This window comes from Lampetra planeri, chromosome 1, assembly GCF_965212315.1.
Source record: "Lampetra planeri chromosome 1, kcLamPlan1.2.h2, whole genome shotgun sequence".
In the NCBI taxonomy this organism is placed as follows: Eukaryota; Metazoa; Chordata; class Hyperoartia; order Petromyzontiformes; family Petromyzontidae; genus Lampetra; species Lampetra planeri.
Window position 1 is genome coordinate 27,241,529 of NC_136107.1, and position 72,089 is coordinate 27,313,617.

General features: G+C 49.2%; 1 protein-coding gene across 1 annotated transcript; it reads right to left on the reverse strand.

Annotated features, from left to right (window-relative positions):
* Positions 1–2,397: 2,397 nt before the first annotated feature.
* LOC144720836 (uncharacterized) lies at positions 2,398–59,090 on the reverse strand. Its single transcript, XM_078597923.1, has 3 exons — positions 58,321–59,090; positions 7,084–7,277; positions 2,398–2,630 (listed from the first exon to the last, which is right to left on the reverse strand). The coding sequence occupies exons 1-3, from the start codon at positions 58,961–58,963 to the stop codon at positions 2,496–2,498; spliced, it is 972 nt and encodes a 323-aa protein (XP_078454049.1). The 5' UTR covers positions 58,964–59,090; the 3' UTR covers positions 2,398–2,495.
* Positions 59,091–72,089: the final 12,999 nt, after the last annotated feature.

A 72,089-nucleotide genomic window follows, 5' to 3' on the forward strand; every position in this document is an offset into this window, starting at 1 on the left:
TTCGATATCCTGTCCCGTGAGTTCGAATCTCAGCTACGGCTCACATCAGTGTTGAGTGATAGCTGAACCTGTGCCCCCCCCCCCCACCAACAAGCCTCAGCCAACGTGCACTTACCCGCTTGGTGAAGTATGGTCAAACAACCCCGTGTGAGAGGGAAGACCTTCGTGACAGCAGACGATTTACAAAGCTCGAATTCGTAGTTTTATTTTGACGGCTCAAACGGCGCTCGCGGTGCCGGTCCGGTTCACGTGGTCGTTCGTCGACTCGTCGAGGTGGGGGTCACGTGATCACGGCAGCCCCCCCCCCCCCCCGAGCAATGATCGTCGTCGAGTTCAGCTTCGTATGAACTCTTCGGATGAACGCAAAGTTGGACAGTCCATTTCTAGATTTGACGCTTTCGTGACTGTAAGGATTCATATTCTTAGGTTTTTTCGGTAAAGTCACGTAGGTAAAAAAATAAAAATTAATAAAAGTAAAATAAAAATAAAATAAAAATCACGACGTTTCGGAGGCAACAGTCCACACACACGTCACTTTCAAATGTCACGCAATTTATTTATAAAAAATACCCCTCCCACAAACCGCCCCAAACACTCGCCTAACATTAGCTATGGTATACATGCTTGTGGATAGCGCAGTCTTTAATATTTATACACGACAGGGTGTCACTCAGAATTCAAGTTTGTTATTGTCAGGGTGACATCCTCCTGACTTCACTGATTTTGCCCGTTACACTGACGCCACTGGGAACTCGAAGACCACCCCTCAATATGTACCGGTCACTCAACGGGAATCGAGATGGCACTGCAGTGAGTGTTCTTATTCGGTTAGTAACTATTATTAGCCCGTGCTGTCCAGTTGCCTGGGTAAAAAGTGGGCTCGGTTTTTTGCACAAATGCTGGCCAGCTGCCTTAACGACTTAATAGAAGTCATGAGATGGATACAGGTCGAGGTATAGTAGAGGCATAGACGCAGAGAAGTCGTGGCCAAGTCATCACGAGTAACCCGTAAATATGAACAGATTTGAATAATACCCTCAGCTGTTGACTTCTATATCAAAAGTATCACATTCAGAGAGTGTAATTGTATTTGTTTTAACTTAACTATGTTTCCCGCCATTTGCATGTTAATGAGTGACACCCTAATTAATACGCTGCACATGACAGGTTTTACAAGATCAGAGAGTTACTACGGCAGGACACGTCGGTATAGATTGTTAGTATATGCGGCCCTAATTTGGAGTGTATTTACACGTCACACAGACAGACGCTCGCCTACACGTGGCAAGTGGAACACGGATAAAATATTAATAACGATAGCAAAAAAAGAAATCAACTTTAAATAACAATAGACTCACAAATGATCGTGGATAATTTATCCCAATGAAAATTGAACATCACGCATGGTTTGTTGTTGTTGTTGCAGTAAGGCTTGTTTGCATTGCCAATTAATTCTGCTCTGAGTGTCACACGCTGTCCCTTAACATTCGGACGGGCAGGCGAGACAATATATAGTATTTACCATCATTAAATTAGTGCGTTGTGATTCTTTGAAAACAAAAATTAAAAATTACGGCACACTGTCAGTATGTTCGCTACCACAGCGAGTACTCACAATACGCAGTTACTCACTACACACAATCCGGTATCAACTGTACTTTCAGAGCAGAGCAATGCAGAGTACACACACATATATATACTGTATATAAAAGTGTCCTTATAATAGTGTAAAGTTCTTCCGCGGAACTTGCAACATCTTCAGCATCTTGAAGTCAGAACAACCCCGAGTTAAAGTTTCGTTTTGCCTTCAGTGAATATTTCTCGCATTGCATAGACACACGAAGACAAAGATCCCCCGTATAGCCTTAACAGACTGTTAGGGGCAAGTGCTGTTAGCGAGCACCTTTGAAGGCCGGCACGGCACACGAGTGGGGAGAAGGGGAGGGGTGTCAGTGAGTTACCAGATACCACGCCCGGTCGCCTTTGTCTCCCCAGTGGCGATGTTTTTTGTTTTATTTTACACACCGCACCAGGTCGTCATTTGAGGCTGAGTCAACCTCATATATTAGACACACACACAGGCACATCTGCAGCTTGGGGCACAGTCAAATAACACACGTACCACACACACACAACCGCGTCTCTTCCTCCTCCTCCTCCGTGCGTCTCGCACAAGCGGCGTCCCGGCTGTCCCGGGCCCACAGATGCATCGTAGCGACCGGCTGGCCCTCGGGACGGTCCCGAGGTCGGTTCCACGGCGATGATCAATCACGACGACGACGACGACGATGAGGATGATGGTCGTAGTGGTGGTGGTGGTGACGATGCCATTCATTGGGCGCTACAGGGTAAGCGCATTTCGCCACAGTTGCGGGATCGGTGTGGAGTAGAGGCGTTGGGGGCGGTGTATTTGTAAAGATAACTGAGACAGAGTGAGTTGGGGGTGGGGGGGAGAGACGTGGGGAGCCGGGCGAGGAGAGGCCGAGGCGAGAGTCTCACGGCAGAGTGGCCGAGCCGGTCGTGCCACCGCTCCCGTTGTTGATGTTGGTGGCGTTGGCCGCGGCTCCACTCTGTTGCCTTCGCATGAGCTTCTTCTCCTTCTGCCTCTGATTTTGGAACCAAATCTTGACCTGCGCGGCAAGGGAGGGAAGGGAAGGGGGGCAGCGGGGCATGGGCAAGACATGGCAACGCGTCCCGAGGGCACACGTGGTGTTAGAAGCTCGAGAGAGGTTTTCATCTTGATTTGAAGCTTTCGTGACTGCAGGGATCCATACTCTTTGGTTCTGTCGGTAAAGTCACGTAGGTAGAAACATTAAATAAATCACGACGTTTCGGGCGCAACACAAGCGTCCGTCATCAGGTGGGAATGATGACGGACGCTGCTGGTGTTGCGCCCGAAACGTCGTGATTTATCTTGTTTTATACCTACGTGACATAACCGAAAGAACCAAAGAGTATGGAGCTTTTCATGTTTTGCCCGGGCGGTGATGGGGTGGTGATCTCTCAGAGTCGCTCAGTTGTCAAATTTAAAGGATTCACTGGTGGAGTGAGTCGGGTGGCGTTTGCCGGCTGGGGGGGGGGGTTGTCGTGAGTCAAAACTCACCGAGAGATTCAGTAAACGAGTGCGCGTTTGCAATGCAATACACGTGCGTGACTTGTGCGTTTCGCGTGTGCGTATATATGCGTGTGTGCGACGTGGGTGTAACATCAATTAGTAACAGCACTTGAAAGGAATTGCCATGGTAACATTTTAAATGTGGTGAATAGTGGGCTGCTGAGTACACATAGCTCTCGTAGGCTACCACAGTGCATTACGACTCTGTGCCCCGGTATGTCATAGCGGGCACGTATGTGTATGTCTGTGCGTGTAGGCCTATAGTGAGTGTGTAAGTGTTCATTGGGGTTAGTGAAGCTGTGAGCGCGCCGCGCTACGAACCCGGCGACCCGAGTTCGATTCCCGCTCACGGCCAACACCGGTGACGATTATCTGAACCCGTCCTGGGACTCCGCTAGGTCGACTGAGCCTCAAATGAGTGTCTGGTGCGGTGTGTAAACATCGCCACTGGGGATACGTAGGGGAGCAGGCGTGGTGCTGGCCACCCACATCCTCGTGTGCCGTGGCGGCCTTCATAGAGGTTCGCTAACAGCACTTGCCCCAATAGTCTGTTAGGGCTTTACGGGGGATCTTTGTATTTTTTTGCAGGTAAGTACGTTGAGTTTAGGGTACATATATATTACGCCTAATTTCAATGTACAGCAATTATATATTGACAATGACAGAACCCTTCCCGTAAAGCCAAATATGTTCAGTATGTATTATTGCACATGTTCAACAAAGACAAAGATCCCCCGTATAGTCTTCAACAGACTCTTGGGGCAAGTGCTGTGAAGGAGCACCTGTGACGGCAGGCACGGCGCACGAGTTGGCCACGCCCGACCGCCTTTGTCTCCCTAGTGGCAATGTTTGCACACCGCACCAGGTACTCATTTGAGGCTGAGTCGACTTAGGGGAGTACTTTTTCGCGTAATGTGAGTGATATGGTAAAGGGTCATTCCCCGAAACGTCGCCTATTTCTATTTTTAAGGTCACAGTGTTATTGACGAACGTGCTAAGTCTTTTTGTACTTGTGCTTTTGCACCATCACCCAAATAATGAACGTATAAGTATATATATAGGCATTGAATCATAGCAGTGTTAATAATAATATTTAATAGTGCTGCAACTCAAACTCCACAATTTAATCACCCGATATACAGCCCCTTTAAACGTTACCGTATCTACACTGATTACACCCATTCGCGAGTCACCTAACTCATGCGTACATTTTATCGGCAAGTGATATTCAGTCGAGATATACGGACATAACGTGCACAGCGCGAACACACACACACGTAAGGACATTCTAAATATCCTATTCTGCAAACATTACACACGTCATATGTTATCGTGCAATGCCACTGCAGTATTGTTACACTACATATACCAAGGGCGTAATTATAATATATTTGGGGGGGGGGACACATGCCCCCCAAATATTCAAATATGCTCAAAATGTCCCCCCCAAATATATTGCTATAAAAATTGCTATGCTATACAATATCTGGACTTTTCTTCATATACATCAATGCATAGATTTCTGTTTATATGATTGTGGTTATGGTAGTACTTGATCAATCCCTAATCTCTGCCATTACATACAATGAAACAATAAATGGTAAAAAGTAAAAACAGAGCAATGTAATACAATACACTATTAGACATTATTGTAAAAAATAAAATAAATAGTCTATCCCGTGTTAGTGAATGTTTTTATATTTTAGGCTGGAAATGAGTTTTCAAATTTAGATATTTTTCTGGGTTGGGACCCCTAGACACCCTGGAAGATTTGGTCCCCCCCAATGTTGACTCCATGGCTGCGGCCTTGACATATACAGAGACAAATACCCCCTTCCATAAAGCCGATGCAGACTCGTTGGGGCAAGTGCTGTTAGCGAGCACCTTATAAAGGCCGGCACGGCGCACGAAGGGGTGGGTGGCCAGCACCACGCCCGACCGCCTTTTTCTCCCCAGTGGCGATGTTTACGCACCGCACCAGGTACTCGTTTGTAGCTGAGTCGACCTAGGGGAGGCCCAGGACCGGTTCAGATAATCGTCACTGGCGTTGGCTGTTGAGCAGAAATCGAACTCGTGTAGCGCAGTGCGCTACCGACTACGCTACTACTCCCCAACACACAAAATAACAAACACGCAGATACTGCCACGCGTGGGTACACAGTCAGACCTGCCTCTGGTGCAACTGCCTTGGGTCGATTGCTCCGCGGTGGCTAGGAGATGTTAACTACCTCGCCTGGTACGCAGGAGGTCGTGGGTTCGACTTACCACCCTGACTCCTGCTGTATATTTGGAGATTGCGTGTCTCTCTCTCTCTCTCTTCCCCCTGTGGTCGCGTGGACTCGTCTCCGGGTCGTCCGGTTTTTGCCCTCCACATTTAGAATCAACACGTGTTTCGAGTATTTGGCTGCTATAAATTTCCACACGATAAGCCACTTGCTTGAGCTATCATTTGTGGCCACGTTGTTTATGAAAAAGAGCTACCTACATAGCTCAGTGGGCCTCAGCTGTTAAAATAAAATTAAACGTGTATTTACTCGTAGTAGCAGTAGTAATTGCGGTTGGGGTTGGTGTGTGTTTACGTACAGTGAGGAAACCAGCCTGCCCGGTGAAAACCTTACACCCACTTAGGGCTCGCTTCAAGATCCGCACAGATAGGTTCACGAACCCGCGTGCTGTGCCGCCATCTCATTGTTGGGGGGAGGCGAGGGGCGCTGGGGTTTGTGGGAGTTTCACAAAATCTCCACACGAGGCGCCAATGACCTTTGACACGAGAGCGCTTTGTTGCAGGCGCGGTTTATGATGGCCACCACGGCCGGGTCTTTTTTTTTTTAACCATGTGGTGTATTTCTTGTCTGTAGCCCAGGTCCCCCTTGAGAGGGAGAGAGACTCAGCAACTACACAGCTACCCCCCCCCCCAACTTGCCTTTGTCAGTAAATACGAAACATTCCGCTCGCTAAAGGGATGCGCATTCTCACAACGCAGCACTTCACGCCTTCCCACCTTCCTCGCTCGTAAACACGTGCCTTGCCTGTACCTACACCTCACCTGTACCTACACTTCACCTGTACCTAAACCTTACCTGTGTCTCGACCGTACCTGTGCCTAAACCTTACCCGTATATCCACCGTATCCGAATATTACCTGCACTTACAGCTTCCCTAAACATTACCGGTATCTACATGCAACTCACCTGTGGCTACACTCTACCTGAATCTAAGCCTAACCTGTACCTACACCTTACCTGCACCGTACCTGCGCGTGTACCTTCACTTTACTTCTACCCGTGCATGTACCTGATCAGTACTTTACTTGCACATTCATCTTCTTTTGCACGTATCGGACCTTCCTCACACGCATCTGTACATTACTCCTTCACCCTGCACATCCACATCATCCTCGCATCTCACCCACTCTATCTGCACCTTGGGCCCTGCGTGCAACACGTTTTATATATATAGTCAGTCCTCGTTGAACGCGCTTGCAGATGCCTTCCTGAAAAGTGCCGCGCTCAGCGAAAAACCCGTTGAGCGAAAACAATTTCTCCATCGTGAATAATGTGGTAACGAAAAGGTTTGCCGAGATACGATGTACCACCACACACACGCGTGGTAAAATATCAGTCCGTGTTACTCTGTCACCGCAATGCTCAACCACGCAGCGCTAGAAAGTAGCTCGTCATCGACCGCCCACTTTATAATGGAAGGTTTGCCTTCCATAACAGTGTGCGGTCGGCATTGTAACGGTGTGCGTTCTGCGTTATAACGGGGGGCGCGTTCCACGTTGGGCGAAAAGTGTCCCCATATGGAAGGACCGCGGTTACAGCGAAAAACGCGTCGCGTGAACACCAGCGCGTAAAGCGAGGACTGAGCGTGCTTACAAATATATTACTTTGTAATCACACGAACAACAGAAATTGACGGGTGCGTGCGTGCACGTGCGTGTGTGTTGCGTCTGTTGCCCCACTCACCTGTCGCTCGGTGAGGCTGAGCCGGTGCGAGATGCTGAGGCGCAGCTCCGGGGTGAGGAATCGGTTCTCGTCGAAGGCTCTCTCCAGCTCGGAGATCTGCTGCTTGCTGTAGGGGACGCGCTTCTTGCGCGGCCGCGACGCGCACGAAGTGCCCTGCGCCACCTGCGACCAGTGGCCCCCGATGCCGCCCAGTGCTGGGGAACACAAACGACGATGCAGTGTCACTAACAGTGTAGGGCAGTACCAGGGCAATGTTACTACAGTGCAGGGCAGTAGCAGGCAGTGTCACTAACAGTGTAGGGCAGTAGCAGGGCAATGTTACTACAGTGCAGGACAGTGGCAGGCAATGTCACTACAGTGTAGAGCAGTACCAGGGCAATGTTACTACAGTGCAGGACAGTAGCAGGCAGTATCACTAACAGTGTAGGGCAGTAGCAGGGCAATGTTACTACAGTGGAGGACAGTAGAAGGCAATGTTACTACAGTGCAGGACAGTAGCAGGCAATGTTACTACAGTGTAGGGCAGTAGCAGGGCAATGTCACTAACAGTGTAGGGCAGTACCAGGGCAATGTTACTACAGTGCAGGACAGTAGCAGGCAGTATCACTAACAGTGTAGGGCAGTAGCAGGGCAATGTTACTACAGTGCAGGACAGTAGCAGGGCAATGTTACTACAGTGAAGGACAGTAGCAGGCAATGTTACTACAGTGTAGGGCAGTACCAGGGCAATGTTACTACAGTGCAGGGCAGTAGCAGGCAATGCTACTACAGTGAAGGACAGTAGCAGGCAATGTTACTACAGTGTAGGGCAGTACCAGGGCAATGTTACTACAGTGTAGGGCAGTACCAGAGCAATGTTACTACAGTGTAGGGCAGTACCAGGGCAATGTTACTACAGTGCAGGGCAGTAGCAGGCAGTGTCACTAACAGTGTAGGGCAGTAGCAGGGCAATGTTACTACAGTGCAGGACAGTGGCAGGCAATGTCACTACAGTGTAGAGCAGTACCAGGGCAATGTTACTACAGTGCAGGACAGTAGCAGGCAGTATCACTAACAGTGTAGGGCAGTAGCAGGGCAATGTTACTACAGTGGAGGACAGTAGAAGGCAATGTTACTACAGTGCAGGACAGTAGCAGGCAATGTTACTACAGTGTAGGGCAGTAGCAGGGCAATGTCACTAACAGTGTAGGGCAGTACCAGGGCAATGTTACTACAGTGCAGGACAGTAGCAGGCAGTATCACTAAGAGTGTAGGGCAGTAGCAGGGCAATGTTACTACAGTGCAGGACAGTAGCAGGGCAATGTTACTACAGTGAAGGACAGTAGCAGGCAATGTTACTACAGTGTAGGGCAGTACCAGGGCAATGTTACTACAGTGCAGGGCAGTAGCAGGCAATGCTACTACAGTGAAGGACAGTAGCAGGCAATGTTACTACAGTGTAGGGCAGTACCAGGGCAATGTTACTACAGTGTAGGGCAGTACCAGAGCAATGTTACTACAGTGTAGGGCAGTACCAGGGCAATGTTACTACAGTGCAGGGCAGTAGCAGGCAGTGTCACTAACAGTGTAGGGCAGTAGCAGGGCAATGTTACTACAGTGCAGGAAAGTGGCAGGCAATGTCACTACAGTGTAGAGCAGTACCAGGGCAATGTTACTACAGTGCAGGACAGTAGCAGGCAGTATCACTAACAGTGTAGGGCAGTAGCAGGGCAATGTTACTACAGTGGAGGACAGTAGAAGGTAATGTTACTACAGTGCAGGACAGTAGCAGGCAATGTTACTACAGTGTAGGGCAGTAGCAGGGCAATGTCACTAACAGTGTAGGGTAGTACCAGGGCAATGTTACTACAGTGCAGGACAGTAGCAGGCAGTATCACTAACAGTGTAGGGCAGTAGCAGGGCAATGTTACTACAGTGCAGGACAGTAGCAGGGCAATGTTACTACAGTGCAGGGCAGTAGCAGGGCAATGTTACTACAGTGCAGGACAGTGGCAGGCAATGTCACTAACAGTGTAGGGCAGTAGCAGGGCAATGTTACTACAGTGCAGGACAGTGGCAGGCAATGTCACTAACAGTGCAGGACAGTAGCAGGCAATGTTACTACAGTGTTGGACAGTACCAGGGCAATGTTACTACAGTGTAGGACAGTACCAGGGCAATGTTACTACAGTGCAGGATAGTAGCAGGCAATGTTACTACAGTGCAGGACAGTAGCAGGCAATGTCACTACAGTGTAGGGCAGTAGCAGGGCAATGTTACTACAGTGCAGGACAGTAGCAGGCAATGTTACTACAGTGCAGGACAGTAGCAGGGCAATGTCGCTACAGTGTAGGGCAGTAGCAGGGCAATGTCACTACAGTGCAGGACAGTAGCAGGCAATGTCACTACAGTGCAAGATAGTGGTAGGCAATGTTACTACAGTGCAGGACAGTAGCAGTCAATGTTACGACAGTGCAGGACAGTAGCAGGCAATGTCACTACAGTGCAAGATAGTGGTAGGCAATGTTACTACAGTGCAGGACAGTAGCAGTCAATGTTACGACAGTGCAGGACAGTAGCAGGCAATGTTACTACAGTGCAGGACAGTAGCAGTCAATGTTACTACAGTGCAGGACAGTAGCAGGCAATGTCACTACAGTGCAGGACAGTAGCAGGCAATGTTGCTACAGTGCAGGACAGTAGCAGGTAATGTCACTACAGTGCAGGACAGTAGCAGGCAATGTCACTACAGTGCAGGACAGTAGCAGGCACTGTCAATACAGTGCAGGACAGTGGCAGGCAATGTTACTACAGTGCAGGACAGTAGCAGGGCAATGTCACTACAGTGTAGGGCAGTAGCAGGGCAATGTCACTACAGTGCAGGACAGTAGCAGGCAATGTCACTACAGTGCAAGATAGTGGTAGGCAATGTTACTACTGTGCAGAACAGTAGCAGGCAATGTCACTACAGTGCAGGACAGTAGCAGGGCAATGTTACTACAGTGCAGGACAGTAGCAGGCACTGTCAATAGAGTGCAGGACAGTGGCAGGCAATGTTACTACAGTGCAGGACAGTAGCAGGCAATGTCACTACAGTACAGGACAGTAGCAGGTCAGTGTCACTGACAGTGTAGGGCAGTAGCAGGGCAATGTTACTACAGTGGAGGACAGTAGCAGGCAATGTTACTACAGTGCAGGACAGTAGCAGGCAATGTCACTACAGTGCAGGACAGTGGCAGGGCAATGTCACTACAGTGCAGGACAGTAGCAGGCAATGTCACTACAGTGCAGGACAGTAGCAGGCAATGTTACTACAGTGCAGGACAGTAGCAGGCAATGTTACTACAGTGCAGGACAGTAGGAGGCAATGCTACTACAGTGCAGGACAGTAGCAGGCGATGTTACTACAGTGCAGGACAGTGGCAGGGCAATGTTACTACAGTGCAGGACAGTAGCAGGCAATGTCACTACAGTACAGGACAGTAGCAGGTCAGTGTCACTGACAGTGTAGGGCAGTAGCAGGGCAATGTTACTACAGTGGAGGACAGTAGCAGGCAATGTTACTACAGTGCAGGACAGTAGCAGGCAATGTTACTACAGTGCAGGACAGTAGCAGGCAATGTCACTACAGTGCAGGACAGTAGCAGGCAATGTCACTACAGTGCAGGACAGTAGCAGGCAATGTTGCTACAGTGCAGGATAGTAGCAGGTAATGTCACTACAGTGCAGGACAGTAGCAGGCAATGTCACTACAGTGCAGGACAGTAGCAGGCAATGTTACTACAGTGCAGGACAGTAGCAGTCAATGTTACGACAGTGCAGGACAGTTGCAGGCAATGTTACTACAGTGCAGGACAGTAGCAGTCAATGTTACTACAGTGCAGGACAGTAGCAGGCAATGTCACTACAGTGCAGGACAGTAGCAGGCAATGTTGCTACAGTGCAGGACAGTAGCAGGTAATGTCACTACAGTGCAGGACAGTAGCAGGCAATGTCACTACAGTGCAGGACAGTAGCAGGCACTGTCAATACAGTGCAGGACAGTGGCAGGCAATGTTACTACAGTGCAGGACAGTAGCAGGCAATGTCACTACAGTACAGGACAGTAGCAGGTCAGTGTCACTGACAGTGTAGGGCAGTAGCACGGCAATGTTACTACAGTGGAGGACAGTAGCAGGCAATGTTACTACAGTGCAGGACAGTCGCAGGCAATGTTACTACAGTGCAGGACAGTTGCAGGGCAATATCAATACAGTGCAGGACAGTGGCAGACAATGTTACTACCGTGCTGGGTAGTTAATGAGAGCGATAACCCGGGCATCCAGTCTGATTCGGACCGTGAAGTTCTATTGCTTGCGATGTCATACAAACGACACGCGTGCGTGCTTGCCATACTTTTAGGTTTTAGTTTGTCTTCGAACAGGTAAAAAAATTATCTATTGGGAATTAATGATCTTTTTTTTGGGCCGGGGTGGGGGGGCTTTGTTGCCCCCTCCCCTCCCCCCGTTCTAACAAAACCCCACGGACGAACCAATCCATAAACAGGTGCTGCAGGCTCAAGTTCCGAATGGCAATGTCGTGCATCAACGTCGCGGTTACGAGCAGCACGGCGGATACTACAACAACAGCAGCAAGGCTGGTCGAACGCATCACAGACAAAGCACACACACTGGTAACAAAACACACGCTCATGACTCTGCAGAGCAGAGCGAGCAACTTGCACGGGCACTTAAGAGGAAGTCTGAGTTCCGACAGTGATTCGTGTTTGGAAGGTAACATTGAAAATTAAAATGCTCTTTTCGTTGTTAACATCGACGTTTATTTTTATTTTTCCTTTTCAGTTGGTATTTTGAAAAAAATTGCCAAGAACATTGAGCAACGACTAGCGTGTTTAAATCGTGGCTTAATTTATGCAAAAGAAGGCGGCTATAATATTTATGTACACATTTAAAACAAGTCCTGAATTAATTTCAAAAGATAATTCATGCATCAAGCACGGATGCTCATGGAAGTCAGTTTTATAACATTTGTTAACATAAATGAAGCAACCCTATGTGATTTGTTCAAATAAATGCAATAACCGCGTACGTCTTCTTAGTTTAGGGCCACCCTGTATCAAGGCCGTAGCCATGGAGTCAACATTGAGGGGGACCAAATCTTCCAGCGGGTCTGGAGGTCCCAACCCAGAACAAAATCTAAATTTGAAAACTAATTTCATGCCTAAAATATTTAAAAAATCACTAACACATGGGATAGACTTTTTATGTATGTATTACAATAATGTCTAATAGTGTATTGTATTACATTTCTGTTTTTACATCTTCATCGTTTCTTGTTTCATTATATGTAATGGCAGAGATTAGGGATTAATAAAGTACAACCATAACGATAATCATATAAACAGAAATCTATGCATTGATTTAAATGAAGACAAGTCGAGATATTGTAGCCAATGTTGAGCAAATTGTTATTTTTATTTATATAGCATATAAAAAAGAAATTATATAGCAATATTTTTTTTGGGGGGGGTTGGGACATTTTGAGTATATTTGAATATTGGGGGGGGATGTGTGCTCCTATTAATGCAATTGTTTAGCGAGACCTGTGGGTTCTCTACTCGTCTATTCAGGGGACACATCCCCCCCAATATATATTATAATTACAGCCTTGCCCTGTATAGACGAGTAGAGAACGCACAGGTCTCGCTAAACAATTGCATTAATAGGAGCACATAATTTAAAAGTTATTTAAATAAAATAATGTCACTTCCATATAGGTTATTTCCACATCTTCGGGTGTCACCTCTTGATTATTCTGATTGTTTTATTTCAAACCATCTTCCGAACTCATTCTTCTTCCGCCGTTTTACACGCAACTCAGCCTTTATTTGTTACACGGAAAATCCCGTGTCGCCAGTTACCCAGCTAGTTTCGTTGGCAACGGCTCGCAGCAGCCACTAACAATATAATTAACGTCGTGGTGGAGAAGGAGCCCAGCCAGCAGCCAGACAGGAAACTCGAGGCAATTTTTATTTTATATATATGTGTGTGTTGATGTGTTATATTTCCTGCGATGTTCATTGTATAGATGCATGTGAAGTACTCTATGCGATGTAGGTTAAACAATGTTTTTAAAAGTGGTCATCACGTGTTTGCTATGCGTGTGTGCATGCTCCGTATCAAGGGATTTCCCAGGGTGAAACATTTAAATATTTAAGTCCTGTATATAATTATATATAAAGTGGGGGAACTTTTCTGTCAATCGTCCTTAATCGTAGCGGAGAGAAGGTCTCGACTCTCCGCCAATGGCACGTCGTCTCTCTGCGACGAAGTAGGTCTATTGCCCGAAACGTCGCCTTATGTCTGATGTTTGTTTTCATTCATTTCCGTGCAGTGTTATTGACGAACGCGTTGATACTTCTGTTGTTGTCGATATTACGATGATGATGATGATGATTATTATTATTATTGTGTCCAGTGGACCACCACCAACGCAGTCACACGTGTTGGGGGTTATTTTGTTGGTTACGAGGGTACCAACAAAAACTAAATTGGCCGTGAAGTTTTGTCATAAATGCACCAGTTTTTAGTATTGAATATTTGTACTAGTATATATATAATGTTGTTTGTCTCTTAACTGTGATTCTTAAATGTGTTATCTTTGGGGTTTAATGTTAATCATAGGCAGAGTTTAACTTCTATATTTCGGTGCGGAGGGGGGGGCAGAGGTTCGCTTTGTCCCTCGCATGATGAGGAATCGCGGGTGCCAATAATACATTTATTTTAAACCTTAATTGTAAACTACTGAAAATCAATTAATAAAGGTTGCCCAGAGCCCCCCCCCCCCCCCGCCCCCCCCCAAACTCCAATCGTGACGTGAGGTTAGAAAGACTTCGTCTGAGCTGCGGTCCAGTCGCCCTGGATGGAAAGTCGCGCGCTTAAAGTTTGTTTCGCGCCGTGCCTCGCGCGTTTTGCATACTTTTGGTGGCGCCCTAACCCCCCCCCCCCCACGTCGAATCGAGTTGGTTAACTTCACGCATTTCCACACAAAAACTGCCGAATTACTTCCCAACGATCCACTGGCCTCGACAGAACCGCCTCCACGGTGCGATCGAGCGCCCCGAGATGCACGCGTGCCGCTCGTGCGCCGAGCTTCTTGGCCAACGCGCGGAGACAATTTGCGATCGTTTCGTTTCGTTTTGTTTGACGGCAGCAGGGAAAACGTCGCGTGGAGGTTGTGCGTAACTTTGGGACAAACATATCAGCGGTCAGTCGTTCGTTCGTGAGTCGAGACACACTTCGGTGTGTCTCAAGACTTTTTTTTTCCAAGTTTGGTCGGTTGATAATTAAATTAAATTAGTATGTTTTTGCGCGTATGTTGAACTTCTTTCGCACCGTACGTAGCCAACCGTGGTCACCAGCCGTCGCGAATCGTCCCCGAACGCTTACGTTAAGGTGCTCTCAGATGGAACAACGAGTTGGTATGCTGCTGTGCGCTGCTTATCACGGTCGGCTTCGCGTCTCCGATAAGCACACTTGGCTACGTACGGTGCGAAAAAAGTTCAACATACCTACGTAAATATATAATTATTTCGTGGCGGTTAAACTTATTTCTGTGGCCGAGCGACATTTTGTTCAGCGTCCATGAAAAGTTTGGTAACTTCATGAAGTTTATATATACAAAGACAAAGATTCCCCGTACAGCCTGAGCAGACTGTTGGGGCAAGTGCTGTTGGCGAGTAGCAGCGATGAAGACGGGCACGGCACACGAGGGCGTGGGTAACCAACACCACGCCCGGCCGCCTTTATCTCCCCAGTAAAGATGTTTGCACACCGCACCAGGTACTTATTTGAGGCTGAGTAGACCTAGGAGAGGCACAGTGCCGATTCGGATCATCGTTACTGGTTTTGGCCGTGAGAGGGAATCGAACTCGGGTCGCCGGGTTCTTAAATATATATATACACACGTATATGTTTATGTATTAATCGGAGTGTTAATGAAGAAGTCACGTGTTTGCACACATTAATTTTGAATGTGTCAGGGGGGGGGTACGAACGATGCACTACAATGGTTATGTACTCGAATTGTAAATGTTGTGGGTATACTCTGACATGGCACGTTGTGTTTACGCGATCTAACCCCCCCCCCCCCCAAATAAAATACTATTTTATTATGGATAACGGTGATGATGTTAGTGTGCCCAGGATCGTTACTGGACACCACGCACCTATTGCCGTGAGAGCTACGGCCGAATGGCCGCGAGGACGCGTGGCGATGAAGTTGCGCTCGCAAGGTGTCGATACGGCAACAATGAACCCACGTGTTCGAGTTGATATCGTTATTATAGTCTGTCGACCGTGTGTGCGTGTGTGTATGTATGTGGGTGGGGAGCGGTGGGGAGCGGTGGGGAGCGGTGGGGAGCGGTGGGGAGCGGTGGGGAGCGGTGGGGAGCGGTGGGGAGCGGTGGGGAGCGGTGGGGAGCGGTGGGGAGCGGTTAGCGTACTGCGCTACGAACCTGGCGACCCGAGTTCGATTCCTGCTCACGGTGACGATTATTTGAAACGGTCCCATGCTTCCCCCTATGTCGCCTCAGCCTCAAGGTCTGAGTACCTAGTGCGGTGTGTAAACATCGCCACTAGGAAGACGAAGGCGGTCGGGCGTGGTGCTGGTCACCCAACTCGTCGTTATGGCCTTCATCGGTGTCACTCGCTAACAGCACTTGCCCCTACAGTCTGTTCAGGCTATAGCGGGGATCTTTGCCTCTCTGTGTGTGTGTGTATATATAGCTACTAAAACTACTGGAAGCGTCACCGGTAAATTTTTACTTCGCATCCCTAATGTTAATCAGTAAACAACAATTATAATTATTAACTTCGTGTCTTAGGCACGTGCTAAAATATCAAAGTGACCCACCAACCCCCCTCCCACCTCGGCCTGTAATGCGCTGTGTTAATGAAAATAATGATGATGATGATACGAGAGAAAAAAACTTAAAGCAAACTTTTACCCGATAATTCAAGCGGCGTTCGTGGGTTTTCATCCACCAACATGAACAAGGTGATCCAAACGAAATGTTTATGAGCCTTGATCTCTACCTCCTCCACGAGGCTCACCACTCCGCTTCTCTATTCGCGGGGCTCACTGATATATTTTCTATTCGCGGGGCTCACGAAACTCCTCTCGAATCAAAGGGCGCACTAATCTATCTAATCACAGGGCTCATTCAACTCTTATCTATTCACGGGGCCTCACTAATATTCTCTCTCACCGTGGGCATCACTAATCACTCACAACGGAAAACTGCGAATGAAATTGGGACGTCAAAACGGAAATGTACGTAAAATGACCCAAAAATAATTCCAGATGCGAAACCTGACGAACATCAAGCTCTGCAAAATGCATTCAAAGAAAACCAGAAATAGAAATAAAAAAAGAAACAGCGGATACAAGCAGCACTAAATCTAAAACGGAGAACGTGAATTGAATAGCGAGCGCGTACTTTCCATTTCAAGTTTCAGCCCAATAATATCTCGAGAGCATACACTAATTAAACTGTCAACAGATGAATAATAATGATGATGACGATTATACATTTAATAATAATTATACGTTAAAAGGCAATTGGGGTCATCGACTCAGCACGGTCAAAGTTGTTTGATGATCGCGGCGTCTGCGATGCCGCCACCGCGATTCACAAATCTGTCAACAGGCGTCGCTAGCGAGGCAAGTTGGACACGCGTGCATACAACAACAAAGACAAAGATCTCCCGTGTGGCCTCAGCAGACTGTTGGGGCAAGTGCTGTTAAAGTGAGCACCGGTGAAGGCCGGCTTACGGCACACGAGGGGGTGGGTAGCCAACAACCACGCCCGACCGTCTTTGTCTCCCGAGTGGCGATGTTTACACACCGCAGCCGGTGCTCGTTTCAGACCGAGTCGATCTAGGGGAGGCCCAGGACCGGGTCGGAAAATCGGCACCGAAGTTGACCGTGAGCGGGAATCGAACTCGGGTCGCCGGGTTCGTAACGCAGTGGTCAGCCGCTGACCGCTACGCCACCAAGAACACCAGCACTCAACACATTCGCCAATAACACCGTGGCCTTAACACAATAATACAGTATATATAGCAGACGACGTTTCGAGCAATGACCCTTCTCCAAAGCACATTTCGCCCAGTGAATACGGCAAATGCGCGGCTACGGGGTGTGTTCATAGGTGTTCGCCACTGGACTTGTACAATAATCATCGCAATGTCGTCGGAGCGAGGGTGCTTGTAATTATTAGCATGCCTCGCCATGGGCACGGCGAACAATGATCAAATGTACAGGAGCAGCGCGGCAAGGAGGAGGGCGGACAGAATCTCTCCGTTCCCTGCCCCCCACCAACCCCCCTCTCCACTAGTTTTTAAATTTCCTCCTTGATTGAAGCGAACTCGATGCGAGTTGGCGCGTTCGAGTCCTTGCGATGGGCGCTCCACCCCCTCGCACGCGTGGACGATGATAATGATGATGATGCGTGTCACCTTATCGCTGTTACCTGAGTGGCGCGTGCTCGCATGTGCGTGCCATGTTGCGCTTCTTTAGCACCGTACGTAGCCAAACCGTGATCAATCGGAAGTGCGGGGGGAGGACGAACCCGTTGCTTTCCCGGAATGTCTTTGCGACTGCCGTGTCTGCTGCGTCAACCCCTCACTGGCGCGCATGGGGTTTTCTCCCGGTACGCTTCGTTTGACTTAATTGTCTGAAAACATCTTCATATGCAGAGAACTGCAGAGCAGTTGGTGCCCGCTGGCTCGCCGCTTGGCAGCCTTCCAGCTTTGGTCTGTGGTCCCGACACTCTTGCGATTCGTGAGAGATGCAATTTGCGCGAACGAGTCCGCAATGCATATAACACTAATCGTGATATCTATTTAATTTAGTTACGATTCATTTGCTGCCACGACCTTGATTTCTCACCGAGGTCCGAACGCGGGTATTTTTTGTCAATCTTCTGACGGCTGAATGCCGACAACTGCAATCAACATCCAAATTAACATCAGATCTGAGAAGGAGGCTGGGCAAGGAGTTGGCTAGCTGCAGCGGGGGTCAAAATAAGATCGGGAATCCTCGGGAAATGTTACGTCTTAAATTCACGAAGGATCAGTACTGATCTCGCCACACGGATACGGCGCGGTGTGCATCACGACATCCTTGATTGATTTTGTTCCATACGCGAGCCCCGTTTAAGGGCATCACGGTGCCGAGATGTTACCTCCCTCGCCTGGTATGCAGGAGGCCGTGGGTTCGATCCAGACCCTGATGCCTGTTGTTGTATGTGGAGTTTGCGTGTCTCTTTCTCTCCCCGTGGCCGCGTGGATTTCTCCCCGGGTCCTCCGGTTTTTCCCTCCACATTTTGAACCAACAACACGCGTTTAGAGTATTTGGCTGCTATGAATGTCCACGTGATATGCGATCATTTGTGGCCAGGTAGCTTCTGAAAACAGATCTGTATAGCTCAGTGGGCCTTGCCTGGTGAAATAAATGTCCCAGTGAGCAGAGTTCGATTCCCGGCCACTGTTAACATCAGTGGCAACCGGTCCTGCTCCGCTCTTCCCCGCTCCGATCCACCCTGAATCCCCCCAACTCACGAACTAACTAACCAGCGTAGTGAAGTTGTATATATATATACAAATGTATTGTCGATTTTTACCTGCTAAATTGTTTAACTCGTTGAGCCATATATTTGTTTAATTATCATTATCATGTTTGTATCACGTCTTGTGAATTGCACGTGTAATTGTGACCCGGTTGAGTTCGTTCATTCAGAGATTATTCACATTGCTTGTAATGCATTGTTTGTAATGCATTGTTCATCATGCATTGTATTCATGCATTGTTTATAATTCACTGTTGAAAATGCACTGCTCGCGCCCCTCCGCTGTATAACTCCCTCTCCCATCATCATCGGCATCTCTTCTCCCAGATCCCTTATTAGAATGATATTATTATAAACAAAATAATTATAATAATGACATTGCTAAATTCAAGAACACGCGTTACACTCTTTATCTATTACACAATATTGAGAAGAGTGCTCGTTGTTTCTGGTCGCTTGGCGGTTATATATATGTATGAGGATAAAGTAGTAGAGATTATTAACCACAAACTTGATTTGAAGCTTTCGTGACTACAGGAATTACTCTTTGGTTCTTTCGGTAAAGTCACGTGTGTCTATGTTGTGTGTCTCTCTCTGTGTGTCTCTGTGTTGTCTCTCTCTGCTTGTGTGTCTGTCTGTGTGTCTCCGTGCCTGCTTTTGTCTCTCTCTCAAATTTAGCAATCTTTGGAAGAACGTAATCAACCAGGTAGGGTGTTGACTGTTGTCTTAGCCGACTCTCTGTGTTGTATTGCATTGTATTTCTAAGTTTGCTAGGTTTGTTCTCTACCTGATGACGATTGCTTGTGTTGCAATCGAAACGTCGTATTCTATTATTGAATTTATTTTCTTTCTACGTGACTTTACCGAAAGAACCAACGAGTAATTATTAACCACGCTAATGATCCAGTGTTTGCGACAAGACAGGGGGTTGGTGGATCACGTAGAGAACTCTCCCCTGAAGCCCTCTCGTCGTGGCTAGCGTATGTGTGTGTGTGTGCGCACACACGCGTGCGCACACACACACACTCAAGGATGTTACCAAAACAAATACTTTTTTCACGAAGCGCGCAAAATGAATACAATTACAGCCATTCAACAAACGCTGACAAATCCAACGTGGAAATGCGACCGCCGTTCGTCATAGGCCACTTCTTTGTGTATCGTTTATACGCAGCACCCCCATCCGTGCCTCGTTTAATTAGGATTTTTAATCAGCTGAGTAATTTCCGAGAATTCCTTTTGGCAGCACTGCCGCTGCGGGGAAAATGTTATATGGCAGTTGCGTAACGTTAGCAAACGTCAGCGGCCAGTCGTGTGTTTTATGTTTCAAGAAAAACTTCGGTGAGTCTCAATACTTAATATCAGGAGGGTCTGGCTTTTAGGATGTTTGGTCAGTTGATAATCAAATAAGAGTATTGTGTAAGTTTGTTGGACTTATTTTGCACCGTACGTATCGGAATTGTGGAGGAAGGACAATAAACTAAACACAAAAAGCAGTTCGAAAAGAAATACATTTTAAATTTAGATTTAAAAGTGCATCGCTTAAGTGGCTTCCTCATATCAGAAGGAAGAGCGTTCCAGACGGCCGCGGAAGCGCAACTGAAAGCGCCACGCGATGCGGTAACCATATTTGTTCGATGGTCAGCCAAAAAGCCACTGCTGCTGCTGCTGCGAGGATGACCGAGTTCGCGTGATGGTTTATAGCTCCTTGACAGGAGTCTTCGTTCTTAATTTTAGAACTTTCGTGACTGCAGGAATTATTATTTGTTTCTTTCGGTTAAGTCACGTCTAAAGATAAAATAATAAATTAAATTAAATAATAGAATACGACGTTTCGATTGCAACACAAGCAATCATCATCAGGTATAATGAAATAGCGACATAAAAGAGACGATCACCCCTCTCTGTTACCGGTGTTGCTCTCGCTATGTATCTTGGTGATATCTGTCTGCTAATGTCTGTCTATAGTTTTCTGGTTAGATTTTATGTCGCTATTTCATTATACCTGATGATGATTGCTTGTGTTGCAATCGAAACGTCGTATTCTATTATTTAATTTAATTTATTATTTTATCTTTAGACGTGACTTAACCGAAAGAAACAAATAATAAGGAGTCTTCGTCTTGGTGTGTGGGAGGAAACACAGAGGCCCCGGAGAAAACTCACGATGCTCCGGAGGAGATCATTACTCAGAGGTTGTGCAGTGATGAGGTCAATGGGCCTGCTTGCTGTGCTGCCATTGTCGAGCCACCTCGCAAACACCCAGATGGCTTAGAAGTTTCACCAATTATTCTTTGGTTTTTTCGGTAAAGTCACGTATAAAGATAAAATAATAAATTAAATAATAGCATACGACGTTTCGATTGCAACACAAGCAATCATCATCAGGTATAATGAAATATCGACATAAAATCTAACCAGAAAACTATAGACAGACATATAAGCATAGTTTTCTGGTTAGATTCTATGTCGCTATTTCATTTCTACCTGATGATGATTGCTTGTGTTGCAATCGAAACGTCGTATGCTATTATTTAATTAATTATTTTATCTTTATACGTGACTTTACCGAAAAAACCAAAGAATAATTCCTGCAGTCACGAAAGCTCCAAAATTAAGATTAGTTTCACCAATCTCTACGTGACCCAACAACCCCTTGTCTAGAAAAACGCTGGATGACTAGCGAGGTTGATAATGGCCACCACGTCCGTTTTTTTATTTAATTTATGTTTAAGTCAGCAAACGACACTGCCAAAGGCGTAATGTATCAGAGGTAATATGTGATCACGAATTGAGCATGCATTGTTAATAGAACGTGGGAAAAGGTTTGATGTTGATGACGATGGTGGTGAGGATAACGATGGTAACTGGATACAATTCCAACCTCGTGCAGTTCTGCGGGAAGTGTAACAGACATGATCTGTCTGCTATAAATGTACGCACGATGACAAGCCACTTCGTTCAGCTGGCATTTGTGACAGCCAGGTCGCTTCTTTAACACCAACTATGCTAGACAGCTCACTAGGCCTTACCTGGTAAAATAAAAAAATAGCTGAATTTAAGTTTTAATGAATTACATTTACAAAGCGCCGACTCTCTTCAATCCACAAATAGCGTGGTCCATAATTCCTCAATAACATTGTGGGGCCTTAAAAAAATAACAGGTGACGTTCCGCGCTGTAAAGTAGACTCATTCTCTGAAACGTCGCCCTGTTATATGTTTTTTTTTTCCTTTTAAGGCCACCGTGTTGATGACGAACGCGTTGATTGTATTCTTATAACAAAAGTGATATACATATTAACCTTATGGCGGTGCCCCGGCTCTCGCATAATATCCCTGATGCAGTCATTTTTAGTCTGCGGATGGTCGGCGATGCGGCAATCGACTCATCTCGACGAGCTGTACACTACGATGCACCACCACGGTGCCACGTGCGAGCGTTCAGGGTTTCGGCGCAATCGTCCTCGCTGCGTTTCGACATCGCGGAGTGGCACTGATTTCGGATTGATTGGTACCCCAGTCGCAGGGGTTAAGTACACCCCTGGAAAAAAAAGTGTCCCAGGAATAAAATATGTAATTGCCTCGCCCGTTTTGTATTATTTGGTACCCCGGGGTACCGCCATAAGGATCATTTGTAACTTCGCGTCTACAGAATTATCCGTTTTGAATGAGATAAAGACAACTTTGCCGAAGCGTTTTGTTGTTCACCTTTAAATGACAATACGGCACATTGCAGTTGTTGTGTTGGTGACAGCAGCGGCGAGAGACTTTCAAAGCAACGTGGTTGCTCGCCTTTGCCACACAGAGGCATGCGCTTGTTATTATTATTATGATGTTTTAAATCAAGAGACAGCCACAAGTGTTTAGGCAGGGGTAAAATACACCCCTGCGTATCAAGACTCTTCCTTTGGGGGAGTCGTGCCATGAAGATAGCAACAACAACAAAAAATAGTTTCAACGTTTGAATAGTGTGGTTTGTTTAAAGAAGCGTTACAGATCGGGCGCGCACGTACACACGGGGATATTTGTGTCGGCCGGTTTCCTGCTGCGTATGCAACACACACACAACACACACACCACACACACACACAACACACACACCACACACACACAACAACACACACACAACACACACACAACAACACACACACACACAACACACACTCCACACACACACAACACGCACACAACACACACACACACACCACACACACACAACACGCACACAACACACACACAACACACACACCACACACACACAACACGCACACAACACACACACAACACACACACACAACACACACAGCACAACACACACACAACACACACACACAACACACACAACACACACAACACACACACACACAACACACACAACACACACACAACACACCGCGCTCTCGCACCAGCGCGCTACCGATGTACATTGAGCGACTCCACGCAAATGAGTAACCGCGTAAGGTGTATATTAAAAATAAAAAAAAATCTTTCCTTCTTTCTTATCTAACGACGAGAGCAAATACAGATCTTGACGTTTGTGCCGAATTAGATTTCATGTAGAGGTTGCTCATGACGACTTTAGGTAAACGTCCACTTATAAATCACCTAGATTGAAAACTAATTTCGTTAGGACTGCCTCTTGTTGTGTTTGGTTTCATGTCCTTCTCCCTCGCACCTCCGACTAGCACGGTTGGTTACGTACGGTGCGAAAGAATTTCAACGTGCATACGTAGACTGTAATCGGTGGTGCAGGGGAAGGACAACAAACTCAACACAAACAAGCAACTGGTCCTGATATATTTGTTGGACACCATTCTTAACCCTTAAGGAAGATTACGCTACATATTAAATTACAATATTGGAACTTTTCAACCGCTGGTGCTCTACCAACGTCTCATATCTCACCGAGGGAATCCTTTTTGTTAACGTAAGAAACGTGTAAAGAAAGCAGTACTCATTCATAGTGGGTCACAGTGCAGGATATCGTCCACCGTGCTGTTGTTTGCTGGCCTGATGGGAGGTTTTCGGCTCTTTAACTCGGCAGGTGTGTTAAATAAAATATGAAAAGGCGATTTTTTTTTAATAGGCGATGTTTTTGAAAATATTATTTTAGATTCGTTGTTTGCGATAAATCCCCACTGCCTTTTGTGTTTAGTTTGCAGTCCTTCCCCCGAACCTTCGCTAAACACGGTTGGCTACGCACGGTACGAAATAAGTTCAACACATATACGTACACTTCGTTAAGCTATCATTTGTGACGAGGTCGCTTCTGAAAACGAGATATATGGCTCTGCGGGCTATAACTGGCAAATAAATAAAGTTTGATATTTTTTTATCCGAGATGATTACGGGAGCGGGCTGATTCAGAAGCTTGTGGTGGATGAGGAGGTTCGTGAAGAACGGTCCTGGTCAGTTGGAGGCAGTCGCCCTCCAACAACAACGAGGGGCAAAGGAGCGACGCTCACAACAACGAGCGTAGCGCCGGGCGGATAAAACACTAAAAAGTTTGCACAGTGGGGAGCACAGCCGTTGCATCTGCCAGTCATCTCAAGTCGGTTAACCAATAACAGCTGGAGCTTGTCCCGTGACCTCCTGCCAGCGAGCCTTCGACACTTCACGTGGCCTCAACGTGCACCTAGCCTGGCACAAGCGCCGTCGCGAAGCCACCGTCACTGAGTGGCGAATGGCGGCTGTTGTTGGTGTCGAATTCTTTGCTAATTATCCACCGCTAGATGAGGCGCCTCTCGGCACGACGAGGGTTTGCTTCAAGTTATCTAACCACCCTCTGTACGCAATTGTAATTGATTCATTTAAAAGCATAGCTTTATCATTATTGCATTGTTTGCATTACAATACAATACCGCTTCAATGTATTGTGTACGGTGTAAGTATTTTCATTGCAAATGGGAGACTCTTAATTTTCTATTCGTTTACATGCCCATATTCGTCGTGTGCCTTGTTTATTACTTTGATGTAGTCAATAACTTTGATTACAAGTGTGCTAATTTTCTGTTATGATTTGTGTGTGCAGTGGGTTAAATCTACAACCGTCAGCAAAGATCGGCTGCATCGATTCGTATTTCATAACTATATATAACTATATATATACAAAACAAAGACAAAGACCCCCGTATAGCCTTAACAGACTGTAGGGGCAAGTGCTGTTAGCGTGCACCTATGAAGGCCGGCACGGCACACGAGGGGGTGGGAGGCCAGCACCACGACCGACCGCCTTTGTCTCCCCAGTGGCGATGTTTGCACAACGCACCACAAAACCTGAGTCGACCTAGGGGAGGCCCAGGACCGGTTCAGATAATCATCACTGGTGTGGGCCGTGAGCGGGAATCGAACCCGGGTCTAATGGTTTGTAGCGCAGCGCTCTAACCGCTACACTACCGCTCCCCACGCTACATATACATATAATATATACACACACAGCAGGGACAGACCCCCCCCCCCCCTGCATAGCCGATATAGACTGTTGGGGGGGGGGAGTGTTCTTACAATTGGTGGGTGGTGTGTTCCCAACACCACACACGGCCGCCTTTGTCTCCCCCGGGACTGGTGTTCACTCACCAAAGACGACCATACCCCGTATAGCCTCAACAGACGGTAGGGGCAAGTGCTGTGAGCGAGCACTTGTGAAGGTCGGCACGGCACCACACGAGAGGGTGGGTGGTCAGCACCACGCCTCGGCCGCCTTTGTCTCCCAAGCGGCGATGTTTACGCATCGCACCGGGTTACTCGTTTGAGGCCGAGTCGACCTAGGGGAGGCCCAGGACCGGTTTAGATAATCGTCACCGGTGTTGGCCATGAGCGGGTTATCGAACTCGGTCCGCTCACCGCTACACCACCCACCCCCGGCTTCCCACCACAGACACAAAGACAACGACTCCCCCCCCCACCCCCCCGTGTAGCCTGAACAGACTTTTTGGATTTCGATTTAAAGCTTTCGCGACTGCAGGGATTAATCTTCTTGGTTATTTCGGTAAAGTCACGTGACTTTACCGAAAGAACCATATTGTATTTATTTAAAAAAATGCATTAAATAACATGATCTCAGTATCATAAAGTGATCCCAATCTGATGTCAATTTTCACTTTGTTTATTGAAGTTATTTAGCACCGCGATTGAAAGCACTTACGTATTTAAAAAAAATAAGAACCCAGAATAAGACTTTTTTTAGGTAAGTTCCGTTCGCGAACACACACAATGACGCGTTCATCCGTTTGGACGAGCTTGTGGATACACACGGATCCATTGCAGTCTGTAAGAGCGCGCGCGTTTCATGAACATAATACCATGATACGTACACTGCACGTAACCTCTAATGAGGTGCTGTACTGTGTATCATGGCAGTGCTTTCGCGAGGATTGAGTGCAACCACCAATTGATGACTAAACCATCGGTGCGAAATGCGAGTGTCTTCTGCACGCCCAGACATATTCCCCGCTGTTCCTTTTGCACGATGTGAATACGTATCGTGAGCAAACGCCGTTCGGAAATATGCGTTCACAGTGTCCACACGTGTGTGTTTTACATGCACATATGTCCTGATACGAAGACCGGCCAACATTATAGGAGGTGATGGATGAAGTCATTTAATGCTCAGCGGATTCGACGAATCGACTCAAACTGTCAATGTTTCCATGTTTGTTAATAATCACACCGTTTGAAAAGTACGGATAATTATTGCCGTAATATCAGGATTATAAGGCGCTTCGGACAGTAGGACGCACTTCAAACGTGTCCCCGGGTGTCAATAAAGTAATAAAGTTATACCATACTCGGTAACACTTTTTTCTCTCTCACTTTTATCCTCCGCATAGCCCTAACAGACTACTCTTTGGTTCTTTCGGTAAAGTCACGTAGACAGAAAAAATAAATTAAATAATAGCATACGACGTTTCGATTGCAAAACAAGCAATCATCAGCAGGTACAAATGAAAGAGAAAACAAAACTTAGTAAACTTAGAAATATAATGCAATACAACACAGAGAGTCGGATAATATAACTGTCAACCCCCCTACCTGGTTGATTACGTTCTTCCAAAGATTGCTAAATTTGAGAGAGAGAGACAAAACACAGACACGGAGACACACAGACAGACACACAAGCAAAGCAGACACCTGATGATTGCTTGTGTTGCAATCGAAACGTCGTGTGCTATTATTTAATCTATTTTCTCTTTCTACTTGACTTTACCGAAAGAACCAAAGAGTAATTCCTGCAGTCACAAAAGCTCCAAATCAAGTTCGTAACAGACTGTTGGGGCAAAGTGTTACTCGCAGACATTTACACACCGCAACCGCCTACTCATTTTGAGGCTGAGTCGGCCTAGGGGTGGCCCATGAGCGGGAATCACGCGCGCGCATATTCGTCCGTATACCGGATTATAAGACGCACCTCCAAACGTCGCGTCGTATAATACAATATACGTTCAGATAACGACAACAAACTCTACACATCCAGTGTCAATAGCACCGTGGTCTTAGAAATGGGAAAAAAAATCTCTATATATATAAAACAAGCACTGTTTCGGGAAATGGCCCTTCTTTATAGCACGTACAATTATGCATTAATTATCTACAAATACATGCATTAAATAGGACGGTCATACGTATTCACGTAAATCATTCGGCGATTTAAAAAGACAACTTCATTGTAACTTGACTTGCCACGCATGAAATGAAACACGCAGTTCAACGGACGGTAACGACTGTCAGTGGCCGATCGTATATCCCAATCGCCTTCGCAGCAGTGAACTTTCTATATATATCCTGTAAAATGACAATGTCGTTTAATGAACACGTCGCTACGCACTATATTTACACGGCGTAGACATTTCACATCGCATTGTGTACGCGCGCAGGCCTCTCTAGATACGCAGACGTAAAGAATTGCCGAGGTATGTGACATGCCGTCAACGTGTAGGGTATTGAATACACCTACATATACCGTGAGCACGTGCGTCCTCGCACATTGTGGAGCGTGCACACCGGCATCGCCAACGAGGGCACGTCCAGTCAACCATTCCACTCTGGGTGGTCATCATCCAGCAGTGGATCGATGATAACGAGTGATTTCATAGCACTTAGGCTGGAGGCGACGGTGGCTTTGTGATTAAGAGCGACCGCGCCTCCATGAAGCCGCCGACCCAAGTTCGATTCCCCGACACGCGCTGTGTGTGTACTGTGTGTGTGTGCACTGTGTGTGTGCACTGTGTGTGTGTACTGTGTGTGTACTGTGTGTGTGTGCACTGTGTGTGTGTACTGTGTGTATACTGTGTGTGTGCACTGTGAGCTTGTACTGTGTGCGCTGTGTGTGTGTACTGTGTGCGTACTGTGTGTGTGTGCACTGTGTGTGTGTACTGTGTGTGTACTGTGTGTGTGCACTGTGTGCTTGTACTGTGTGCACTGTGTGTGTGCGCTGTGTGTGTGTACTGTGTGTGTGTGTACTGTGTGTGTACTGTGTGTGTGCACTGTGTGCTTGTACTGTGTGCACTGTGTGTGTGCGCTGTGTGTGTGTACTGTGTGTGTGTACTGTGTGTGTACTGTGTGTGTGTGCACTGTGTGTGTGTACTGTGTGTGTACTGTGTGTGTGTGCACTGTGTGTGTGTACTGTGTGTATACTGTGTGTGTGCACTGTGAGCTTGTACTGTGTGCGCTGTGTGTGTGTACTGTGTGCGTACTGTGTGTGTGTGCACTGTGTGTGTGTACTGTGTGTGTACTGTGTGTGTGCACTGTGTGCTTGTACTGTGTGCACTGTGTGTGTGCGCTGTGTGTGTGTACTGTGTGTGTGTGTACTGTGTGTGTACTGTGTGTGTGTGCGCTGTGTGTGTGTGCGCTGTGTGTGTACTGTGTGTGTATACTGTGTGTACTTGTGTGTGTGCTGTGCGTACTGTGTGTGTACTGTGTGTGTGTACTGTGTGTGTGTGCTGTGTGTGTGTGTACTGTGTGTGTACTGTGTGTGCACGGTGTGTGTACTGTGTGTGTGTACTGTGTGTGTACTGTATGTGTGTACTGTGTGTGTGTACTGTGTGTGTGTACTGTGTGTGTACTGTGTGTGTGTGTGTGCTGTGTGTACTGTGTGTGTGTACTGTGTGTGTGTACTGTGTGTGTGTACTGTGTGAACTGTGTGTGTGTACTGTGTGTGTACTGTGTGTGTACTGTGTGTGTGTGCACTGTGTGTGTACTGTGTGTGTACTGTGTGTGTGTACTGTGTGTGTACTGTGTGTGTACTGTGTGCGCTACTTTTCGTGCGGTTTCGCTTTGTGCGCTTTTTGTTGTACCTACCACTGCTACTACCGCTTCTAGCGAGAAAAGCCTGCATGTCTGTACGAAGGTTGAACTTATTTCGCACCGTAAGTAGCCAACCGTGCGAATCGGAGTTGCGGGAAATATATATAGAGAGAGAGAGCTACCAGTGCATATATTCTAATGACAATGGTAAACTTTTTGCAACTTTTGTAAAACTTTTTGAATAATATATATCTAATTCGTATATACCCTATATATTTCTAACACTTTTAAGTTAAAATTTCGCATACGTGATATAATACATTTACCGTGTACGTAGCGTGTAATACATACACATGCTTCGGTAAACTTACGTATAAACATGCACAGGCATATACATATACAGTATAACATAGAGACAAAGATACCCCGTTCTAGCATTAACAGACTATCGGGGCAAGTGGTTTAGTGAGCAGCTATGAAGGCCGGAACGGCGGTACGAGGAGTGGGTAACCAGCACCACGCTCGGCCGCCTTTGTCTCCCCAGTACTGATGTTTACACAATCTCACCGGGTACTCGTTTAGGGCAGGACCTTAGCCGTGAGCGGGAATCGAACTCGGGTCGTTAGATTCGTCGTGCAACGCGATAACCACGACGCAAACGACACATCCACCGGCGAATACAAAGACAAAAGATCCCCCACATAGACAGTCGCTTTTATGCAAGTGCTGTTAGCGAGTAGCACCTCTGAAGGCCGGCACGGTACACGAGGGGGAGTGTGGCCAGCACCACGCCCCACCGCTTTTGTCTCCCGAGTACTCATTGGAAGCTGAGTCGACCTCGGGAGGGCCCAACACCGGTTCAGATAATCGTCACAGTAACATCGCTACTGTGACGAGTCTATGGAATATCATTTGGCGAACGCCACTTCATTTTTTAATCACGTTCCCTAGAACCCTGCACACAGCGGCCCGAACGCGTGTCAGCTGACTCAGGCGGGTTACCCAACATCCTGCAGACGATCGGGTAGCGCTGGTAGTGTATCTGTGGTGGAATTCTCCCTGCCTACCTACCCATCATCATAATTACATGTGTGTTATGAGAGGTATACCATTGATGTAACACAATGCACATCTGCATACTATCATCTGCATGAGAAATAAACTTTGATTTTTTTTTTTTACCAGGTAAGGCCCACTCAGTTATATAGCTCTTTTTCAGAAGCGATCTGCCTATCACAAATGGTAGGTTAACGGAGTTGCTTATAACTTGGAAATGTATAGCAGCCAAACACTATGAACGCACATTGATTCTCAATGTGGAGGGGAAAACCGGAGGACCCGGAGAAAAATCCACGCGACCACGCGGAGAGACACGCAACCTCCAAATATACAGCTGCAGGCGTCAGTGTAGGGATCGAACCCACGACCCCCTGTATACCAGGCGAGGTAGTTAACATCTCGCCACCGCGGTGCACAGATGTTTAATAACATCTGTCAGATTCCGTCTGTAGGCTTACACGACCAATATAAACAGAAAATCACAAACTATACGGGCAACGTGCGGTGACTTTGCTGACCATCCAGGACAGAACCATGGACGGAGGAGGGGTAGGGAGGCGTCATCACAGCAGCGACTCACCACTCGGCTACTCCCTGACTCCGCAATCGTCTGGCTCATCAACCACCTCGATGTAACATCACAGCTGTTGCTCTACAGCAACATCAGCAGCCATACGAATGAGAGATCTATAGACTCGCACAGAGACCCATAGACTAACATCGAGACCCACAGACTTACATAGAGATAAATAGATTCACACTGAGAACCATAGACTCGCATGGAGACCACAGAGTCAAACAGATATTAAGAATCACATTGAGACCCATATGCTCACATAGAGACCCTAAGACACACACGTAGATCTGTAGAATCATACTGAAGCCCACAGAGTCACACAAAGATCTATAGATTCACACTGAGACCTATAGATTCACATAGAGACCAACAGACTCACACAGCTATCTCTAGATTCAAGTTGAGACCCATTGACTCGCATAGACAACTCCAGGCTCGCATAGAGATATATATACGTAAGAGACATCATCACAGCAGCGAACACATCGCCCCGCCACGTATCTGGCTCATTGAGCATGCGACCTCGACGTGAAGTCGCAGTGGTTGCTCTACAGAGACATCGGCAGCAGCAGCAGCAGCAGCAGACCAACACGTTGCTCGAGGCCGCGATCTCGCAGCACAAGGAGGTGTGAGGTCGTTAGGTGCAGCAGGACACAACACCGGGGAGCGATGGGCTCGTTCATGGCCCCGCACCCCCTCCTGGACATGTCGGGTTGATATTCTTGGTTCTTATGGTAAAGTAACGTAGAAGGAAAATATTAAAATAATAAAAATAAAACATAATAAAATAAAATTCTCACGACGCTTCGGCCACAACGCAAGCAGCCGTCCTCAGGTGAAAAACAGAGCTGTCGGAAAGACAGCTTCCTAATGTTCTGTTTCTTCACCTAAGGACGGCGTTGTGGCCGAAACGTCGTGAAAATTTTATTTTATTATGTTTTATTTTTATTATTTTATGATTTCCCTTCTACGTGACTTTCACGAAAAAACCAAGAATATGAATCCCTGCAGTCACGAAAGCTTTAAATCGAGAAATGTCGGGTTGAGTTCGATCCCTCTGCCCATGGCGCACGCCAGTGAAGCAATCCCCCAGCACCCCACTTGCTTGACCAACACGGACTGACCAGCGTGGTGAAGTATGGTCAAACAATCAACAATCACCCATGACACGGGAGGCGGTTTGTCCAGACACGTGACTGCAAACGGATACGGTGTCAAACAAACCTCTTACGCTTGATGGTCTTGAGTTCGAATGTGCGACCGTGTTTTTGTACGTGCAGTAAACGCTGCTATTGAATGCACTGACCTGCGAAGGGAAGTATGGTCAACCAACCCCCATGGCTGACACGGCTAGCAGGAGGGGGGATGTGGATAACTTCATCTAGAAGTGGATTCACAATGGGCTGTCTGGAATACTCAACCAAAAACTACTTCGCATTCTGTTAAACCTGGCCACGTTGTAACAGCAATACAAGTACATGAATGTTAACCCTTAGACCGCCCGTTTGCGCAAATTATACTTCTTCCAAACTTGGAAACACACGAAGGACCCCCCATAACAAAGTCAACGTTCCCCCGTATAGCCTTTAACAGACTGTGGGGGCAAGTGCTGTTAGCGAGCACCTATGAAGGCCGGCACGGCACACGAGGGGGTGGGTGGCCAGCACCACGCTCGACCGTCTTTGTCTCCCCAGTGGCGATGTTTACACACCGCACCAGGTACTCATTTGAGGCTGAGTCGACCTAAGGGAGGCCGGGGACCGGTTCAGATAATCGTCACTGGGTAGTTGGCAGTGAGCGGGAATCGAACACGGTTCGCCTGGTTCATAGCGCAGCGTAGCGCTAACCGCTACACCACCGCTCCCCACTAACACACACGCACACACGGTACAGTCTCCAATATTGTACCGTGTTAACGAGACTGCATCCCCCTTCTATAGACGAAGCCTTCAGCAGACTGTTGCGGCAAGTGCTTGTTCGCGAGGACCGTGTGGTTGTGGGACAGCGCCGCGCGTCATGTAATGTGTGAGAGGGACACACACAGAGAGAGAGCAAGTTAGGTGCAGGTGCGAGTCAGCTGTTATGTGTCGGTCTAATATTGGGCCACACAGCTGGAACTAACAAAGAGCCACCACCATCCTGTTCTTGCGTATGACGGTCGCGATTTGGTGCAGGAGCGCGATGCTAAAATGTCGATGTCTGCTGCTGGTCACGACGAGAGGGCTTCAGCAGAGAGAGAGAGACATTGAGAGTTCGTGCGGTGTTGCTGTTCATTCTCCTCCGTTGAAGGAGCACAGGCTGCAGTGGTGTTTTGATCTATGGCTCGTGGACGAGCGTTGTCCATAGACGAACATTGCCCATAGGCTACCCGATTCGTATTATTGTTTATTTCGGTAAAGTCACGGAGATAAATGCAATTAAATTAAAAGTTAATTACAAATATATATTTATATATATATAAACATTTAAAATAAATTAAAATTATTTTTATTTTCTATCTACGTGACTTTACCGAAAGAACCAAGAATATGAATCCCTGCAGTCACGAAAGTTTTAAGTCAAAATTTACCCTATTCGTGCCTATGATGTCAGTTGCAAGACGTACAGGAGCTGAGTGGCAATATCGAGGTCTGGTAGCCACGATAAGAGGGCTCCAGTTGAGTTTGTGTCGTGATGCTGCTAATCCATTGACGGATTGGTGCACCGCTTCGGTTACATCGCCACAATCGGACTCGTGAAGATCGTGTCTCTAAAACGCGTCAACAATAACGCCGCCTTAAAAGGAACGCAAACGTCGCTTAAACGTTGCAGACAATGGAAACCTCTTCGTAGCGGAGAGATGCCGCTTTTAGAGACGCCTCGAAATTTATCTGTCTACTCCAAGAATACCTCCCTCCCCTCCCTCCCTTCTTCCCTCCCTCTCTCCGGGTGTGACGTTCTGCCTGCCAGCCAGCCAGCAAAACTTGTTTCAAACAGAGTATGACGCTGGCGTTACTTCTGCTTCTCGTAGATGGAGTGGGGCGCGCCGCGCTACAAACCCGACGATCCGCCAGTTCGATTCCCGCTCACGGCCACCGCCAGTGATGGTTTATCTGATCCGATCCTGGGCCTCCAATAGATCGACCCCAGCTCAATTGAGTACCTGGCGCGGTGCGTAAACATCGCCACTCGGGAGACAAAAGCGACCAGGCGTGGTGCTGGCCACCGACACACCCCTCGTGTGCCGTGCCGGCATTCATAGGTCGTGCTCGCTAACAGCACTTGCCCCAACAGTCGGGAAAGGCTATACACGGTTTCTTTGTCTTTGTTTTTGTGTCGGACATAGAAGGGCATGGCAGCGCTCCTACATATTCTTGGTTCTTTCGGTAACGTCACGTAGAAGGGAAATAATAAAATAATAATACGTGACTTTACCGAAAGAACCAAGAATATGAATCCCTGCAGTCACGAAAGCTTTAAAGCGCTCCTCCACTTAAGAACGACGTCTTCCCAGTCAGCGTTTGTGCAGTGGGATCCGTAACGTTGTCACCACGGATGTTAGTTCCCGTGAGTTACACTCAATTCCACAGCGAATGTCCCCCTATCATCATCAGCAGCAGCACTATCATCAGCCATGCTCAATCTGCCGCTGAATAAAGGCCTCCCAAAAGCTGTCGATATCTCTCGCGGTCCTGTGCTGCAGCAAACTGCTACGAGATTAATTCGTCGCTCCATCTCCCCTCTGCGCGTCCTTCTCACGGTGCGTCTCATCCCATGGCTGCCACTCGGTGGTTAGTCTGGCACACAAGGCCAGCACCCCTTCTTAGCGACGCGACCTCACCCAAGCCCTCTCACGTGTTTTATAAAGTCACAACTTTGTCATTAAACCGACTACGTACGTTGTATGTGTGTATGCATGTTGAACTTCGTTCGTACCGTACATAGCCGACCGTGCAAATCGGAGGTGCAACAAACTGGACGCAAAAAAAGCAGTTCTCAAGAAGCGACTTTCCTATCTAGATTTAAAGTACACGGCTGCAGTGGTTTCCTAATATCAGAAAGGAAGAACGTTCCAGACGGCCACAGACTCGCGTCTGAAATCGCGCGATGCGGTGACCGACTTTGTTCCACGGTTCGCTAAAATTCCACTGATCGTGACCGATGGTGCCGTTGCAGGTAACTTGCATCGATTCGACACGTTCGTAACTCTCGTAGTGTCAACTTCGGCTGCCCACCCCCCGCTCTAAACACCAAAAAACCTCTCCAACCCACGTGTTCGCTTCATCGTTTGCAACCACAAGGATGCATACGACAAAATCTCATGGTTCCCACGCTCGCCTGGCGTGTTGTCTGTTCGGTGCCTGCCGTCAGATGTCTCTGAGTTTTTCAGGCCCACAAATTCACACGGCGAACTATAGATTCACATTGAGACCCATAGACTCGCGGAGACCCATAGACTCACACACAGATCTATAGATTCACACTGAGACCCATAGACTCACATAGAGACCCACAGACGCACACACATATCTATAGAATCACATTGAGACCCACAGACTTGCAGAGACCCATAGACTCACACAGCTATCTATAGAATCACACTGAGACCCATAGACTCGCATAGACAGCCATAGGCTCGCATAGAGATATATACACATACGAAATAGACATCATCACAGCAGCGACACATCGCTCAGCCAGCCATCTGTCTCATTGAGCATGCAACCTCGACGATAAGTCGCAGTCGTTGCTCTACAGAGACATCGGCAGCCAAACAAAACAGCAGCAGCAGACGACGACGGCTGACACGTTGCGATGAACTCGCGCAAGGAACTCTGGGTTGTGAATCATCATGTTCGGCAGATACATACAATTACGATTTTCATTTTTTTTCATCTCAATACTTCGGAGAGCAACGGGGGAGCCAGCTGACACCGTTCACACCCCGCACTGCCTCCTGACGCAAGCAGCAGCGCATCTGTTAGCACCTGAGCACCGAAGTCGCGTGCTCGTTATTTTGCACATATTGAAGCCGAGTGCTTATTCTTGCCTTGCCAATTATTACGCAGAGTCCGACGTGAAGCTCATCCAACATGTCCTGATGTGTTCACCCATTCCACCGCACGCATCTCGGACGTATATCATACCACAGTATTCTTAGGTTTTTTCCGTAAAGTCACGTAGGTAAAACATCAAAATTAATGAAAATAAAATAAAATAAAAACAAAAATCACGACGTTTCGGAGGCAACACAAGTCTCCGTCATCAGGTGGGACCGTCACAGCCGAATTAGCTGCCTCACTTGATGCAGCTAATTCGGCTGTGACGGTCCCACCTGATGACGGAGACTTGTGTTGCCTCCGAAACGTCGTGATTTTTGTTTTTATTTTATTTTATTTTCATTAATTTTGATGTTTTACCTACGTGACTTTTCCGAAAAAACCTAAGAATATGATTCCTTGCAGTCACGAAAGCTTCAAATCTAGAATCATACCACAGCTGAAATGTAACACTATTGAAGGCAACACGCATTTGAACGCGCCTCACGCAACGTTTTCATTGTACGTTTAACATATATGCGCAAGTGCGCGCTGTGTTTAGTGTTGAGGTGCGCATGCTTCGGTGTGCACCTGGTGCTCTGCGGGTGACATGAAGACCGCGTTGCTTCGCGTGGGGAGCGGTGGGGCAGCGGTCCCAGCGCTAGGAACCGCCGGCGAGCCGAGTTCGATTCCCGCTCACGGCCAACATCGGTGACGAAAACCTGAAGCCGGGCCTGGGACTCCCCTAGGCCGACTCAGCACAAAATGAGTATCTGGTGCGGTGTGTTAACATCGGTACCGGGGAGACAAAGGCGGCCGGGGAGTGGTACTGGCCACCCACCCCCTCGTGTGCCGTACCGGCCTTCATAGACGCTACTCGCTCACAGCACTTGCTCTGTTAAAAAACAAATGCTGTTCGGAGGATCGTTGTCTTTGCATGTGTAATAAACGACTGGACCACGATGTCTGGCTCAGTGTCCTTTATTCGGTTCGTGCTGTACACCCACACGGCTGTCTTTACTCTGTAGCTTCTCCACGGTGCTGACTCCAATGTCGGCCCGATCCACAACAGCAGCCCCGCTGCTGTTTCTCTCACACAGCCCCCCTTGGCTGTACTCGCTGCAACTCCTCTCTCTCCACCTCCTGGCAGCCTCGTGCTGTCTCTCTCTCTCTCCGCAGCTCCTCCTGGCAGCCACACCGCTGCCTCTGACACGCAGCCCTTCTGGCTGTCTCCTCTGCAGCTGCACACCACTCCGCAGCTTCCTCTTGTCTTCGGGGTTGGCTCCCGATAGCCGTCGGTGCCCCCCCCCTCTTCTCACCCGCCCGCGTGGCCTCACTCCTTTCCGCTCACACCCCGACTGACTTCCCCTTCCGGTTTACCCGCTTAAGGACCCGAACCTTCCACCCACGTCACATGACTCCACCCCCCGTGACGTCACATCCGGAAGGTCGCTTACGCCCGCATTACACCACCCTCTCCCGTAGAAAAATCCCAGCCGACCTCGGCTGACCAATAGCAAATCGTAATGCGGCGAACCGAGCTTCCCCCCCTAAAGGACACTAAGCATACAATGTAACAGCAAGAACAACAACAACAACGCAATTAACATCAACGAACGTACAAAAAGCATGCAATAAATACAACTGTAAGAAAAAAATAACAAGACAGCAACAATCAACGAAACGTAAGCGATTTGGAACGTGTGCGGGTCGCCGGCCCGTCCCGGACGGTCGGCGGCCCACTCGCAGAACGGGAACGCGATGAAAGTCGAGGAATGACAGGGGGTAATCCCCCTGTCGCAGCTGGAAGTCCACCGACGTCCCGTGTCCCTAAAGAGTTAGTCTTGGGCTTGTCCTGTGACCGTGCCCGCAGCTGGGTCGGAAGGGCTGCAGGGCTCGAAGGTCCCGCAGACCTGGCAGGCGTCCTCCGAGCAGGGCCCCTCGTCCCCCGCAATGTCACGGCCGGCCTGTCTGGAACAGGTACGACAGGCGCTCTAGCAAGATCAATGGACGCAGGCAGGGGAGAGTCAGCAGCAACAGACCCCGGCAAGGCAACATTGGGGGATGACGCATCATGTAAGGGAGCAACATATGGTTTCAAGCGCGACGTATGCACAACCCAGCGACGAGACCCAATCTGGACGCGTGCTGACTGTGGGTTGGGAACCGCAATGAGGCGTACGGGACCATGCCAGGGTTTGTGCAATTTCGGCGAGGTCCCCGGACGTACCTGTGGACAATGAAGCCAGGCTAGGTCCCCAACCTTCCAAGGGCACTCCCCCTCAGACCGTCGCGCATATCGCTCGTTCCGGGCCTGGGCTTTGGCCGTAGCCACGCGGGCATTCTCCCGCGCCTCCGTGACTCGGCGAACCGTGTCCTGAATGTATTCAGGAAGTGGTTTACGAGGTCCCTTCACCCCAGTTCCCAATTGCACATCCACCGGCGGCACGTTTTCCCGACCATACATAAGGTAAAACGGCGAATATCCTGTAGCCGCATGAGGCGTCATCCTGTACGCCGAAAGCACCCCGGGGATGTGCAGATCCCAATCTGATTGTTGTTCACTCACGGTATGGCAAAGCATGGCAGACAATGTCCTGTTCAGCCGTTCAACCATACCATCCGTCTGCGGATGGTATGGGGATGTCCGTACTTTCTTAGTCCCAAGGCCCGCGCACACTTCCGCCAATAATTTAGAAGAGAAATTCCTGCCCTGGTCCGTGAGGAGTCTCTCAGGCGCCCCCTTATCCATAATATACCCAAACAAAAAGGCGTCGGTAATGGCCGCGGCCGACTGATCGGGCAACGGCCAGGCCATCGGCCAATGGGAGAGGTACTCAACCCCTACCAGCAAATATTTATTACCCCTCGCCGATGGTGGAAAAGGTCCCAATATGTCCAGTGCCACCAATTCATTGACTCGAGACACCTGAATCGACTGGAGAGGCGGCACGTAAGGATGTTTCGGCGGCTTACGTCGTGCACACGCAGGGCACGCGCGCACGTGCCCTACGACATCTGTCGCCATGCCGTGCCAAAAATAATGACGTTGCAACGTCAACAAGGTCTTCTGCACCCCTAAATGTAAGAGAGTGTCACAATGGAGGGTTCTAATCAACTCGAATCGCAAGGACGTTGGTACCACCAGGCGCCAACGTTCCTGGAACCCCTCCCGCCACATAAGCAGACCATCTCGGAGAGCGGTTTGCGGCCCCATAGCCGTACTCGGACTCCCATTGTCCCTAGCAGACCGCTTCCGCAAGGACACCAATGACTCATCCATCATCTGTTCCCGGATCCAGACAGACCGCGGCAGATTCAAAACCCCGTCAGCCGGTCCCGGTTCCATCGGAGTGTCCGACTTCTCGACGGCCAACGTAAGCGGCTGAGGGGGGTTTGGAATCGGCGAACACCTATGCGTCCCCGACTCACATTTACAAGGGGCGCGCCGCGGTAATCTGGAAAGTGCGTCAGCGTTCGCATGGCGCACTCCCTTCCGATGTTGAATTTGGAAGGAAAATTCCTGTAGCGTGTCCAACCAACGTGCCAACTGTCCGGATGGCTGGTCAATTTTAAGGGCATATTGCAAGGCCGCATGATCCGTACGCACAATAAAAGAACGACCGTAGAGGTATGGTCGAAATTGCCGTAGGAAAAAAAACAACCGCCAATAGTTCTCTGCGAGTGACACAGTAGCGGGTTTCCGCAGGAGACAAGACTCGGCTACCATACGCCACGACACGCTCTACACCCCCTTTAGACTGTGATAACACCGCCCCAATACCTGTGTCACTCGCGTCCGTATCAAGAATGAATGGGTGATCGAAATCGGGATAATCCAATGTTGGGGCCGTGGCCAATAGATCACGCAGACTCCGAAAGGCCGCCTCCTCCGGCTGTCCCCAAACAAACTTCCGTCCTTTACCCGTAAGGAGATGCAAGGGCCTCGCAATCGTCGCAAAACCCGGCACAAATCTTCGGTAATACGAGGCAAATCCCAAAAACCGCCGAACATCCCCCACGGTGGCCGGAGTCGGCCAATCCCGGACGCACGCCGTCTTTTCCGGATCCGTGGACACTCCCTCAGCACTCACAATGTGTCCCAAATAGCGGACGGACCGTTGCAGTAGGTGACATTTCTTTGGTTTGAATTTCAATTTGGCAGAACGCATCCTCGTGAACACTGTCTCCAGCCGCGTCAAATGTTCATCAAATGTGCGGCTGAAGACAATAATATCGTCCAAATATATAAGACATGTCTCCCACTGCAACCCCGTCAAAACGAGCTCCATCAATCTTTGAAATGTAGCAGGGGCCGCATTCAATCCCATCGGGAGACAGTTGAATTGAAATAACCCCTGCGGCGTACGGAATGCGGTTTTCTCCCGTGAGGACTCGTCAAGGGGAAGCTGCCAAAATCCCGAAGAGAGGTCCAGTGTGGAAAAGAACTTAGCCCCCGACAATGCGTCGAGGGAGTCATCCATACGCGGCAGGGGGTACGCATCTGCCACCGATATCTTATTCAATTTGCGGAAATCAACACAAAATCGCAATTTGCCATCCTTCTTCTTAACCAAGACGACTGGAGCGCCCCATGGGCTGTTAGATGGCGATATAATGTCCGCAGCCAACATGTCCTCCACTGCCCCCCGTACGTGTTCTCGCTCCGCAGGACTCATCCGATGCGAATTTAATCGAATAGGGGCAGCATCGCCCGTCTCAATGTGATGGTAAAGCAACGAAGTGCGGCCCAAATCCAAATCATCGGAGCTGAACACATCGGAATATGTCAACAACAATTTACGCAGCGCACCACGTTGCTCCATGGACAGGGAAGAATTTTCGTTACATAAATGAGCAACCCAACGATCATCCGAACTCCTTGGCTCGGAAACCCCAGCAACAACTCCCCGGCTATGTGGACAATCATGGGTCGCAAACGCCGTAGTGGCATGTGCCACAACCGTACCGGCCGGGACACGGACATTTTCTCCCCCCGCATTAAGCACCTGTAAAAACGGTAATTGATCCGGCCGGACGATGGTCTGTGCCCCCACTAACGCCAACCCGGTTGTTATCGTGGCGGACGGTGACAACAAGACCCCTACTGCTCGTAGCCGATCAGGCAGGGGCTTCCGATACCGCAAGGGTATAAGCATCTGTGTACCAGGTGGGATGTCCACAGATGCGACGGACAGCGCCTGCACTTGTACGGCTGAAGCAGGTCGCCCCCAGGGCGACGGCAGAAACGAGATTTGACGGCCCCCCGGCAGTTCAATACAATTCTCATTGATTTTGATCAAAATGGGCATCTTAGCCAAAAAATCGGTGCCTAACAAACAAGGAACCGCCAAAGATCTCGATATCAACACAACACCCGAGGCCGACACATCCCCAATAGATATCTTAGCATCCACCTGACCCACGATACCCATGCTACCCCCGTTCGCAGCGACGCACGACCCATAAACCGGACGCACAGCCCCCGGCGGGATGCCCAACAGATGAAAAATGACATCCGAAATAATAGTCGCAGACGCGCCGGAGTCGACCAAAATGCGTACGTCCACCCCTTGTATAGACCCCGGTACAGTGGACGAGCCCGTAGCGGCCGCGACGACTCTCCGTGCCAACTTGCGCCATTGCGTGACCGAGCGACAAGGCCCCGTCGAAGGGCATGCTTTAACCACAACGTTAGGATGGCGCAACGACGGTGATGGGTGAGGTGTAAAGCCTTGCCGAGTGTCTGGTGCGTGCCGACATGCCTGTTTCGGAGGATCTTTAGCCGACTTGACCGGTGCCGAGGCCTCCTGCTGCGGCGGAGCCGGGAAGCGGGCCCAGCAGTCTCTGGCGTAGTGGCCCCTACGCCCGCAGCGGAAACATTCGGCCTCGTTGCGCCGAAGCGCAGGCCTCGCCTCCTGACGGCCCCGTTCTGGTAGCGCCGCGCGCGGTCTCGGCCCGCCGCGTCCCGTCCATGGAGCGGAGGCGGCCGTCAGTTGTTGAGGGCCCCGGTCATCCGGAACATAGACAGCCTGCGCAGGGTTCCACCCCAGCGCATCCCCTTCTTTGACGGGCCCCCCCGTCCACGCCGTCACTTGTTTCCAGCGACGGAGGTTGAATTGCGCATCGAGACACTTAGCAGCCGTCCGGGAAGTTAGCTTCTCATGCCCACACACAGGCATGGGGATCCCTAGATCCCGAGACAGCTCCAACATTTTCCCTAATATGAGAGGCTCGAGCAGGTCCTGTGGCGTCTCAGGATAAGCTGCCATGGCCAGCTCCAGCACCGCACCCCTGAACGCCACGGGCGACTCCTCTGGTGCTCGTTGTCGTTGAGCGAATCGCCGATGCGCATCATCTGGTGGCTCATAAGCATCGGCCATTTCTTGAAAAACACCACATAAAGTTGCCTTCTTATCGGTCGTTATGGAACGGAAGAATCGGACAGATTCGTCGTCCAGGAGAGTCGGCAACACCTCCAAAGCCTCCGCATCGGTCCATCTTGCTGTGCGTACCGCCGCCAAGAAGCGGCAGGCGAACGCGCTCCAGTCCCCACCGACGGAAAATTCTTTAACCGTTGTAAGGTGGCGACTCCGACTCCTCTTCCCGCCGTCTTCCAATGGTGGTGGTTGTGATGGCAAATTCAAAATGGCGTCGGCCCGCGGCGTGGCCAAGATGGCGGTTTGGCGCCACGGAGCGCGCAAAATGGCGGCCTCTTGCCGCGTGGGCAATGGCGGCGGCAGGACAGGCAACGTGGCGGCCCGCGGAGCACCAATTGCATCATCCATCGTCCCTGGCGCGACGAGATGGCATAGATGCGCCAGGACGTCCTTAAGTGCCTCCAGTTGTACCGCCATCGCTTGCCATCGTTGATCCGCGTCTGATGATGTCGACGGACCCGCCACCGCGCCAACATCCTCCACTCCCGTTCCCGTGGTCGCCTCAGCCGGGCTCTCCTCCACCACCCCAACAGGATCCGTGGTTGGAGGGAGTTCGTCGTCGTCGGACGAAGAAGCCGATGCAGGCGCCGGATTAACTTTCTTCCTCACTTGTTTCGACATGCCGTTGCACTTCCGACACCAGTGTAATAAACGACTGGACCACGATGTCTGGCTCAGTGTCCTTTATTCGGTTCGTGCTGTACACCCACACGGCTGTCTTTACTCTGTAGCTTCTCCACGGTGCTGACTCCAATGTCGGCCCGATCCACAACAGCAGCCCCGCTGCTGTTTCTCTCACACAGCCCCCCTTGGCTGTACTCGCTGCAACTCCTCTCTCTCCACCTCCTGGCAGCCTCGTGCTGTCTCTCTCTCTCTCCGCAGCTCCTCCTGGCAGCCACACCGCTGCCTCTAACACGCAGCCCTTCTGGCTGTCTCCTCTGCAGCTGCACACCACTCCGCAGCTTCCTCTTGTCTTCGGGGTTGGCTCCCGATAGCCGTCGGTGCCCCCCCCTCTTCTCACTCGCCCGCGTGGCCTCACTCCTTTCCGCTCACACCCCGACTGACTTCCCCTTCCGGTTTACCCGCTTAAGGACCCGAACCTTCCACCCACGTCACATGACTCCACCCCCCGTGACGTCACATCCGGAAGGTCGCTTACGCCCGCATTACACATGTATTTGTGATCCAGGTCTCCATTTGAAAAAAAGCCACTCCATCTCCAGCCGCGATCAATTAGCTGCATCTCGCCTGGTGTCAATCAAGTTGACGCATGGATGAGTGCATTCACGAACGAGCGTACACATGTACACACATACGCACATGTACACACACATGTACACACATACACACATGTACACACATACGCACATGTACACACACATGTACACACATACACACATGTACACACATACGCACATGTACACGCACATGTACACAAATACGCACATGTACACACACACATGTACACACATACGCACATGTACGCGCACATGTACACACATACACACATGTACACACATACACACATGTACACACATACACACATGTACACACACATGTACACAAATACGCACATGTGCACACACACATGTACACAAATGCGCACATGTACACACACACATGTACGCGCACATGTACACATACGCGGAGTAATATCGCCCTCGCGTTATTTGGTCTACCGATTGTTTATAAACCTTTCCATGTGATTACAGTGATATAGGGTCATAGGATCAGAAAATGGCATCTATATTGAAAATTAAGAAATTTTTCGAGAATTATAACACTGCAGGGTTGCATGTCCAGGTTTCTTCTACTTGGATGTGAAAGCTGTGAGTCTCTTTGTAAGTCTGGGTCTCTATGTGAGTCTATGGGTCTCTATGTGAGTCTATGGGTCTCTATGTGAGTCGCTGGTCTCTATGTGAGTCTATGGTCTCCATGTGAGTCGATGGGTCTCTATGTGAGTCTATGGGTCTCTAGGAATACTGGAAATCACAAAGATCATACAGAGCGAACGAGCAGCAACAGAAATGTATTTTTTTTAGAATGAGGATGTTAAACATTTCACGGACAGCCACAAGATGAGTGGTGGCATGAATATACCGTGGATAGCAGCAGCGGACACACACACCCAGAGAATCAGAATGATTATAGCAAGGCATGGTTAGATTTCTTAGACATGTAATGATAAAACAGGAGACTGAACATGAATGTTGTTTTGACTACTGGGGAACACAATAGGTACGACGAGAAGACGGGGAAGAGAGCGAATCAAGTTACAGAAGTAATTTGAAGGATCGGAGGCAACTTGCAGGAGCCGTATCCGATGCGAAGTTCTGGAGTAAACGTCACGGAGGGAGCTCACTGGCAGAAGGAAGGCCGCGGTCGCCCAAGTCTTTGAGAAAATAATTGGAGCACGCGGAGAGTGAAAGGGAGATGGAGCGATGCGGGATTATTCTGGGAAGGCGCATCTTCGTACTCGTGTGGTGGCAATTTGTACGCCGTAACCCCACGTGACTTCAAGCCGGCCCTGGCAGCGGGAACTATGGAGAGAGAAACTTGTGAACCCCGCACGTACTGTAAGCGCTGCAGCGATGTAAGTGCTGCAGTGATGTAAGGCGCACAAAAAGCGAAACCGCACGAGGAGACAACTACCTGTCAGTACACACACAGTATACACACAGTATACACACAGTGCACACGCAGCACACACACAACACACACACACAGTACACACACAGTATACACACAGTGCACACGCAGCACACACACAGCACACACACAGTACACACACAGCACACACAGCACACACACAGTATACACACAGTACACACGCAGCACACACACAGCACACACACAGTACACACACGGCACACACACAGCACACACACAGTACACACACACAGTGCACACACGATACACACAGTACACACACAGTGCACACAGTACACACACAGTACACAGTGCAAACACAATACACACAGTGCACACAGTACACACAGTGCACACACAGTACGCACATAGTGCATACGCAATACACAGTGCACACAGTGCACACGCAGTACACACACGCAATACGCACAGAGTGCATGCACAGTGCACACGCAGTACACACAGTATACACACAGTAAACACGCACAGTACACACAGTACACACCAAGGCCGTAGCCATGGCGTCAACATTGGGGGGGACCAAATCTTCCAGGGGGTCTGCCCCCCCCCCCAGAAAAAAATCGAAATTAAAAAACAAGTTTCCTGCCTAAAATAAAAAAAATCATTAACACATGGGATGGACTCTTTTTTACAATAATGTCTAATAGTGTATTTTATTATATTGCTCTGTTTTTTCTTTTTTACCTTTTCTTGTTTCATTGTATATAATGGCAGAGATTAGGGATTAATAAAGTCCAACCATAACCACAATCATATGAACAGAAATCTATGCATTGTTAGATGAAGACAAGTCCAGATATTATGGCCAAGGTTTAGCAAATTGATCTTTTTTATTTACATAGCATCGCAATTATGTTTTTATTGTTTATAGCACACACAGCACATACACAGTACACAAATAGTACACACAAAGCCCACACACGGTACACACGCAGCACACACACACAGTACACACACACAGTACACACACAGTACACACACACAGTACACACACAGTACACACACAGCACACGGCACGCACAGAACACACACACAGTGCACACACACAGTGCACACACAGTAAACACACACAGTACACACAGTGCACACACAGCACACGCACACAATCCACAAACAGTACACACAGTACACACACAGTACACACACACAGTACACACACAGCACACGGCACACACACAGTGCACACACACAGTGCACACACACAGTACACACACAGTAAACACACACAGTACACACAGTGCACACACAGCACACGCACACAATCCACAAACAGTACACACACAGTACACACATAGCACACGGCACACACACAGTACACACGCAGTACACATACAGTACACACACACACAGTACACACACAGTACACACACACAGTACACACACAGTACACACACACACATCACACACACAGTACACACACACAGTACACACACATCACAAACACAGTACACACACACAGTGCACACACATCACATACACAGTACACAAATAGTACACACAAAGCACACACACAGTACACACGTAGCACACACACAGTACACACACACAGTACACACACACAGTACACACACAGTACACACAGCATACGGCACACACACAGTACACACACAGCACACACACAGTACACACACACAGTGCACACAGAGCTCATACACAGTACACACATAGTACACACAAAGCACACACACAGTACACACACAGCACACGGCACACACACAGTACACACACACAGCACACGGCACACACACAGCACACACACAGTACACACACACACAGTACACACACACAGTACACACACACACAGCACACACACAGCACACAAACAGCACAACGATGCCACACGTCCGACCGCGTGGCCGCGCGCCGAGTGAATTCACGCAGTCGCCGCCGCCGAAGGTCGAGCGAGTCACGGGGTAGATCGAGACTCGCCGGATCCACGGCGCGCGTTCAATGGCACACGCCAAAAGGCGCTTCGAGAGAGGGCGACTCTCGTACGGCAACACAGAAACAAACATCGGGCAGCCGAGAAAGGAATACACGACAGTGAAAATTAAAAATAGTTGGGGAAAACTTTTCGTTGACTGTCGCGACATCTCAACATTGTATTCACAGTGTACACAAACTGTACACAATCCACGCACGGATGCATATACACACAACGCTCCATAATGCACGCGCTGTACGTAGTACATACGCACATAGGTAAAACAAGTTAAAGATACTCCGTACATCCTGAAGAGACTGTTGGGGCAAGTCCTCCTAGCGAGCAGCACCTATGATGAAAGCTGCTGGCACGGCACAAGAGGGAACAGGTAACCCAACACCAGGCCCGGCCGCCTTTGTCTCCCCAGTGACGATGTTTACACACCGCGCCAGGTACTCATTTGAGGCCGAGTCTACCTAGGGGAGGCCTAGGACCGGTTCAGGCAATCGTCACCGGTGCTGGCCGTGAGCGGGAATCGAACTCGGGTGACCGGGTTCGTAGCGCAGCGTGGCGCTAACCGCTACACCACCGCACTTAAACATGCACACGCACATGTACATGGCGAAGCGTACACACATTTTCTCACTGGCCCACTACAAATATGACATTGACTATACGAATGTTCTACCAATAACCCCCCGCGTAATATTCAGTAATGCAATATAAGGCCTGCATGGTACAAGCGTACATACGCAAATAATAATACAAAGACGAAGATCGCCCGTGTAACCTTTAACAGCCTGTCGGGGGCAAGTTTAATACATACGTGCACATCCAGTAGCTATATATGTTCGCGCGGATACGCACAAACTGCATGCATACTCGTGGCTATAAATTAACGGAACGCGTCTGATAATGGCCACTGCCAATGCTATTTGGCGAATGTATCTTCATCAGCTCAGAAATAACCGGTCCCGAGGCTTAAACGTTGTTTTGTTTTAACGTCGCCTACGCCAATGAAGCATTGAGTGCAATGTAACAACAACAACAAATCCAAACTCGTTCATCATTAACGCTGCCTTATTACAAAACAATATACGCTATGCAGTATATACCAAACCTAACGTTTCGGACGATGATCCTCTCTCAGAGTTCAGTGGTAAAAGCGAGATCACACCCACGTATGTCAGATCATCTTACTGGTCTTTGCATGCGCTACGAAAACAGGCCATTGCCCGAAATATTGCCCCCACCTCTTCCCCATTGTTTTATTCTTCAAATAAATTCTAGGGTTTTTTTTATTGCAAGACCACGCTATTGTTGTTAAATGACTCATGTGTGAAATGATTGTGTGTGTGAGAGAGAGAGTTATTTCTGCCCGGTGCATCACCTACCATCGCAGTATCACCCAAACAACAACAGCCAAGGTCACAATCTTGTTTTGATTTCACATCTCAGCCGCGTGGCACGCTCACCAGACGTGTCCTCAGCGACGTCAGATCATTGCTAAGTTGTCTGCCGGGCAAGTCGTCCCTTTGGAAAAGAGCTTCTCAGCTGATTAACGGCCTTTACTCGGGAAAAACATTTTAAAACTATAACTTTTTTTTATTTTACCAGGTAATGCCCACTGAGCTACGCAGCTCTTTTTCAGAAGCGACCTGGCTATGACAAATGAGAGCTCTACGAAGTTGCCTTATCACGTGGACATTGACAGCCGTAGCCAAGTAATCTAAACCAGCGGCTCTTCAGCTGGGGTGCAGGCGAGATGCCCTTTCTGAGAACCGAAGGAGTTGCAGGCTGCAGGAAATGTTCAGAACCACTGCTCGAAACACTCCTGATTCTGATTAATGTGATTATCATTATATTTATTTTACATCCATAATAAAGACGTTGTTTGGTTGCGGTTGGCGGTGGACGGGGGTTACATCGCGTAAATATAAATGTGTCGTTAAACCCGCCACCACCCGGCACAGCCGAATTAGCAAGGTTTGTCACGTAAACAAAACACGTGCCAATTAGTTTACCAGTTCAGCGTGCGCCGCTGTGGTGCGCGCGTAGTCTCGGACACGGGATTGTTGTGGTTGTTGTTGTTGTTGGAGCGGAGAGGAGAAATTCGCACCACTGGCACAATCCCAGCAGATTGCTCGCCGCGCGAATGTTACGCGCAAGCGTTTGCTTCGACCACCCGTGATTAGAACCGCGAGACGTGATGAAAACTTCGCGCGCCCGCGTGAAAGAGTGAAAGGGAGAGAGAGACAGAGAAAATACGAACAGACGCGGAGATTGTATTGAGCGGCGAAGATTTGATGCGTATTACGACGAACTTCGATTTGCGCGGATGGTTGGCTACGTGCGGTGCGAAAGAAACTCAACATACATCATCATTATCATCATCTGCAGCTGCTGCAGCAGCGGCAGGCATGATCAACCCACTGCTCGATGAAGGCATCGCAAAGCCGTCACAATCTCTCTCTCCTCTCTCGGGTCATGCGAAGTAAGGATGGAGCAGCAGCATCTATACACGAGTTGATCTCCACCGCCCCCCCCCTCATCTGGCGATGATGAGTCCTTCCCAGGTTATGCGATCAGCCTGCTGCTGCTGCTGATCTCCAGGGCACTCAATGGGTTAGCAGCCCGCGACATTCACAGGAAGGGATCCATTTGCACCCCAAGCGGGGTCCCTGAGATCTTCCGATCGCCTTCTTCTAAGGACTCCGAGGCCAAGGGCTCTGCCCGTGCGGTGTGCGGACTTTGTGCCACTGTGTGCAGCTCCCTTGCGTTGGGACGACGTTTCACGTTTGCTAATGAGGGCAATCAGAGTCGTTAGATATCGTTACGTCTGTGTTGAAAACTACCCTCTTTAAATTGGTCAATACTCCCCATCTAGTTATGTCCGTTGACCCTGCAGGGTCTGAGCGAGTGGGCGAGTGCATGAGTGGGTGAGTGGGTGAGTGCGTGAGTCGGTGAGTGGGTGGGTGCGCGCGTAGCTGAGTGGGTGAGTTCGTGATTGGGTGAGTGGATGAGACGGGGAGCGGTAGTGTAGCGGTTAGTGCTACGATGCGCTACCAGGTACCCGAGTTCGATTCCCACTCATGACCAACAACGGTGACGATTATCTGAACCGGTTCTGGGGCCTCCTCGAGGTCCTGGTGCGATGTGTAAACATCGCCACTGGGGAGACAAAGGTGGCCGGGCGTGGTGCTGACCACCCACCCCTACGGTGCCGTTCCAGCCTTCATAGGTACTCGCTAACAGCACTTGCCCCAACAGTCTGTGAAGGCTTTACGGGGGATATTTGTCTTTGAGTGGATGAGTAGGTGAGTATGGGAGTTGGTGGGTGGGTATGTGGTTGGTGTGTGTTAATGAGTAGGTGAGTAGGGGAGTTGGTGGGTGGGTGATCGAGTGAGTTGTTGAGTGCCTGAGTAGATGAGTCGTGGAGTTGGTGGGTAGGTGGGTGAGTGAGTGGGTGAGTGGATGAGTGGATGAGTAGGGGAGTTGGTGGGTGGGTGAGTGAGTGAGTGGATGAGTAGGTGAGTAAGGAGTTGATGGGTGGGTGAGAGAGTTGGTGAGTAAGTGAGTAGGGGAGTTGGTGAGTGAGTGGGTGAGTGGATGAGTAGGGGAGTTGGTGGGTGGGTGAGTGAGTGAGTGGATTATTAAGTGAGTAAGGGAGATGGTGGGTGGGTGAATGAGTGGGTGAGTGGATGAGTAGGTGAGTAAGGAGTTGATGGGTGGGTGAGAGAGTTGGTGAGTAAGTGAGTAGGGGAGTTGGTGAGTGAGTGGGTAAATTGGCCTTCATCCCCTGCCATATGCCCTGCAGGTTCTCTTTATTTCCTGGCATTCCATACACAGGGCGCATTGGGATCTATGGACGAAATGCACCACTTTACAAACTATTATTGCCAAGCGATGCATTGCGCCTGCGTGTGTTCTCGAATGCACGTGTATCTTGTTCCACCAGTGAACCACGTCTCGATGAGCCGTGGCAGGCAATGCACGCACGGATGAAACGCGCTCGCTTCTATAAGCAACATTGGCTGGTTGCGTCTCGTCTTTAAGTGCCGTCATCCTGTACGTATACATTTAAGTTGTTCTTTTTTTATTATTATGAATCTATGTACACGCCAGTTGAGAAATTTCGCCACCTTCTCATATTTAAAATGGCCATATATTAATTTCGTATTACGTTTCAGCCGATGGCAGCATTTACAAAGGGCAGTTGCCCGAAACGTCAGCCACTCTCGTGCAATGTTAACTACTTCTCCAACGAGTGGTTGCTGTCCATGCGTTCCGTGCTCTCAGCCTGGTGCGACGATGAATTATTCTCTTGCTGTTACGTTGGCAGTGGTGCGTATAAACGGACAACTACACTCAACTCAACACATTCGTCAAATATAGCACTGCCTTCAATAGAATAGGCGACGTTTCGGTAAACGGCCCTTCTTCATAGCTCACGTAATAACATGTCGCTGTTACATATATACACATTGCTATATATGCACAGCTGCCGACGCAAAAATTTATTTACACTCAGCACCACTGTGACGGAGTTGACACCTTTGAAAATCAGAAACTGATTCTGAAATTAATTAGCACGAGCGTCATTATACTTGGGGTGATCGCGCGTTTACTGTGGTGGCCCCCCAGGTGTGTGGCCCCCTACTGCTGCACCTCCAGGTGTGTGACTCTCTACTGCTGCACCACCTCCAGGTGTGTGACTCTCTACTGCTGCACCTGCAGGTGTGTGATTCTCTACTGCTGCACCTGCAGGTGTGTGACTCTCTACTGCTGCACCACCTGCAGGTGTGTGACTCTCTACTGCTGCACCACCTGCAGGTGTGTGACTCTCTACTGCTGCACCTGCAGGTGTGTGAATCTCTACTGCTGCACATGCAGGTGTGTGACTCTCTACTGCTGCACCTGCAGGTGTGTGACTCTACTGCTGCACCTGCAGGTGTGTGACTCTCTACTGCTGCACCTCATGCAGGTGTGTGACTCTCTACTGCTGCACCTCCTGGAGGTGTGTGACTCTCTACTGCTGCACCTCCTGCAGGTGGGTGACTCTCTACTGCTGCACCACCTGCAGGTGTGTGACTCTCTACTGCTGCACATGCAGGTGTGTGAATCTCTACTGCTGCACCTGCAGGTGTGTGACTCTCTACTGCTGCACCTCCTGCAGGTGTGTGACTCTCTACTGCTGCACCTGCAGGTGTGTGACTCTCTACTGCTGCACCACCTGCAGGTGTGTGACTCTCTACTGCTGCACCTCCTGCAGGTGTGTGACTCTCTACTGCTGCACCTCCTGCAGGTGTGTGACTCTCTACTGCTGCACCTCCTGCAGGTGTGTGGCTCTCTACTGCTGCACAACCTGCAGGTGTGTGACTCTCTACTGCTGCACCTGCAGGTGTGTGACTCTCTACTGCTGCACCTGCAGGTGTGTGACTCTACTGCTGCACCTCCCCCAGGTATGTGACTCCATATTGGACCATCTGTGAACAAAAAGAAGCGCTTCACAGCTCATCTGATTTCCTCCAGTCTAATAAAGATTCTGATTCTGCAGAGTGTACTCTTTGGTTCTTTCGGTAAAGTCACGTCGGCAGAAAAAGAAACTAAAATAAATAAAAATATCACGACGTTTCGATCGCAACACAAGCGGTCGTCCTCAGGCAGAAGAAACAAAATAATCATAATAATAATAATTATTATGATAATAATCATTATTGTGTTTTATTCCGCCTGAGGATGACCGCTTGTGTTGCGATCGAAACGTCGTGATATATTTTTATTTATTTATTTTTTCTAATTACGTGACTTTACTGAAAGAACCAAAGAATATGGATTCCCGCAGTCACGAAAGCCTCAAATCTGTCTAGAATCTTCGTCCTTTTCTTGCGCGGCGTCCCCTTTGTGGATGTTATTGTAACAGGCGAATAACACGCACACATCATCATCATCATTATAATCGTGGCTTTAGTTGTCACGCCGTGTAAATGTTTCTCACGGAGCAGAGAGGGTTTGCGTGCTTCGCGCAACGCACCAAATTGGAGCGATGGAGCGACGTCGCTCCATCGCTCCCGGGAATTCCCGTGACTGTGGAACTCCCCTCCCACAGGGTACGCACGGTTCGTCGTGTGCGCCCCGTGTGCAATTCCGCTGCGATACGCGCGCACGTTCATTCGATTGTAACAAAAAAATCAAACATAGGCAGCAAGTGTTGTAAATTATATTTACGACGCAAATTATAGGCGATGTAAAAATACAATCACCCCAAATTATAGGCTCCTTTCTCTATTTTGTCCAAGGTTCCTAAGATCTCGCTCGGCTACCAACAAATATATATTTGTTTTTTCTTTCGTTTGTCTGCTTTGTCATCAATAGTGCTGTTAGTTGCTCGTCGATTTTACGTTATTTGCACCTTCAGACATGCGTCTAAACGTAATAATATTGTTTATAATAAGAATAATAGCTTTGTTAATCCACTGCTGGATGAAGGCCTCCCCATCCCGTATTGGTTATGGGTGTTGTTTGACCATCCTTCACCACGATGGTCAATGCGGGTAGGTGTCTATAGCTGCAGAATCGATTTTAAAGATATACCAACCTCTAGTAATCTGAATAGGTGTGTCCGAGTCTTAATGGCAATGCTATATCAGCAAAAATGATAATAATCAACAAATAAATTATAAATGCATGTATCAAGAAGGTTACTCATTGGTCAATATAATGACATGTATTGGGCAGAATGGAACACACTGATACGTTCTGCCATCATTAGAGCTCATCAGCGAGCCATGACCAAATAGTTAGAGAGCCAAGAGGGTATTAGTATTAATTAGAGCTCATCACCCTGCCATGCCCAGTTGCAGACTGCCAGGGTAACGCCCAGAGTGTTATTGTGAATGGGAGAAGCGACTCTTCGGGATAATACGGGTCTCTGAAACATTTATTGGGTAAATATAATTGTAATAAATATCTTCGGAGTAATAATAAAAAATTGGTTTATGTACATTGGTTTTGTTTCAAGTCGAACACAAAACTGCTGTATTTATTAAACAAATTATTTGATGATAATGTTGCTGCTGCGTTGGCTTTGGTGTATAAGCACAATATTAGACAACAACAAAAACTCGGCACATTCGTCATTAACACATTGGCCTCAAAAAAGGGAAAGTACATCATGCACAAAGTTTCGGACAATTACCCTTATTCATAGCAGGTAAATTGAGAAATGGCCAGAGAGGATGCAAATGTAAAAATGCTCTTACTGAACTTGTGTGGTTGCATAACCTACTCATGGAATGCATCTTTAAATCAAACACTTGATCATGATAGTATTTAGGGAGGCAGAGCATAGTATGTATGCATGTTTTAACTTCTTTCGCACCGTACGTAGCCAACCGTGCCAGTCGGAGGTGCGCTATTACGCAGAGCGCGCGTCTGATGACAAAGTAAGAATTGTGTGAACACGCTGTAAGACTACAGCTGCCGACGCCACCGTCGAATTGGAGGGGCTTTCCATCTCTCCGTCAATTATCACCGAGGTACGGCAACAACCAGCAACAGGTTCCTTCGGTGTTTTGTAAGAAGCGGGGAGGGGGTCATCGAAAGCCAATTTAGTAAACAGTAAGCAGAGTAGGGGGCGCAGGGCTCGCACCCCCCCCCCCACCAACGCCTTCAAACTTAATCGGAAGTATTGCATCTGACACTGGGTGGGCCGCCCCCCCCCCCCCCCCCCCCCCCCCAAAGCACGGGGTCCGGGGCAATCGCCCCGATTCGCCGTAACCCTAGGGGACGGCTCTGATAGTTCGTCGTCATCATCATTATCATCATCATCTACAATGATCAATCCACTGCTTGATGAAGCCCCCCCCCCCACCCGCCCCCTCCAAAGCCGTCGCCATCTCTCACAAAGCGTTTGCGATGGTAAACAAATCCACCTACGAGCACCTGCAATCGGATTTCATCGCTCCATCTCCCCGGTGGCTTTGTTCTCATGCATTGGGCGCCGTGGTGGCGAAATGTTAACTACCGCGCATGATATGCAAGGAGGTCGTGGGTTCGATCCCGACCATGTGACGCCAGCTGCATATTTGGAGGTTTGATGTCTGTCTCTCTCCCCGTGATCGCGTGGATTTTTCTCCGGGTGCTCTGGGGTTCCTCTCTCCACATTTAGAATCAACATCACGCGTTCAGAGTATTTAGATACTTTACATTGCCACGTGATACGCCACTTCGCTCAGCTATCATTTGTAGGAGGATCACTTCTGAAAAACGGGGCTATATAGCTCAGTCGGCTTTACCTGGTGGTAACATTTAAACTTATATTCTCCGGCACAATTAGAATTGCGGCACAATTCGCGTGATGAAGATGGTTGTAGTCACCAGCGTAACGTCGTACTCGATTTGTAAATGTCGTGGATTTACTCTCCAACGTACAGCCGGTGTGCTGAAGTAGTAACTAATTGGCACGGTCTCGATTTAAAGCTTTCGTGACTGCAGGGATTCATCTTCTTGGTTATTATGTTTTATTTTTATTATTGTATTACTTCCCTTCTACGTGACTTTACCGAAAGAACCAAGAAGATAATTGTCACGGTTTTTTAAGTGACAAACATTACTGATTGGCTGTGTCGGGTGGTGGCGGGTTTAACGACACGTTTATATTTACGCGATCTAACCCAAAACACATTTTACTATGAATATAGTTTAATAGTTTTAAATAGTCTCGTGTCCTTTGCCTGGGGGCTCCATCGTTCGGTCCTGACCACCTTCCACGATCCCTGACCTACAGCGAAGTGTCCAGCCCAAAACCATAACACGTTTATTTTGAAATCTTGAGTTAAGTTTTCGTGACTGCAGGAATTCATATTCTTTGGGTCTTTCGGTAAAATTACGTAGATAGGTTCAAATAAAATAACAAAAAACTACTCGTAGTTTTGGGTTAGCTCGCGTAAATATAAAAACTACTTGTAGTTTTTTTATTATTTTCTTTGAACCTATCTACGTGACTTTACCGAAAGACCCAAATAATACGTTTGTTTTTCTTGTGTTTTTTATCTGGACGGTCGAAATGACATCTTCAATGTGCGTGAGCAACAGACGGCTGCGCCAATGCCGTCGCGTTGTGAGACGCGGCCGCTCCATTGCGGATCACGTTCGTGACTCGCATCGTCGCAGATGGCACGGAGAGTTAAGGGACATCATTGTGCCCGGCCCGCCTGAGACTCTCTGCAAAGTTACTCGGGGTAAACAGCGGCACAATAGTGCCTTATATCTCTAAAAAAAGTCGCTGCTTCAGTGCACTTAGACAATAGATCAACAAGTTAAGGCAAAACAAATAGTCTTTTTTTATCTGGTGTTGAGAGGGAAATATAATCTCGACGTTTCCGCTCACTTGCAGCGCTTAGTTAAAATATAAGTTTTAACCTGTAATTAGTTGTATATATGTATATACGAGGATGAGCTGCAATAGTGATGGACTGACCTCGTTAGAGCTCTCCGTAACTAATGTTCAGACGTGTTGAATATCTTACAACTGTATAATTGGTGTGCACTCTTAAAAACCCGTCCAGCATTTACATTGAGACATTGTTCAGTTGATATTCCAAATACTACTGCACGTGAGATCGACCTACGTGCACAGGATATAGGCCTATATATAAGGCTTATGATGAGTACTAATGTATTCTTTGTTCATGGTTTAAATATGAATCCCGGCTTTTATAAATACATTTGACCTCGTTTCGTTAGTGACGTTTGTTGGTACACGTCATAATAAAGTAGCCGCAATTGGCACGAACACTGTCGAATAACAGAAGTAAACATCTTTAAAGAGTATGCCTCGACCAACGTTTCGGACAACGGTCCTTATTCAGAACGGATGATTCGGTGATGCTGCTGTTGTTGCTGCTGCGTTGTCAGTGGTACACGCACACACACAATAGAATAACAACAATAATAATATTATATAAGAGCCGCCACATTGGCGAGATGTTAACTACCTCGCCGGGTATACAGGAGGGCGTGGGTTCGATCCCGAAACCCGTGTATTTGTCTCCGGGTCCTCACAATTGTTGCTCCGCATTTAGAAACACGCGTTGAAAGCATTTGGCTGCTGCTCTACATTTCCACGTGATGATAAGCCACTTGGTTGAGCTATCATTTGTGATTGCCAGGTTGCTTCTGAAAGATTGCTACATTGCTCTCCCCGTGGTCGCGTGGATGTTTCTCCAACTCCTCCGGGTTTTCCCTCCGCAATTCAGAATCGACATCACGCGTTTAGAGTATTTGGCTGCTTTGAATGTTCACACGATGATGAGCCACTTGGTTGAGCTATCATCTGTGGTAGCCAGGTCGCTTCTGAAAACAAGCTATATAGCTCAGTGGGCCTTACCTGGTCAAATAAGCATTAATTTAGTTTCAATAAATTACATTTACAAATCTCCGCCTTTCCCCAATCCACGCAAAGCACGGTCCATCATTCGTCAGTAACACTGTGTGGCCGTAAAAGGAAAGACAAAAATGACAACCGCTGACGATTCGAGCAATGGCCCTCTTTTAATTTTACTTGCTGTCAAAGGAGACCTATTCTCTGAAACGTCGCTCTCTTACATAGTTGTGTTTTCCTATTACGGTCACAGTGCTGTTGACGGACGCGTAGATTTGTTTATGTACTCCTAAAATAAAAAAGATATAGATGTAACTTCGCGTCTACAGAATTATCCGTTTTGAATGAGATGACGACAAATTTGCCGAAGCATGTTTAAATGACAAAACGGCACATTGCAGTTGTGTTCATGGCAGCCATAGCGATAAGCTTTCACAACAACGTAGTTGCTCGCCTTTGCCGCGTAGAAGCATTCACTTATTATTGGTTTTATTTTTTATTCAAATCAAGAGAGGGCGAAAAAATATTTACACAGGGTTAATATACACCCCCCTGTATCAAGACGCTTCAATATATTAAATAATATCAAATATGTTTTGCTTCATTGTATCAGGCAAGGCCCACTAAGCTACACAGCTCTACGTGGCCAATTAGATCACTGAGCGTGCTACTTGCTGTGGGTTGGACACCGGAGTTCCCGAAAAAAAACTAAACCACCAAAACGAGAAGACAACGCCACCGCTGTCACTGCCATCTCGTTAGGCCGTTGGGAGATTCACGAATGTCTCCGTGATCCACCAATCGCTGGCTCCAAGGCGCTGTCTCACACAGTCGCAAGCCAACGCACCCGGTAATTGCCAGCTGCTGCAGCCAATGCTTAGCCGGGCAGTGGTGTGTTTAGTTCTGCACGTGGCTGGCCCTGTGATCAATCCTCAGCACCGTGAAGGCAGCAGCGAGTGTTGTTGGGTCGCCGCACACACACATGTTGCTGTGAAACTCCCTTCCTGATACCCGAGGGCGTCCAGGAGGTGCCGTGCCCCTGGACTCGCCAACAGAAGGCGGTACAGCAAGTGGACTAATCGCCATCGGTTTCTATCTTTACGGGGACATAGTGTTTTCGCTACCTCGCGCAAGGCGTGGGGTTTTCTCCGTCTGCTCCGTTTCGCTCCCCACTTGTAATAATAAACAGCATTTTTTTTTTATAAAATGTATAAAGCCGCGATGCAGCAGCAGGACCCTCTTGACAAAGGCTGCATACGTGACGCAAATTATTTCTGTTGTGAACGCACGTCCGGGTGCTTGGCCACTCACCGAGGGCCGAGGACATGTTGGCGAGACCGTGGTTGAGCGCTCCGCTGCTGTAGGGCGGACTGTAGTAGGGCGCCGCGTGATGGTGGTGGTGGTGGCCATAGGGGCCCATCCTCTGGTCGGAGAAGCCACCGTCTGCCGGGCCGCCGAGCACGGCGGCCCTCTGGTAGTCCATCTGCGCCCACGTCGGGTAGAGCGGCGACGGGGTGACCTGGCACTCGGCGGGCGAGCGCTGGTACTGATAGGCCGAGGGCGCGGTGCCGACGGCGTGGGGATGATGGTGGTGGTGCGGGTTGTGCAGGTGCTGCTGGTGCCTGCCCGCCATCAGCGCCGGCACCGAGGTCGGCAGGGAGACCGGCAGAGAGGCCTGCTGCTCGGACCCCCCGTGGCCGCTCAGCGATTGTGGAATGTAGCGCAGGGGGTCGAGCGTTGGGGAGTCGCGGTCGAGGGCCGATGGCGTAGTCGGCATCGACACTTGGTCGGCGTGGAGCGGATAGGAGCGCGCGCCGAAGATCGGCTGCATGGAGCCCGGCCCGGGGAAGCTCAGGTTCCCGTGGAAGACCATCCCCATGGGAGGTCGCGCGGGATCCTGCAGCAGCCCTACCTTCTCACCAGGGGTCTCTGCGCCTTTGTAGTCCTGATCCATTCACTCGCACTGCCGCGCACAGCGAGACGCTGCTCGCCTCGCCGTGTCCGTGACTTGCGAACGGAGGGTTCCCCGCGCTCGAACGCAAGGGTTCTGTTGTTTCTTTCTCTTTTTTGGTAACTCTTCAAAAAAACCCCTAAACACTCCACGAGCTTCTCTCCTGCTTCCTCTCCCTCCTCCTCCCGGAGTTGGTGGTGCGTAAGTTGCGGTGCGGCTCCGTCACGGAGTTGAGGCTTCCTTCGCGGCCGTCCCTATTGATTCGCGCGGCGCGGCGAGAGATGCCGCTCGCCTGTGTCTGGTCAAAAATTGACTCGAAACCGAGAGAGTGACGCGCAGAGCAAACACCGCGTCCGACTAAGAGTCGAGCAACGGGGGCAATTCGTCACTGAGCGCAATTTGCAGGAACCTTCATTCCCACCGCCGGCGCTGAGATCTCTTTCAAAATTGCCGAGCGAGTTTTTTTTTTACGACCTGGCGCGACTTCAAAGAGCGAATATAACGGCTGCGGCGACTTACCTACTCCGAGATGGAAGCAAATGTCAAGGACAGTCGCCGCAGCTTTGCGCACGCGCGCGCGCACGCACGCACCTGAGCCGAGATAGGCGGAATGGGTCACGCAAATCAGTAAAGCGACAGAACACACAGAGAGAGAGAAAAAAACACCCTCACCGAGTTCCGCCTCCGGCAGAGGGCAAAGGCGAAACGTTTATACGCGGGGGTTTTGCTTTTACAGCGGACTTCCATCCCACGGATGCAGGAACGAAGGCGAGGTGAGGTGGAGTTCACGCGAATGTTCATCGGTGAATCGACGCGCTCGGGGACACTTTGCGTTCACGCGCGCGTTACCGCCGGCGGTGTTGAGGTTAACGCTTATGCTGTATCTTATCATCATCATTATTGTTGTTGTTGTATTATTATTGTTGTTTCGTTGGAAACTTATGGCGGTGCTCGGAATGAAAATGTTGTTGTCTGTTGGGGTTGTTGATGTTGTTTGTTTGTAAAGCACATCGGCGCCACTTGCTTACTGGGAGATGTGAATCTGCGTGACGGTTGCGCTTTGCGATGAGTTTTGTAATATTGCGCACGGACATTAATGACGGTGGCGATGTGAAATCATCGTGGTGGTGGTGGTGGTAGTGGTGATGATGATGACGTGTAACCAATAGTAGCACGTGCAATCGTGATAAATGCAGAATAAGTGTGTCTGTACAACTATGACCGTGGCGGCGATGATGAACAGTCTGGACGAGAATTAACGCACTCGCATGCTGAGTACGATTATGATGACGATTATGATGATGATGTCGATTATGATGACGATTAATGACGACGATGATGATGCTTATGATGACGACGATTACGATGACAATTACGATGACGATTATGACGCCGATGATTGCCTTCTTCCACAGGTATTTAGCATCGCTCGACCGAGGACCCCCAAACAGTAGCGTGACGATTTACGGTCAATTAAAACCGACTCCAAACACGACGGACGGTTAAGCGACTCCTCACCCCGCCTCCCTCCCTTGCGGAGGTGATCTCGGGGCCACGCCGCTGCGTCTGAAATCATAAAATGCAATCAATCATAAACCCAAGAACAGGAAGGAGGAGGAGTAGGAGGAGGATAACAAGAAGTTGGAGAAGTCTTTTTTGTTTGTTTTTTTACTGCCACGGCGCACACCCATCGCCCACCCGAGCCCAGTCTTGTAACGCTGTCATAAAATCCATCAGCGAGCAAGGTAAGAGTCATGCGGACAAATATTTAGCCACCGGGCCATAAAAAAAGAAAGAAACTCCCCCCGACCCAAACTCCACTCCCTCCCGTTCACCCACTCACAGAGAACCGGCGGCTACCGGCGCTCGCTCGGGATTAATATTTAAAACGGGAGCTTCAAAGAGCGCAGGGTGAAAACCCGCGACTTTTTTTTTGCCGGTGCAGCCAAACACCCCCCGCCCCCCCCCTCCTCCACCCTCCCCACCTCCACCCTCCCCCTTCCACCCCCCCCTCCTCCACCCCCCCTTCACCCCCAACCCCCCGGATTGGCGAGAGAAGAGCCCAGCGTGGCTCTGCTTGTCGCACGGTAGAGCGACGCTCATAAAACCTCGTGGCCTTCCCAAACACACACACACACACAAAGACAAATATCCCCACCCAGCCCCCCCGGGTGTAGCCTCAATGGACATTTGGGGCAAGTGCTGGTGAGCGTGCAGCAACCACGCTGTGAAGGCCAGCAACCGGCACACAACCGTGTGGCCAACATACACAGCAGCCCGATCGACCGACCGCCCGCCCGCCTTTGTCTCTCCAGTGACGATGTTTACACGCAGTACCAACGTGCTCACATTTGAGGCTGAGTCAGCCTAGCGGAGGCCCAGGACCGCTTCAGATAAATCGCCGCCGGTTGTTTGTGGCAGCCGTGAGCGGGAATCGAACTCGGGTGGCCGGGTTTTGTGGCGCGAGCGCCGGCACTGCCGCTCCCTCATACAAAGACAAAGACCCCCCTCCCCCCGTGTAGCCTCAACAATACTTTTGGGGCAAGTGCTGTTAGCGAGTTGCACTGATGAAGGTCGCCACGGCACACGACTGGGCCGCCTTTGTCCTCCCCCCATACTCACACACACACACGCGCACACACGAGCACACACGCGCAGCCCGCGTGTAGAATGATTGCGGCGAGTGCTTTACTGCGTTAGTGAATCAGAGTCAGACTATGTATCTCCTTGGTTCTTTCGGTAAAGTCACGTAGAAGGGAAATAATAAAATAATAAAAATAAAACATAATAAAATAATATAATAATATAATAAACTAATATAATAATATAATAATAATAATATTTAAAAAATCAGACTATGTATTTAGACAGGAGGAATCCGATGAGCTACGATGCTCTTTTTCACAGACGTCTGTGAAACGGAGCACGGCGGGAGTGTTGTGGACAATAGCCCCAACAGGACAATGGGTGCTGATTGTATTTTGGGACTAAAGATTTCACTCGCCCAAGATGAAGAAACAAAAAAAAGAGGGTGCAAAGTGGTCAGATGGCTGACGTTGTGTGTGGCCTGGAGTCGAACCCGGCTGGTTCTGGACCGTGGAGCCGCGAGCTACTGCCTCGCCGCTCGCTCTCACTCACACACGTGTGACATGAAGAAGGGTCATTGTTTGAAACGTCGTCGATTTGAATTATATTATTTTTTATTTGAGGCAGTGTTGTTCACAAGTTGTTGTTGAGCTTTTGCATTTAACAAAGCCAAAGATCCCCCGTGTAGTATTAGCAGGCTGTTGGGGCAAGTGCCGAAACGGCACACGACAGGGTGGGTGGCCAGCACCACGACAGGCCATGTCTGTCTCCCCCAGTGGCGATGTTTACTGCACACCGCACCAGGTCCTCATTTGAGGCCGAGTCGACCTAGGGCAGGCCCAGGACCTGTTCAAATAATCGTCATCGATGTTGGTGGCCGCGAGCGGGAATCGAGCTCCGGTTCGACAGGTTCGTAACGCTCCGTGCTAACCGCCACACGACGGCTCCCCACCAACACCAACACACAGCCGCCACTCGCCACTAAGCGACGGCGACGTCACCACGGCTCCTGTGCCAGGCCAGGTGCACTTTTAGGCCACGCGCATTGTCGAAGGCTCGCTGATAGGAGGTCTTGGGACTGAGACGACCAGTAGATGCACCACCAGCTGTACCCCCTACCGTGCCAACTTGCTGTATTTTAGCTGCCCGGCGCTCCGCTCGTTGTTGTGAGCGTCGCTCCTCTGCCCTCAGTTGTTGTTGGAGGTCGACTGCCTCCAACTGCCCAGTAGCAGCTTCCTTCACGTTCCCCACACACCCTCATGCACAATCACGGACATAAAACAAACCCCGCTGCAGGCAGAGCCGCCGCACGGACGGCTGGGGCGAGTGAACACCTTACTCAGACAAAGACAAAGCTCCCCCGTATAGCCTAGGGCAGACTGCTGGGGCAAGGGAGCAGCCTACTCAGACCAACACAAAGACAAAGCTGCCCCGTTGAAGCCTTGGGCAGACTGCTGGGGCAAGTAGTGTTAGCTAGTGCCTATGATGGCCTGCGAGACACACTGGTAGTTTCTGTGGCCATCACAACTAACAGAGAGAGAGACACACACAAACATACACACACACACACACACGCCTGACGCACACACTCACTCAGCCGTGTAGGGGCGTCGCGCAACTTATGGGGACGCTACAAAAAAAACTGCCACTTTTAACTCCTCCTTTAAAGGGTCACGTAAATGTCATGCAAATCCTTGCGGCTTTGCGCCGTAAAATTTTAGATTTTACAAAAAAAAATCACCATTCTGCGTTTGCTTTTAAAACGAATGGCCAACAAACAAAAGAGACGCCAGGTCGCGCTCGCGACAGAGGCAATTCCGTCGACGCAAACGTCTCGGCGAGGTCGATCTCATCCCGCTGGTCAACTCAAGGAGACTGCCGAACCGCGCAATGAGACGACGAGACAAAGACCCCCCGTATAGCCTCCGCAATACTTTTTGGGGGCAAGTGCTGTTTGCGAGTAGCACCTACGAAGTGCCAGCACGTCCCACGGAAGAGGGTCGGTTGAGGGGGGGGCGACACCCGCGCTCGGCCGCCTTCATCCCCCCTCGTGGCGATGGATGTCCGCACGTCGCGCCAGGTGCTCGTGTGAGGCTGAGCCGGCCTGGGGTGGAGGCCCAGAAACCGGTTCGGATCATCGTCACGGGGTGTTGGTGGCCGCCGTGAGCGGGAGTCGAATCGAGGAAGACACGAAGACAAAGATGCCCCGTATAGCCTGTTAACAGACTGTTGGGGCAAGTGCTGTTGGTGAGCACCTATGAAGGCCGGAACGGTACACGAGGCGGTGGGCTGACCGGCACCACGCCCGACCGCCTTTGTATCCCCAGTAGCGATGTTTACACACCGCACCAGGTACTCATTTGAGGCTGAGTCGACCTTAGGGGAGGCTCGGAACCGGTTCAAACTAATCGCGACCGGTGTTGGCTGTGAGCCGAAATCGAATCGAGGAAGACAAAGACAAAGATCCCCCGTATAGACTTAACAGACTATAAGGGCAAGTGCTGTTAGCGAGCACCTATGAAGGCCGGAACGGTCCACGAGCGGGTGGGTGGCCAGCACCACGCCCGACCGCCTTTGTCTCCCCAGTGGCGATGTTTACACACCGCACCAGGTACACATTTGAGGCTGCGTAGACCTAGGGGAGGCCCAGGACCGGTTCAGATCATCGTCACTGGTGTTGGCCGTGAGCGGGAATCGAATCTAGGAAGATGCACACATACACACACCCTGCCTACGGGATATCGACACGCAGGTGAAGAAGCACCTCAAGGAGTGTACAATCAGCTACAGTGCAGGCAGTAAATGTTTCACCTTTATTGGAGCGCCTCTTGACAGTAAAACGTCATAAAGCGTGCACACGTGATCCGATCTTGCTTCACGAAGTGATGCCATATTTACACGCACACTTCCGTTGAGGGTTCTTCCCGCCGCACTATTGACGGACTCTGCTAATATATCCAGGGACGTTGTCGATTGTTTGTTTGTTGTTTACGATTATTAATAATAATATCGCATTTGAAAAGATGCGAGCGATACAAATTTGGGGCCGGTACAGCAAGTTCCGGGAATCGTTTTGTTGGCAGCCCGCTCCACTCATTTCGTTGTTGTTTGTCTTCAAAGGACTACAATCAGCTGAGGCCCGCCTCCCGTGAACCACGTGGACTTCTGTGTCACACCGCCGAGGGCGTCCCATCTCCATGCCGCCGGCTGTGAAAACAGACGCTGCTCCTCTGTTGAGTAGCAGCAGCAGCATCAATTCTAGATTTGAAACTTTCGTGACTGCAAGGATTCATATTCTTAGGTTTTTTCGGTAAAGTCACGTAGGTAAAAAATGTAAAATTAATAAAAGTAAAATAAAATTGTATTTTACTTTTATTTTATTTTACTTTTATTAATTTTATTTTATTTTTATTTTATTTTACTTTTATTAATTTTAATTTTAACTTTTTACCTACGTGACTTTACCGAAAAAACCTAAGAATATGAATAGCAGCAGCATCGTATGGGGGGTGTATGTTTCCTCTCTCGTTACTTGTTATTGTCCCGTCACATTATAATCATTGACTCGACTCCCCTTCCCCGTGCTGTAGCCACGGGTACAACAGTTGCTAGTAGAGTACAATTAACACATGAGGTTACCTTGTACTATAGTGGTAGTGCCTTATGCCGATAATCCCTACTGCAAAGCTAACTTGTATGTCAAATATCGAGTGACAAATTCAGCCCTTATTTAAAATTTTCGCCCGTTGTGTTCTCAAAAATCATGATTATCATCATCATCAGATATATCGGAGCATTTAAATGAACATATTTATTGAGCACGACAGTACATTTTCAGAATTTGTTCAAATAATCGTCATCACCATGATCCTAACTAAATTATTCACTCGTCAAATCAATCATCATCGTCATCCACCGTCACAAATGTAACGACTTGATCACCTCTCAAATGTCGATCAGAACCTTCGTCCTGGAGCAGAGTAGTCTTTGATATAACGATGATGTTATCCTCATCAGCTTTCTAGTTCGCTTAACTTGTTTCTATACTCGTGAGTGCAGCTGCATTTTTTCGTACGGCGCTTTGAGATACTTCGATGTGAGAGAAGCTTTATTAAAATAGAAGTCATTATTATATCACGTATGACCTCACGTGTCCTGAGTTTTGGGCCACCCTGTATATAAATATATATATGGGCGAGCGTTCATTGAGACAAGATCCCCGGCATCCGTCAACACTTTAGTGCGGAATTCGTCAAGCGGATAGGGCGTACCCATTGGAGACGGAGCGATTAAATCAGCTGGTGCTAGGTGGTATCTCTTGCAATCGTTGGGCGCAGTCATCTCGGTCAGTCAACTCATGGCACAAGGGTCTGTCCCGTAACCTCCTGCCAGCGGGCGTTCGACGCTTCACGTGGCCTTAAAGTGCAACCTAGCCTGGCACAAGCGCCGTGGTGACGTCACCGCCACTTAGTGGCGAAATGCGGTTGTTGTTATTACAACTGGGTGGGGAGCGGTGGCGCAGTGGTTAGCGTTGCACTGCGCTACGCACCCGGTGACCAAAGTTCGATTCCCGCTCACGGCCAACACCAGCAATGATTATCTGAACTGGTCTTGGGCCACCCCTAAGTTTACTCAGCCTCAAATTATTCACCTGCTCCGGTGTGTAAAACATCGCCACTAGGGAGACAAAAGCTGTCGGGCGTGATGCTGGCCACCCACCCCCTCGTGTGGCCGTGGCGTCCTTGACGGGTGCTCGCTCACAGCACTTGCCCCAACACTCCTTGCCTTGTCTTTGTCTGTTACAACTGTGAGCGTCTTGGAAATACCTTCATCCAACAGTGGATTTATGATGGCTGCTGCTGATGATGATGATGCTTCATGAACAGGCAATGCGTGTACGGGTAACACCGGCGACGTCCCAACCAGCGCTGCTGGTTGGTACGTCGCCGTGCAGAGATGGAGGGGGGAGGAGGAGGGGCCAGTTGCCCATCCAGGCATTGGAGCGATCTCCACGATTCTGGCGACCTGTGGGAAGCCAAGAGCTAAGCGCGGGGCAGATCTATGGGTCTCTTGTGTGAGTCTATGGGTCTCTGTGTGAGTCTCTGGGCCTCTACGTGTGAGTGTGTGAATCTCTGTGTGACTCGACAGGTCTCTGTGTGAGTCTATGGGTATCTGTGTGAATCTGTGAGTCTCTGTGTGAGTCGATGGATCTTTGTGTGAGTGTTGAGTCTCTGTGTGCGTCTCTGGGACTCTGTGTGTGTGAGTCTCTGTGTGACTCTATAGGTCTCTGTGTGACTCTGTGGGTCTTTGTGTGAGTCTATGGATCTCTGTGTGAATATGTGAGTCTCTGGGCCTCTGTGAGTGTGTGTGTGAATGTCTGTGTGACTCTACAGGTCTCTGTGTGAGTCTATGGGTCTCTGTGTGACTCTGTGGGTCTCTGTGTGAGTCTATGGATCTCTGTGTGAGTCTGTGAGTCTCTGGGCCTCTGTGAGTGTGTGAGTCTCTGTGTGACTCTACATGTCTCTGTGTGAGTCTATGGGTCTCTGTGTGATTCTGTGCGTCTCTGTGGGAGTCTAAGAGCATTCGCCGGGACGAGACCGTCAGGCTGTGATCTTGGCAGGTGGCTGCGTGTTTCCTGTGCAGCAGAAGCAGCAGCTGCGAGCTCTGGCGGATGAGGTTGGGGCGCTTTGGAGAGGTGTGGCTCCGGTGTCATCAGCAACGGCTTTTGGCCACGATGACATCTTGCTCGTTATCAGCATCATCCGCAGCAGCAGCATCAGTCGAGGCCATACGACCAGGATTGACGGAGGTGAACCTTAGACTTGAGACGAAGGCGCCATGACATCGCAGACGCATTGTTCCGGGGCGCTCGCTGAACTCCACACTCGGTCGTATAAACGAGTTGCTCGTTAACGCGACCTATAATAGCTCAACGGAGACATCAAACGCAGCGAGGATTAAAACGATATACAATCCATATATAATTTTATATATATACTGCAATGTCGCGTTGCTGTTGCTATTCCAAAAAAAGGTTCAGAGGATAGCGTTGACGTCATGGGTGAAAGAGGCCAAGCAACGTGACGTTCGTAAGATTTGCCACGTGGCCTTGGTTGTGGTGGCGGAAGTGGTGGTGGTCGTGGTTGTGGTGGTGGTGATGGACGTGGTCTTGGTGGAGGTGGTGGTCGTGGTTGTGGTGGTAGTGGACGTGGTCGTTGTGGTCGTGGTGGAGGAGGCGGTGGTGGTGGTTGGTGGTGGTAGTGGTGGTGGTGGAAGTGGTGGTGGTGGTAGTGGTGGTGGAAGTGGTGGTGGTGGTGGTCATGGTTGTGGTGGTAGTGGTGGACGTGGTCGTTGTGGTCGTGTTGGAGGAGGCGGTGGTTGTGGTTGGTGTTTGTGGTGGTGGTGGTAGTGGTGGTGGAAGTGGTTGTGGTGGTGGTGGTGGTCGTGGTTGTGAGATTAACCTTATGGCGGTACCCTGATGCAGTCATCTTTAGTCTGTTGATGGTCGGCGATGCGGCTATCGACTCATCTCGACGAGCTGTACGCGATGCACCACGACGGTGCGTATCGCGAGCGTTCAGGGTTTCGGCGCAATCGTCCTCGCTGCGTTTCGACATCGCGGAGTGTGGCACTGATTTCGGATTGATTGGTACCCCAGTCGCGGAGTTAAGTACATCCCTGGAAAAAATATTGTCCCAGAAATAAAATATTTTATTGCCTCTTTTGTATTATTTGGCACCCCGAGGAACCGTTAAAGGATCAGGTCACTGTTGTTTTGGCTTTGTTCTCCCCCCCCCACACACAAAAAAATCGACGCGAATGAGAATTCGCAAAACGAGACCCGAGAATCGCGCCTGGAGTGTCTCCCTTCACACACGAGGAGCTTGGCCCGCGAATGGCAATTCCACGTTCCCACGGCGGCAGCAAGTCTATCCAGAAGACAGCCGTTTGTTGACTCCCTACAAACATGAAAAGGCGAAACAGAAAGAATCACGGGCTGAGTACTCTGGACAGTGACTTCGTCGGGTAATATAATTATTATGTTAAGTATCATCAGCCGTGTTCAATAAACTGCTACATAGAGGCATTCCCAATCCACCGCCGTCTCTCACCATCGCTCCGTTTCTTTGTTTGGCGATCGATCTCCGACGCCTTGTCATTTGGCTGCTACTCCTTCATGCGTCTCGACCACTCGGGCGTAAACAAAAAGATAATTCCAGTGACGAATCATTCCCAAGACCAATCACTTGATTTGTTAATGATGCACATTAACCTGATTGTATGAAGTTCCATAACCCGTGCATTCCTCTGTTATGCCTCTATTATATTCTTACGCATGATGGCAGTACAGCAAGGTGGTTCAGGAGCTCGATGATAATGTCATGGTCCAGCTGTTGGCCACAACGAGAGGGCTTTGGCAGAGAGAGAGAGAGAGTTCGTGTCGTGTTTGCGGTTCCTCCTCCGTTGAAGGAGGGCAGACCGCAGTAGTTTACTGCATTGGTCCATAATTTAGGTTGCAGGGCCACACTCTTGCCATGTTTAATACGTTGTATAATATTACGATTGACGTGCCGTGTTTAAGACTAACATCCAAATTCACTTCTGCGGCCGTCTGGAACGCTCTTCCTTCCGATATGAGGAAGCCACTGGAACTATTCACTTTTAAATCATCGTCATCGAGATTGAAAACCTAAGTTCTTGAGAACTGCTTTTTGTATCCAGTTTGTTGTCCTTTCCCCCGCACCCTCGATTTGCACGGTCGGCTACGTACGGTGTGAAAGAAGCTCAACATACACGCATACCAATCGCACATCCCCCCCCCCCCCTTGACAACACCCGTCAGAGTCGCTTCGGCGTGCCAATTCAAACCACGTGCCCAGTGTGCGACAAGCCCCAGGCGGTACCGTGCCAAGTCGGAAATTGTCACGGGGTTATTCTTAGCAACCTTCACACGAGTACCGTGCGAGACGTCGCGGTGCTTCGGCGAGGAGGCGATGCGGTGGGCGCCGCGTGAGTGCTCAGTGCTGCCTCGCCCCCTACCCGTGACGGGCGGCGTCAATGCGGCCTCGGCGCTCACTGCGCAGGCAGGCACCTGACTGCCTTGCCCTCCCCTCTCTTGCCTTCTACTCCCCGGTCTTACCCTGACTTGCACTGCCTTGCCCGCAACCCTCCCCTGCCTTGCACTGTCTTGTCTGCCCCTACCTTACCCTGCCTCATCCTGCCTTGCCCTGCCTTGTACTCCCCTCTCCTGCCTTCTCCTCCCCTGTGTTACCCTGCCTTGTCTTGCCCTGCCTTGTACTCCCCTCTCCTGCCTTCTCCTCCCCTGTGTTACCCTGCCTTGGCTTGCCCTGCCTTGCCCTCAACCCTCGCCTGCCTCCTCCTTGGGGGACTCCTCCTTTGGGGGAGATCCAGGGTGGGGTTGGACACCGCTTGCCAGTGGTGTTATCGGTGGCAGAACATCGAACCTAGGTCACCGGGTATCGCTCACGAGCTGTTGTCGTTCCGATGTCATGGTTCGAATTGGGCAATTAAAACAATATATATAATAATTAAACCGTACATTACTCGATTAGAATCTGCCTCGCAATCATCGGCCCTCTACTGAAAAAAACTTGGCAGAACTTTCTTGAAAAAAAAAAGAGTCTTGCGACTCAGTGAGTCTCTTCTGGTGGCCAAACAAGCGGAATTAAGATATTGAAAGCTAAACTGAAACTGAAAACAATATTTGTTTTATTTGACCAGGTAAGGCACACTGAGCTTTAAAGCTATTTTTCAGAAGCAACCTATCCATCACTAATGATAGCTCAACGAAGTGGGCTTATCATCACGTGGCAATTTATAGCAACAGCCAAATACGCTGAACGCGTGTTTCTGAAATGTGAAGTAAAAGGCGGCAGTACCCGGAGACAAATACACGGGCGGACAACGGGGAGAACACGCAAACTCCAAATATACGACAGGCGTCAGGGTTCGGGATTGAACCCACGGCCTCCTGTATCCCGTGCGAGGGAGTTCACATCTCCTAGCCACCGCCGCGAGATGTTACGCACACGAAGAAGGGAGGTCACATCACTGCGAAATTCCACATTCAAACAGAGGCCGGCGTTATTCTAAGAAAATTTGCTCCAACGTGTGGACTGCCGCGCCCGGAGATCGACTGCACGTTAACACCGGCCAAAAATAATAATATTGATAAACACCGCCACGTAAAATGACAATGACATTATGGTATACATGACACGTGACGTTTCGGCGCAATTGGCTCTTCTTCATGATAGATATCGCTTTGGTAAATGAGGAGAAACCCCCGTCATCGTTGCGGGACTTGTCGAGTTAATGCCGGTGGGAAAATACAAAAAAAAACGAAGATGCGGGTAATCTTTCATGATGCTGACACACAACGGCCTCCTCTTGCGAAATACGTCACGGGATCTTAAACTTCCACTGTGAAGCGGATCTATATATAGATATTGGTTGTACGTGCTCTCATCCTTTAGCACACACCCGCGCTATTAACGAGGGCGGCCGCCTGGCTGAGAACCGCTGTGAAAGAAAATTGCGACGTGCGTTCCGTCACGTTGCTCCTCGCGTGTCATCCCCCAAATGCAAATGTCGCGGACGAGAATCATTGACAGCCTCACGGGGCGACGCGTTCCCATCTCAACTCGTCACGCACCGCCCGTGAGCCTCGGTCGTGTCAGCGATTGATATGGTTTCCCGTCGGAAGCTTGGCGCTGATGTGGCCATCCTAAACCTGCGCACTATGATAATAAAAACAAAAAATGTGTAATGATTAGTTGCACATATTGTGTCATCGTTCATGCAAAATAATTGCATAACTCACAATCGCCGAGTATGGGAAACCACAGACCAGGCTTCAAGGCTGCCGTGCGGTGAGTCGGCCGCTACCAACAGTTGCTCTGCAGTTCTCTACATATCAAGATGTTTTCAGACAATTAGTGCAGTTTCTTTTATACAAGTGGCGGGGGGGGGGGCAGACCCCACGCATGCGAGAGGGCAACGCTCTATCCTGCATAGAAGGTCCACATGATAATAGTGACAGATGGTGTTAGTGACAGATGGGTATTCGTCCACACTTTGCTGTAACTGCATTCTGCTGGCCAGCCAGGGGGTATCGCAACCTCTCCAAATGTTCCCCGGCAAGGAGGAGTTGTCTCGCCACGTCCGATCCACGAGCCCCATCGCGAGGACAGTACACGGACGTGGCCATCCGTAGGCATTATCATAGCGTGCGGTGGGGGGCTGGGGGGGGGGCTGGGGGGGGGCTGGGGGGGGGCTATAATGGGGAAAGAACTGGCGCGATGTTTCAGAGACGAGTAGAGATTCTTGGGTCTTTCGATAAAGTCACGTAGATAGGTTCGAAAGACCCAAGAATAAGAATTCCTGCAGTCACGAAAGCTTTGAGTCAAGATTTCGAGAGATAATCTGTGTGGTAGTTTCACTCTGGGGGGTGGGGGGCTTCACCCACGTGGGCAAAGTTTGGGAGCTGTTTTCTAATTTGGCAAAATTCGGAGCCGTTACG

Bases quoted from the DNA above. Each gene is read 5' to 3' on its own strand.
- LOC144720836 (XM_078597923.1), bottom strand. From the start codon at position 58,963: ATGGATCAGGACTACAAAGGCGCAGAGACCCCTGGTGAGAAGGTAGGG. The intron at 7,278-58,320 runs GTGAGTGGCCAA...TGTGTTCCCCAG, and splicing joins CAACATGTCCTCGGCCCTCG to CACTGGGCGGCATCGGGGGC. The intron at 2,631-7,083 runs GTGAGTGGGGCA...CTTGCCGCGCAG, and splicing joins TCAGCCTCACCGAGCGACAG to GTCAAGATTTGGTTCCAAAA.